The sequence below is a fragment of the Cavia porcellus genome, unplaced genomic scaffold, assembly GCF_034190915.1.
Source record: "Cavia porcellus strain 051 isolate PalLab524CR breed Dunkin Hartley unplaced genomic scaffold, mCavPor4.1 scaffold_25, whole genome shotgun sequence".
NCBI lineage: Eukaryota > Metazoa > Chordata > Mammalia > Rodentia > Caviidae > Cavia > Cavia porcellus.
This window is the reverse complement of record NW_026947508.1, coordinates 31,425,164-31,497,252: the sequence shown is the minus strand read 5'-3', so window position 1 is coordinate 31,497,252 and position 72,089 is coordinate 31,425,164. Positions and strand designations below refer to the sequence as shown.

Below are 72,089 nucleotides of genomic sequence, written 5' to 3'. Positions count from 1 at the left end.
TGCAGAGATCCAGGCGCTCTTCGCCAGCTTCCTCCTGTGGCTGCATCTTAACAGCGAGAGCACGGAGTGCCCGGCGGGAGGCTCACACAGTGCACTGCACATTAACCTCTCTGCCTCGCTGTGTCACACTTAGGGTCTCCTCAGTGCCGCTGCACTCCAACTCCAGCTCCACGAAGACCTCCCTGCTCCCACTTCTGCAGAGCCGCACTCCCTCCCCACCTCCTTCTGGCAACCCCCGATCTACTTTCTGTCTTTATAATTTTCTTTTGGAGAAAGTTATGTAAAAGAACTATACAGTGTGTCCCCTTCCGAGATGGCCCTTGTCACTCACCCCAGAGAGCCATGGAGGCCGCTGCGTCAAGCCTGTCCCCCCTAATTGCTGAGTAGCATCCCATGGCGTATTTGTTTCCTAGTGCTGCTGAAGCAAATTACCACACACTTGGCAGCTTAAAAACAACAAACATTTATTCTCCTATAGCTCTGGAGACCAGAAGTCTGACACGGGCCATCAGCAGGGCCGCCCTCCCTCCCAGGGCTCTAGGGAAGAATGGAGTCCTGGCCTCTTCCAGCTTTTCTGTTGGCTCCAGCTGTTCCTTGGCTTGTAGTTGCATAAATGTCACCACTTTGGTTTGGCTTGTTTGTTTGAGAAGAGTCTTGTTATGTTGCCCCAGCTGGCCTCAAAATTCCTGGGCTCAAGTGATCCTCTTGTCTCAGCTTCCTAAACAGCGAGGATCACAGGACCATAGGTGTGCGCCACCACGCCTGGCTCCAATCACTTTTTTCTTAACATGGCCTTTTTTTGTTGTCGTTGTTATTGGAGGTATTTTGCAACAGGCTCTCTCTATGTCATTCAGGCTGGTCTTGAACTCACTATGGAGCCCAGGCTGGCCTCAAACTCATAGCGATCCTCCTACCTCAGCCTCCTAAATGCTGGGATTACAGGTGTCTGCCACCGCAACATGGCCTTCTGTGTTCGTTTGGATCTCCTTCTCCTCCTGAAGCTTCTGCTTCCTTAATCTCTCTCCCTCTGTCTCTCTTATTGTGATACATGCGTGTGCATGTGCATGTATGTCTGTGTGCGTGCATGTTGAGGATCAAACTGCGGGCCTTGCATGTGCTAAGCACTGAGCTGCACACTCTCATCTCCTATAAAGATGCTTGCTGAGTTCAGGATCCACCCAGACCGCCCGTGATGATCTCATCTCATGATCTCTAATCACACAGGTGGTGGCCTTACACATGCGGGAGCAAAAGGCAGGCGTGGTCTTCCGGGGACTCCCAAGACAGCGATGTTCCGCAGTTTGTGTGGCCATTCATCTAGCCTCCGCACATTTGGTAGTTTCCGGCCTCCTACCACTGCAGATAAAGCCCCCATGAACAATTGTGTCCCTGTCGCTGGGTGGATACTGTTTCCATTTGTCTGGGATAGATGCCAAGAAGTACAATTCTTGGATCCTATGGTAAGGCTATATTTAGTTTTTAAAGAAAACACCAAATTAGCTTAGGCGGCTGCTCCATTTTACATCCCCAAGAGCAGCCTGTTTTCCCCCATCCTCACTCACATTTGGTATTATCCCTATTTTTATTTTAGCTGTTCTTACGAGTGGATAAGATACAGCGTCAGGTCTCAGTTGGCATTTCCAGGGGCTAGTGGTGCTGGACATCCTTCCTTATGTTTATTTGCCTTCTGTGCATTCTCTTGGGTGAAATGTCTCTTCAGGGAACTCTCATAATTCTTGCGTGGCATGTAACTTAGCACAGCCTTTATGGAAAATGGCACGGAGATTCCTCAAAAACTAAAAATAGAACTACCATATGATTCAGCGATTTCACCTGCCAAAGGAGATGAAATCAGTATTCCGGAAAGATACTCGAACTCCCACGTTTATTGCAGCACCCTTTAAAGCAGCCAAACTATGGAATCTATGCAGAAACTCTTCAGTGGACAAATGGGTGAAGAAAAAACAGTGCATTAGACAGAGGAATATTATTCAGACATGAAAAAGCGTGAGTGTCATTGGCAGCAACCTGGATGAAACTGGAGCTCACTAGTTAAGTGAAACAAGCCAGACACAGAGAATGAACGCCTCTGTACTCGCTCATTCTGGGAAATGAACCTCACAGAACAAGAGGATGGAATAGTGCTAAGGAGAGGCCCGAAAGTGGAGGGGGACAGGGGACGGGGAGATCAGTGAGGGGCACCACGCACAGCGCAGGGATCACTCCCCGTTCTTCCTTGACCGGTCAGTAGCTCCTGGGCAAAACAAACCACTGTGTATTTCAGAATGACAAGGACACAGGGAAACGGTCCGTGGCTGCAGAGATGGAAATGCTCATTGTTAATTTATGGGAACAGGACCGGCCTTTGTCTGCTGGTCCTTTTCCTGTGACCTGCTGGGCTTATTAATTTTGTTGTATTGATTCCTCGAGCTTCATCTACACACAGGACAGCCTTATTTCCTCCTTTTGGATCTGTATGCCTCCTCCCCGGGAGAAAGACATTTAAACATTTTAATGTTATTTTTATTAGTACTGTTTGCCACACATAGCGATGGCACTCATCACGGGGCCGCACCTGTACTGACAGGCCTTGATTCTTCCTCTGTCCCCCCCTTCAGCTCTTCACCGCTCCCCACTTACGAAAGCTCTCTTTGCATTTTCTCTTCCTTCTTTCCTTTTCCCCTCACTCCTCCCTCACTTCCCTTCCCACTTGAACATGATCTTCCTCCATTCTGCTCCTTATTTACCCTTTGGGTTTCTCACAAAGGAGAAACAACGCAATACTTAAATGGGTATGTGATTTATTTCACATAAAATTGTGGTCTTTAGGTGCATCCCCTTACCTCATAAAGTCCCAAATTTATCCTTCTTTATAGCAGTGTAGTACTACAGTCTCCACAGAAACCATATTTGCTGCATCTTGTCATCTGCTGATGGACATATGGGCTGTTTCCAAGACTCAGCTATTATAAATGGTACCACTACAAACAGGGGGAACCGGGCGTGACAGCACAGGCCCATTAGCGTCAGCACTTGGGAGGCTGAAGCAGGAGGACTGCCACAACTTGAAGCTACATACTGAGTTCAAGGTCAGCCTGAATTACAGTGTGAGACGCTTTCTCAAAAACAAACACGAGTGTGCCTATATCACAGTGGTATGGTGTGTTTAACTCTTTCAGAAAGATAGCTAACGGGAATAGCTGGGTCAAATGGAACTCTACTTTTTGAGGAATCTCCACACTGATTTCCGCAGTGGTTGTACCAAGTTACACTCCCACCAGCACTGGAGAATGTTCCTTTTTTCCCACAGCCCCACCAGCATCTGTTATTGTTTGATTTCTTGACGGCAGCCGTTCTCTCTGGAGTGAGATGGAATCTCATCTTTGTATTTGCGTTTTATGAATGATCAGTGATGCTGAATATTTTTATGTATTTATTTGCTGTTTATACTTCTTCATCTCAGAACTGTCTGTCCATTTCAGATGTCAGTTTTTGGATTGGGTCTTTAAATTTGGGACACTGATATTTTTGAGTTCTTTATATATTTGAGATAGCAGTCCTTTGAGTAGCAGGTGGCAAACATTTTTTTTCTGTTGTGGGTTGTCTCTTCAGTCTGCTGTGATTTCTTTTTCTGTGCACTTCTTCCTTCCTCTTTTTTTTTTTTTTTTTCTTTTAGACACTGTCTCATTATGTAGCCCAGGCTGGCCTTGAACTCAGGCAATCCTCCGGCTACAACCTCCTGAGTGTTAGGATTACAAGCTTATGCCACCAAGGTCCAACTTCTTTGTTGCAGTTTTTTTTCTTTTAAACATTTATTTATTTATTTGGTAACCAGGAATCAAACTCAGGACCTTGCACTTACCAGGCAGGCACTTATGTCACTAGCTAGATCCCTGGTACTTTTTCTTTTTTAAAAATACATGGTACTAGAGATTGAACTCAGGACCTTTGCATGAGCTATAATCCCAGCTCCTTTTTTTTTTTTTTTTTTTTCCTCTATTTTTTCTTTTGACACAGACTCTTGTTAAATCACCAAGCTGCCTGAGCTGGGCTCAAATTTGCAACCCACCTTTCTTAACCTCACAAAGTTCTGGGATTACAGGCATGTGTCACTACCCTGGCTTCTTTTCCTTTTATTACACAGACTACAATTCCTAGAACTATGCAGAGTAATATTAGTGAAAGTGGACATACTTGTGTTCAATTTTTTTTTTTTTGTCTTTTTCCTTTTTATCGGTACCCGGAATTGAACTCATGACTACCTGCTTGTAAGGCAGGTGCTTATGCCGCTGAGCTAAATCCCCAGCCCCGTGTTCAATTTTTGAGGCAAAGCATTCAGTCTTTCACTAGAAAGTCTGATGTTAGCTATCGGGTCTTCTGCTTGTGAGTTTTGTAGAACTGAGTATTGAACCCAGGATCTTCATACTGAGCTATCTCCAGTCATTCCTACCTCTTTAAGTTTTATATTTTGGGGCTGGGGATTTAGCATAGTGGCATAAGCGCCTGCCTTACAAGTGTGTGGTCGTGAGTTCGATCCCTGGTTCCGATAAGAAAAGAAAAAGACAAAAAAAAGTTTTATATTTTCAATTTTGTTCATCTTGTTACTGAGGATTAGACTCAGGACCTTCATGGTGCCCTACACTCTCAACTCTTTTTTTTAATTTTTATTTTTTTAAGACAGTCAAACTTAGCAGTGGGGGGGGTGGTGGTATACCAACTTTAGTGACACTAATGTTAAGTTCTGATAACACACTGCCATCAGACAAGCCTCTCAACTCTTTTTTATTTTTTTATTTTGAGACTAGGTCTTGCTAAATTGTTAGACTGTGCAGGTTGGGCTCAAAGTTAAGATCCACGTGCCTCATACTGGAATTCCCATGCCCACCTGGGATCACGCTTTTTAATCCACCCTACTAATCTTCTTAGTTGGTAAATTTTTGTCATTGTTAACTAATGCAATTACTAATATTAAGAATTCAGTCTACACAGTCTACTTGTGTGTGTGTGTGTGTGTGTGTGTGTGTGTATTCTGTTTTTTACTTCTCTGACTCCTTTTTCCTGTGTCCTACAGATCACATGAACTTCTTTTTAGAATTTCATTTTGATTTACCTACACTATTTTGAGTGTATCTCCTTAGTTTTTTTCAGTGCGTATTGTGGCATTACATTATACATACACAGCTTTTCACAATCTACTGGTATTGACTTTTCATCTGCTCAGATGACCTGTTCAGATGACACACAGAAAGCTTACTTCTTGGGCTGGGGATTTAGCTCAGCAGCGTCAGCGCCTGCCTTGCAAGTGCACTGTCATGAGTTTGATCCCAGGTACCCATTAAAAGAAAGAAAGAAAGCTTACTTCTCTGTCCCTTTAACTTCCCTGTTTATAATGGAATCGCCTTCAACATTTCCTTTACATTTACCAACAGCCACATTCCGCAGTGTTATAATTTTTGTTTCAACTGCTAAATGTAGTTTAGAATGCTTGAACTACGATTTTCTCTGCTGATCATCTTTCCCACCTGGTACTCCGAGCTTCCTGGTGTCACCATGTCCTTCTGTCCTGGCTAAAGAATTGCCCTTAGGGTCCACCTGCTAATGACAAATTTCCATAGTGAAATGTCCTCCCCCCAACCCATTCTTTTTATTTTTTTGTGTTACTGGGACTTGAACTCAGGTCTATGCATACTCAGCAAGCACTTTACCACTGAGCTACATCCCCAGCCCACTCACGTCCCATTCTTAAAGGACTGTTTCAGAGATACAGGATTCCACAGTCACAGCTTTCTCCTTTCAGCATTTGAAAAATGTATCCCTCCTGCTGGCCTCCACAGATGAGAACTCTGCTACCACTGAATCATCTTCCCTGTCATTTCTCTCTGGTTGCTTTTGAGAGTTTTCTTTTTATTTCGTTTTCAGAAGTTTGCGTATGACATGTTTGGCATGAGTTTAATCTTGTGTGCTCAGTTTCATGAATTTGTAGGTTTACATCTTGCAAGACTTGAGAAAAATTCTTGAGATATTCCTTTTTTTCTCCTGTGATCCCAGTGACACAAATATTAGATCTTATGCTATAGTCGTATATGTCTTTGAGGCTCTGGTTTGTTTTGTTTTGCTTTGTATTTTGAGACCAGAGTTTTGCTATATAGTGCAGGATGGCCTTCAACTCATGATTCTCCTGCACCGGCCTTCCAAATGCTGGGATTATCGGCATGCACCATCAAGCCTCTTTTATTTTTTATTTATTTATGTTTTTAATCTTCAGTCTGTTTTCTTTCTGTTGTCCAGTTTGGATAGTTTCTAGCTTCTTTCTTTCTTTCTTTCTTTCTTTCTTTTTTTTTTGGCCGGGGGAATCGAACTCACGACCTCACACTTACCAGTCAGGGACTTACCACTGTGCTAAGTCCCTGGCCCCACTTTCTAGTTTCTGGTCTTCAAGTTCACTGATTCTTTCCTCTGCCTTCTCCATTGTGTCATTGAGTCTATTCACATTGTAGTGTTTGGCTCTAAAATTTCCATTTAGTTTTTCTTTGGGTGTCACAGAGGGTATCACACAGAATGCACTCTGAGAAACGCTCCCTTGGGCAGCTTCCTTGCTGCAGAGCATCGGAGAGCACTGGCACAGAGCCTGAGGGGACGCTGTCCACACGGCAGCTGACCCGCCCTAGCCTGCTGCTGCTGAGCTACGTGCAGCATGCAAATGCGTGAATACTGTAGGCTACTGGAGCCCAGTGCTAATTATTTGGGCATCTAAATGCACCTTAAACATAGAAAAAAATACAGCTAAAAATATAGCGTAAAAGACAGCAAGTGACTCATCTGTACAAGTGCTTACCAGACACAAGCTGCAGACCGGAAGCCGCTCTGGGCCGGCATAAGTGTTCCTGAGGCCTGGGATGTCCGGTACCACGCTGCGCATTTCCCTGGCAGACCTGGGCCACACTGCATTTATTGTAGATTCCTTTTGTTTGTTTGTTTGTTTGTTTGTTTCATGGTTTTTTTTTTTTTTGGCACCAGGGATCAAACTCATGACCTCACACTTGCCAAGCTGTGCTTATGCCGCTGAGCTAAACCCTGGGCCCAGTAAATGCCTTCTGGTCTTACTGTAACTTTCTTTATTTTGTATGTTTTTTAAATGGATTAACTTTTTTAAAATTTTATTTTGGAGAACATAAAGCCAAGCAAAATAAAACAGAAAAAAGTCAATCAAAACAAGACAGTGTAAGTAACACAGGATTTCAAAACAAGATAATAGAAAATCAATAAGGGTTACTATAATGCCTGTTGTTGTCTTCAAAATAGCTGCTTATACCTTCAGACATAATAAAATCAAACAAGATAGAAATAGAATAAAACCAATAAAAACAAAATAATTAATGAAATACCAGAACTTCAAAACAAGATAATAGTAAATCCAAAATGGTTACCATAATATATCTTGTTATTTTTTAAATAGCTGCCCATGCCATCGGATACAACAAAATCAAACAAGACAAAACAGAATAAAACCTAACCAAACAAAACAATGAGAATGATACAGGATTTCCAAACAAGATAATAGGGAATTAACAATGGCTACCATCTTCAGAAGGAGATCCCCTGTGGATGCTACAATGCATATTGTTATCCTCTAGATACATGAACAGACTACCAGCTTTAGGCCTGCGAAGACAGTGTAACACTGAACACTAGAAGCATTAAGTTGTATTTTACCTTATTAGCTGCGTTTCTCTGGATCAGCCAGTCCATTTCAGGGAAGGATGGGGAGGGGTGGGGTGGCTCATCTCATCTCCCTGCCGGCATGCTGGAAGGGGCTGGCATCTGGTGGCCTCCAAGTCAGCCTGTGCATGGAACCGTCTCACTGGAGGTCTTGGCTTCTTGTTGACTTCTGATTCTCTTCCCCCACAGTCCGTAAATGGCGTTGACTCACAGGAGAGAGAGGGCTGGTGTCTGGTTTTCCCCCAGTCAGGCTGTGCATGGCACCCAAATGGGTTAGCTTTTTCTTTTCTTTTCTTTTTTAAGAGACGTCTCACTCCATAGTCCAGGATGGCTTTGTACTCCCTATGTAGACCAGGCTGGCCTTGAACTCACAGCAATCCTCCTGCCTCAGCCTCCTGAGTGCTGAGATTATAAGCATGTGACACTATGCCCAGCCTTAATATTTTCATTCTTGTAATAACACTTAGTTCATCCATATTACTGAGTTTTGTTGGATCATTGAACAGAACTCTTTGGAGTCTCACTGTTTGAAAGTCCACTTTATATGCTTTAACTTTGTAACTTGAACAACTATTTCTAAGATGACAATATGTAATCTATTAACCTAGTGATTTCCTATTTATTTTTTCTGAAATTCTGTATAACTTGTACCCTTTTTGTTTTTTTTCTTTTTCTCCTTAAATAAAATTTTTTTAAAAAATTCTAAAAAAAAACTTAGTTCAAATATACCCATGATTACAGCTGTATATAAAAATATTTCTTTATATTCTTAGTCTGCAAGATATTTTTCTTAGTCTACAAGATTTTTTTTTCTATTTTAAATATTTTTAATTTTTAAAACTTTTTTGTTAAAGGGGAAAATACAAACACACACATTAGCCTAGGCAAGCAAATTTTTTAGAGCTGTCAGTGATACACACAACCTGGGGCTAGAGGTTTAGCTCAGCGGCATAAGCACCTGCCTTGCAAGCAGGCAGTAGTGAGTTCGATCCCTGGTACCGATAAAAAGGAAAAAGACAAAAAAAAAAAAAAAAAAAAAAAAAAGATACACACAACCCACTGCTGTACACATGCCATGTGTTTGTTACCACGGCCCTCGGCCTATTTAGTATCATCGATGTCACTGCCACCTCCATGTCTTGTCCCACTAAAAGGTTTTCCAGGGCGGTAGCATGCATGGCTCTGTGACAGCACCTGGGCAGATCCTTCTGAAGTCCCTGCCCAGGTCTCTTCTTGCACAGCTTCCACACTCTGCAGAAATATATCCATGGTTCGCTTCATTTCTTCTTTTTTTTTTTTTATCATAGATTTGCTTGTAAGTATGAACACTCCCTTCATTAATAAAAACCATTTATCATTGGGATCCATGCTTTCAAACTTTTTTTGAGATGATGTCTCACCCCATTGCCCAACCTGGTTTTTTGTTTTGTTTTGCTTTTTTTTTTTTTTTTTTTTTTTTTTAAAGACAAGTTCTTGCTATGTAGTTCAGGTTGGCCTCAAACTCAGTATATAGCTCTGGCTGGCCTCCTGCCTCAGCCTCCAGGGTGCTGGAATTATAGGTGTACACCACCTTGCCAGACTCAAGGATGAACCTCTCAAGTGTCTTCCTCAGGACAGCATTTGCATACTCCTTGGTTACATCACAATAAGCCGAGGCACGTGTCTGCATTTTTTGTTCATTTTGATGCTAAGAATTAATGCAGGGCCTTGTGTGTGCTGACTATGTGCTGCACCTCTAGGCTAATCCCCGGCCTTAAGCAAGGGTCTCAATGCTGTTACAGGGGTGACAACAGCCAGAATTGTCCAGCATCTTCTTAGTGGGCTCCTCGGCTGCAGTAGGCACAAGCAGGGTACTGATCATTCAAAACTCTCACAACACTTTGATCCACCGGTTTGAGCAACAGAAGGTGTCTGAGGGAAAAACACCAGCTTAAAATTGGGACGAGGATCACCACTAACAGGAGGATGTGTGGGAGCTAAAGCGTGGAGGGTACTTCTTTGCCTGTGGTGCCAGGACTTCACAGGCACAGGCACTCCCGCCACCACTGAGCTGCCTCCCCAGCCTGGAACCCTTATACTTTTCCATCTGCTGGACAGAGCAAGGCAGGACATCTTGGAAGAGGAGCTGGGGCCCCCATGACTTCATGGCTCTGTGGGACCCTGGCAGTGTGTGCTTATTGAAAATCTAGGGTCTCACTGTGCTAGATCACAATTTGTAGGCTGTAACATCTCCCCACACAAGGCTTATCCTGTCCTTAAAAGCTTTGAATCTGGCCCTGACCTTGTCTCGTTATGGACGACAGTTCTTTTAGGCTTCTGTTTCTTGAATAACAAATTCCTCTCTATATTGAAGATCTGCTCTGGCAAGTGATTTTCTTCCACCACCAGCTTATCCAGAGTTTCCAAAAATTCCTCAGCTGTGTTAACATCAGCATTCACAGACTCATTCCTCACTTTCACACTGTGTGATGAATAGATTCTTGGATTGGTTAAACCGCCCGGAGCCAGTAAATTCAGCATCACAGTTGGGTCCAGCATTTTCTTTCAACGTTACAAGCTTTTTGTTTGGACCACAATCACCATGGTGCCGGGATGAAAATGCTTCTCTGTTTGGCTCTCAGTCCAGTCATTAGCAGCTTCTCCATATCTGAGAGAGGTCTTCCTTGAATTTTTGTTAACCTCTTGTCGTCCAATAAAGCAGATTTTTAAAAAATACATTTTTTTTGAGACAGGGTCCTGCTATGTTGCCCAGGCTGGCCTTGGACTCATGGCAATCTTCCGTTCTCAGCTCTCCAAGTGCTCAAATTACAGGCCTGTGCCACCACTCCTGGCTGAAGCAGATCTTTAACAGCTTCCGGGACTGTTTTTTTGTCTGTCTGTCTGTCTGTCTGTTTTGGATACTGGGCCTTCTCATTGAGCTGCATCCCAGCTCTCCTCCCTTTTAATTTATTTGGAGGTGGTTACTAAATTTCCCATACTGGACTCAAACTTAGATCCTCCTGCCTCAGCCTCTCAGCATTCTGGGATTACCAGCAAGCTCTACCACTCCTGGCCCTGGCACTTTGTTCTTGTTCTTTAATAGAAGTTGTAATGGAATGGGACACGTCTAACTGGGGAGACACAATCATGACTGACTTCACCTTCATCCTCATTTTTATCTCCATTTCCAGGCCAATCATTCAAAACGGCTCCTTACTGGCAGCATCAGCAGTGGGTTTTGTACCTTAGCAGCCACACAGAGCAAAATAACACAAATAAAGCCCAGCACAGAAGAAAATACAATCAACAGATGCAGGGCTGTTACTGATGTGACGGGGATACTGTTTTACAGGAAACTTTATAAGCGAATGGAGAGCAACCTCACAATAAAAAGCAGGGCACAGTACACACGTGCTGTATTTCTGTTGTGGTGGTTCTGAGACCAGGTCTTGCTATGTTATCCCAGGAGGCCTTGCACTCACTATGTAGCACAGGATGGCCTTGAACTCAGGATTCTCCTGCCACGGCTTCTACCGCACTTTTTTTTTTTTTTTTTTTTTGACTTTTTCCTTTTTAGCGGTACCGGGGATTGAACTCACGACTGCCTGCTTACAAGGCAGGCACTTATGCCACTGAACTAAATCCCCAGCCCTCTTCTACTGCACTTTTAAATGACTGGCAGCTCAGTAGATTTCCTGCATCAACTTCACTGTGGACACCTGAATACTGTGTTGTGCTACAATGTTACACCAGCGAAGATGTTACCAGGCAGTAGATACTTCCGCTTCATTATAGTCTTATAGGGTCACCTCATTTGTAGTTGCCCAGAACATTGTGTGGCCCATGACTGCATTGATGTGTTGATACCTTATGTTTCTTTCCTGATACTTTGTATTTTTTTTTCATTTGTTCCAAGTATGTTCATGTTTGGACATATTGTATACCCTGAGGCATTTTTAGGATGGCTACTGTCAAAGTCTTCCAGGAATTCTAATACTAGTGTTATTCTGATGTGGGTGTCTACAAATCTGTTTCGACACTCAAGTCAGATTTCTCAGGCTCTTGGTGTGACAAGTGAATACAGATTGAGACTTTGGACCTTATTTTGCTCTTGGGATTTTGCAGGCCTCCCCAACACCGCTCTCTCCCAGGGCTCCCGGAATCCCAGGGTCTCCACAGACACCTGATTGCTGCACAGGGTAGGAGCCAGGGTTCTTGTTAGGGCATCCCTGATGTGGCACCCACTGGGTGGGCCTCCGTGGACCCTGTGGGGTACATGGCCTTGGACTATTGGTGAAAGACCTGAGTGAATGAGGAGGCCTCACCTGACCCCGGGCTGCAGGGGAGGAGACGGCACTGTATCACTGGCCTCGCTCCCTGGCCTCTGCTGGGGTGGAGTCCAGAGCTCGCCCATTTCTCTTGACCTCTCCTTTGCCTGTCCTTTGGCTCTTTGACTAGAGATGGCAGGCTTTCCTTGGGGCTGTTATTGTGGGCTTTGGGATGCTGGTGTTTCCAGGTGGAAAGAACACTCAGGAGCTCACTGCTGAGTCACTTGCTGGGCCCTCGGGTACCTAGCTGGTTTTTTCTGCTTGTTCAGTCTTCCTGTGTTTGTCCCATACAGTGTACAGGGCTTTTTTGTTTGTTTGCTTGATTTTGGTGGGTGCATGGTTTTTAGCTGCATGCAGCAGGAGGACTAGAGAGAAATTTATCTGCCCCATCTTTCCAGACGTGGAGCTGTTTCACTTATTTTAAAAACCTTAAAGTTAGCATTTAAAAATCACAGCTTTCAGGGCTGGGGATTTAGCTCAGCGGCATAAGCGCCTGCCTTGCAAGCAGGCAGTTATGAGTTCGATCCCTGGTACCGATAAAAAGGAAAAAGACAAAATAAATAAATAATAAAAATCACAGCTTTCATAGGCTCCTGGTTTTTCCTGAAGTCCTGGGAGATACAGTCATCCTGGACTCGCAGTTCTGCTTGCAGATAACCGACTGGAGCTGGGTATCCCCAGATCTGCAGATGGTGACACCTTTTCTATAAACTCATCCTCACCTGACTTGGGGTCTGGATTCGAGATCTCTGGATCAGAACCTGTGCTTCACCTCCAGGAAGTGCGGGCCACAGAAAACCCTGGATGTGACACGGAAAGGGAGTCCTTGGCAGGATCCTAAAAGGATTCTGCTACATCACTTCAGAAATTCTCTTCATTCCCAGAACCAAAGCTCTGCTTTAGCATACAGTGTTCTTCTTCTGCTGCTTTTTTTAATGTGTAAACTTTTATTAAAATTTAGGATCTAAAACAACCAAATGCAATCATGTTCCTGAGAATGAGAGTTCTGATGACCAACCAGTGTGACAGTGGCAGTGGATCACATTTAAGATTCCCTGCTCTCTGCGTGCACACACATGTGCCAGGGCTGGGATGATAGGTCTGGATCTGCTTTAGAAAATATTTACCCAGGGGCTGGGGATTTAGCTCAGCGGCCTAAGCGCCTGCCTTGCAAGCAGGTGGTCGTGAGTTCGATCCCTGGTACCGATAAAAATGAAAAAGACAAAAAAAAAAAAAAAAAAAAGAAAATATTTACCCACAAAACAGCGGGAAAGGGCATTTTGGACACAAAGGCAGAAGATCCTAGTAACCGCTGAGGGTCGGTGGTAAACAGATGTGAAAGCATGCTACTGGTCACTTTGTGTGCTTTAAAAATCATTTCACAATAAAAATACAATAAATCAAGTCTAGGCATGGTGGTATATGCCAGTAATTCCAGAACTAGGGAAGTTGAGGCATGGGGATCATTGCAAGTTCAAGGTCAGCCTGAGCTCCATAAGCAATTAGTAGCTGAAGGCCAGCGTGCACTACACAGCAAGACACTGCCAAAAAATTAAATGTTACATTTCGAAGTTCTCAATAACAGCTCACAAAATAAAACACCTTTTATCAGACTGGCACGTTGAAGTAGAACATTGCTTAACTCACCTTACGAAGAATAAACCAGGCCAGTGTTGTTAATAACAGCTTGACACAGAAACCAGAAGTTAAAATGTAATGCTGCTCCATAAAACCACAAAGGATTTAGGGTCAAAGGTTTCACATCTTTTTCACACACTGACTTAAAGCCTTCTGCATGGTTTAAGATGGAGCTGGGGGAGACTCTGCACAAACACCACACCACCATGCCCTGAGAGCAGGGGTGGTAGGACGGGGGTGCAGTGGAATTTTAAGGGGTACTGGAAACCACGGGGGAGACTGAGTCTTCTCAGTCACCACCCTGTTTAAACAACTCTCAGTGGGGTCTCAGGTGTCACAGAAGTTACTGTGTAGCAAATCCACCAGAAGCATACCAGGGCAGTCTGAGCGAAGGCACAGAAACAGTCTCCTTGAGGCGGTAGTTCCCTAGAGACTTTAAAATCTTGAAGTGGGGGTGGGGGGAAGAAAGAAAGAAAAAAAAGAGAAAAAAAATCCACAATTAACTGGTGTGGTATTTGTGTAGTTCGTCTATGGAGTTTCAGGGTCAGTACAGAATCCACCTATCCTAAACCATTAACCCCTTTCAGTTCCCCAGAAAAAGGAAGAAACTGTAGCATTCCTGATTTTACATTCCAGATACTAATTCCACATATGTAACAATATTTGTTTGTAGTAAACATAATACAAACCTACTGAACTCTATTTTTTTTTTTTTTTTTTGGCTTTTTCCTTTTTATCAGTACCGGGGATTGAACTCACGACTGCCTGCTTACAAAGCAGGCACTTATGCCGCTGAGCTAAATCCCCAGCCAATCCATCATCTTCTTGGTCACCATGCTTTGTGCCTGGCCCTCCATGGCACAAGGACACAAGACCACTGGCGTCACACTAGGGGACTCAGTGCCAAGTGACGTTGGTTGCAGATAATCTATTAATAATAATCAGGAGGAGGAGAGATTGGAAGTGGAAAGACAAGGGCAGGGGGGAGAAACAACAGCTAAATCAGTTACCAGTACCTTTTGTGTAATGTTCGGTGTGTGTGCACATCAGTGTGTGTGTGTGTGCTTGCATAATGGAGAAACTCTGTGATGTAGAATAGTTTCTTCTTTGCAGTTGAGAAAGTGCAGTTCAGAGAGGCCATGTGACTTGCTGAAGGTCACACAGCTAGTGAGAGAGAGCAGGATCTTGAATCCAGAGCTTTCTGCTCTGCGCTGGCTATGTTCTTTTGGCCCCTCCAGTTCTGCTTGTTACTATGACTGACTCTGTACCCCAGAAGACGGAGCAGACAACGACAGTGGAGTCCCTGGTCCTCTATTTCTGGCTAGTGAGGAGCCGGGAGGTGGGAAAGGAGGGAGCAGAGCAGGCAGCCGGGCGCCGTTCCCCCAGCTCCCTCTGCAGATGGCGCTCCTGGTCTTGCCTGCGCAGCTCGGTGAGGCTTCCACACCGCCCCTCTCCTTGCTTCTGTGGGCCCCAGGCCAGCGTCCTCCTTTGCAGCCGCCCACGTTCCCTGTACACCTTTGCAAAAAGTCCTTTCCATAAACTCACTTTACATCACCTGGTCCAGTATGCCTTCCATTCCCTCCTGCTCTCCGTACCATGCCCGGGCTCGAGTTTCAGGCCAGTCCCGCCATTGCGGAACCCTGACCAGGTCAGGTCTTCCCCCAAAACGCTGGGCTGGCGGTGTGGTGATCTGTGCCCCGGGCAGGGGGACAGGGCTCAGGGCTGGGGCAGCTCTCTCACCGGCCTGTCCGGGTCGGCTGGAGGGCTCTTCGCTCAGGCCTTGCCTGAGGAACCGACCCTGGCCACAGGAGGCCAGGCTGGGGGACCCGCGCTCCATGAACCCTGCTTCGCCGCCCTGACCCAGGCTTGGATTTGAGATGCTGGATGTCGCCATGTCTTCTGACTTGGGGCTCTAAGCAGGGTTTTGTGACTCTGGGTTCTCCTTATCCTTTCCCAAAACCTCCCTGGGCAGTAGGACCCGTGACATCCAGAGGACAAGGGCCTCCAAATGACAGGCAGATCGAAGGCAAGTGGCCCCGGCCTTGGTCACTTCTGCTCTCATCTGTTTTTTTTATTTCGAATTTTCATTTTTCATTAGTACATGTTTGCAGTACATAATAACACTTCTTGTGGGGAGCTGGTACTTGTGTGTCGCACATCTTGATTTGTCTTCATCCTTTTCCCTACTCATCTTTTGGTCCCCTTCCCCCCTTTTTTCATTTTTTGAGACAGTCTTATTATGTGGCCCACTGTCAACTCCATCTGTCTTTTGGTTTTTTTGAGACAAAGTCTTGCTATTTAGCCAGGCTGGCCTTGGACTACCAGCGATTCTCCTGGCTCAGCCTCCTAGTGGTGGGATTACAGGCCTCTGCCAGTATGCCCAGTTTCATTGGTCTTAAGTAGAGATTTCAATGGTGGCATCATACAGTGTAGACTCTTTCTGTCTGATTTCCTTCACTTAGCATAAAGTTTTTCACTTTATTGTTTGTCTTTCCCAGTGCTGAGATTTAACCCCAGCTTCATGCATAGTTGGAAAAACATTCTGTCAATAAACAACATTCCCAGTCTAAAAGCAGAGTTTAAGAATCAGCCAGAAAAGAAGGAAGACACATCACGTACCATGTATAGGTATAAATTTCCTATGATGAATATCATCACTATGTATATCTAAAATGTAACTCCCCCAAAAAAGAATCAGGTATGGTGACACATTCCTGCAACCCCAGTACTCAGGAGGCTGAGACAGGAGGATCAACACAGTCCAGGCCAGCCTGAACTATATAGTGAGACCTTGTCTCAAAAGAAAAAAAAAATCATGCATGTGTTAGCATGTTCCATAGCTTACTCTTTTTTATTTTTAAGGTAGTACTTCATTATGTAGATATACCTGAATTTCTTTATCTGATTGATGACCATATGGACCTTTCACAATTTTATTTATATATATATATATATATATATATATATATATATATATATATATTTGGTGTTAGAGTGCCTGTAGTCCCAGTACTGAGGGAGGCTGAGGAAAGAGGATCATGAGACCAACTTTGACTACATAGGGAGACCTTGTATTTTAAAAAAGAGAGAGAGAGAGAGAGAGAGAGAGAGAGAGAGAAAGGGGGTCTGCCACAGTAGCAAACGCCTGCCTAGTGTATGCAGGGCCATGAAACCAAGAAGCCAAACAAAATGATCATGCTGTTAGCCTTTTTTTTTTTTTAAATGGGGCTTGAACCCAGGGTCTAGGCAACACCCCAGCCCTTTCTAAAGCTTTGAGACAGGGTTTCTCCAAGTCACTCAGTTGTTCAGGCTGGGTCTGACCTTGTGGCCCTCATGCCTGCCTTCCAAAGTGCTGAGATTACAGTCCTGTGACAAACACAGCCAGCCTGTTAGTCTTTAAATAATGAATCCACAGAAATAACAGTATACATGTGTACACAAGCATGCACATACATATAAATGTGCACACATCCACATACCCGACATAAGACAGTTCCAGACAGTATTTTGAGGGGTTTTTTCAGTCTTTTCTTCACCTGCTGATATTCTCTCTTTTGGTACTATGAATTAAATTTAGGGCTTTGCCAAGCATTTTACCACTGAGATACATCTGCAGGCCTTTTTTTTGTTTGCTTGGTTTTGGTTTTTTGAGACAGGATCTTGCTAAGTAGTTCAGACGAGCCTTGAACTATCTAGTCCATGTTGGCCTCCAACTCGTGGCAATCTTCCTGCCTCAGCCTCCCATGTGCTGGGACTCCAAAGTGTACCACCATGCCCAGCTTGTAGCCTTTTTAAATTATTTTATTTTGATATAGGGTCTACATTTCCCATGGCCTTGAACTAGTGATCCTCCTGCCTCAGCCTCCAGAGTAGTACAGATTATAGGTGTGCACCACCATACCTGGTCTGTATTTATTTTCTTGATCATGTTTTTTGATAAACAGAAATTTTGTTTTTCCAGTACTGGGGATTAAATCCAGAGCCTTATGCTTGCTAGGCATTCCCTCTTCCCCTGAGCTACATCCTCAGCTAAGAAGGTAAAAACTTTTTCCTTCAGTTCTCCCCAGCCTGCCCTAGTAGTAGGGATTGAACTCAGGGCCTTTGCACTGAGTTACATCCCCAACTCTTTTTATTTATTTTTTAATTTTAATTTCTAAATTTTATTTTAAAGAACAATCAAGAAGCAAACAAACCTAAAAAACAATTCAACAACAAACCCTTTTTATTTATCTATTATTATCATTATTTTTTGGTACTGGGGATTGAACTCATGACCTCACACTTGCCAGGCTGGTGCTTACACCAATGAGCTAAATCATCAGCCCCAACCCTTTTTATTTTTGAGACAGGGTCTAATTAAGTTGCTAAATCACCCAGGCGGGGCTTGAACTTGTAATCCTTCTACCTCAGCCTCCCAAAACTCTGGGATTACAGATCTGTACAATCACATCAGCTTTAATTTTCATGAATTCAACTCACCAGTTTTCCTTAATGGTAGGGGCCTTACGTTCCTTGGGAGATATCTTGGAGCTTTGCTTTCTACAACTGTGCCAATGAGCCCGTGGGGACGGTGAATGAGCTCTGGCTTCCAGGTGTTTGTCTTCCGCGGTGGCGGTGGGTACTAAGCAGCACCTCCCCATGGCTGGCTTCTCAGGTTTGGATCAGGACGTGCAAGGTCCCTAAACTGTCTCTCAGGAAACCGGAGACTGTTTTTGTCTAACTCAAACAGCTCGAAACTACCTGGCTTCTTCACTTGGGCTTGCACTTCTGAGGACACCGGAGAGCCACACCGCCCCTGCTGCACTGAGGGCTTGGGGAGCCCTGGCTGCGTGGCTTTCTCCTTGCTGTGGTCACCTGCCCCGTGTTGCGGACTGCCCTGTTTCTTTCGCTGTATTTTTTGTTAGAAGTAAGTCACTAAGTCAGAGGGCTTACATAAGGACATGAATATCAAGGGTTGGGGATATTGAGAGTTACTTATTTTCCCTCACTTACGCGATTAAAGGGGGTCTTGCTAAACAGCCTTGAATTTATAATCCTGCCCCGGCCTCCTAAGTAGCTCAGGTCACAGGCATGTGTGCCACCACACCCAATTTGTGAGTTGTTTTAGTTTTTTTTAACAAATTAATTTTTTGGACACAGGACTTGCAATGTAGTTTAGGCTGGCTTTGAAGTCACTACTCCAGACTGGTTTTGAACTCAGTGGTGCTCCTGCCTCAGTCTCCCAAGTGCTGGGAGCACAAGCTATGTGCCACCATGGCTGGCTAAGGATCATTTTCATTTTTTGTATCATTATTTTGTGGTTTTCAGAGACATTAAGAGAAGAAAAATGTTGCCTTCCATATTTATTCACATACCATTTGTGATTTATTAATATGGTTGGGTAGGAGATTATTTTAGTATCTGTGCCCTCATCTAGTTTTTTAGCCTGTTCCTTTTTTTTTTTTCTGACTTCTTTTAGGTTAACCAAGTACGTACAGTGAAATACACAGGTCTTAAAGGCAAGACTGCGTAAGATTTGATTGTGTGCAGCCACGTGCTCCCCTCTACAGCCAAGATGCGGAACACGCAGTGTTGCTTCCTGTCCTCTCCCATCCAGGCCCGGTCCTTGTTTGGTAACTACTTTTCATGTACCACCTCCAGAAACTGGTTTGCCTGTTCTTGAATTTCAAATGAATGGATTCCTACTGCATATATATACCATGCTGCTTCTGGGGAGAGAGAGAGAGAGAGAGAGAGAGAGAGAGAGGGAGAGAGAGAGAGTGTTTTTTTTTCTTTTTTCAGACACGGTCTTGCCATGTAGTTTAGACTGGCCTTGACTCCACAGGCTGTCTTGACCTTACAGTGATTCTCCTGCCTCCGCCTCCTGGGAGCTGGGATTGCAGGCATGTGCCACCATGCTCAGCTTAATAACATTTGTAAACTGAGATATTTTTCATTGCCATATTCTGCGTCCAATTCCCCTTTCCATAGAATTAGGCTTTCAACTCTTCCCATGTGGCTTTTTATACCCATGGGAATGGCTTTGGGATTTTTTTATTTTCAGGATTTATGCACTCAGGACTTCAGTCTTTGAGAGTATGATTAGTTATTTATTTGAGATGGAGTCTCACTTTGTATTCAGGCTAGCATTGAAACCACTATGTAGTCCAGCCTGTAGCTGAACTCGCTGTGCAACCCAGGCTGGTTTCAAACTCACAGGGATCTTCCTGCTTCATCCTGCCGAGTGCTGGGATAACATGCATGCATCACCATGTCCAGCTTTTTTTTTTTTTTTTGAGACCAGGTCTGGCTATGAGGTTCAGGCTAGCCTTGAACTCACTATGTATCCCAGGCTGGCCTTGACTCATGATGCTTCTCCTTCCTCAGTCTTTTTTTTTTTTTTTTTTTTTTTTTTTGTCTTTTTCCTTTTTATCAGTACCGGGGATCGAACTCATGACTGCCTGCTTGCAAGGCAGGCGCTTATGCCGCTGAGCTAAATCCCCAGCCCCCTTCCTCGGTCTTCTAAATGTTGAGATTACAGGCATGCATCACCATATCCAGCAGAGACTTTGATTTTGGAGATTTTATATCTATTTATTTGAGACATGGTCTCACTATGTTCTCAGGCTGGTCTTGAACTTGTAATCTCTGGCCTCTCTAGCAGCTGGGATTACAGGCATGTATAACTGCCTGCTTTAGGATTTTAAATGCTAAGAATATTATATTCTGGAGATTCTGATCTTTCAAAATTTTAATGTGTCCTCCTTATTATCAGCACTTCTTCAAGATTCCTCATCTGACCTTTCATTATGATCATCATTTCCTTTAAGTATTTTAATATAGCGGGCTGGGGATTTAGCTCAGTGGCCTAAGTGCCTGCATTGGAAGTGTGCGGTCATGAGTTTGATCCCTGGTACCAATAAAACAAAAACAACAACAATAACAAAAAACAAATATAGAGCCGGGCATGGTGGCTCACGCCTGTAATCCCAGCACTCGGAAGGCTGAGGCAGGAGGATCGTTTCGAGTTTGAGACCAGCCTGGGCTACAAAGTGAGCCCAAGGCCTGCCTGAACTGCATAGCGATACCCTGTCTTAAAAAGACAAAAAACAAAACAAAACAAAAAAATCCCAAATACAAAAGTATTTTAATGTAGCTTTTTTTTTTTTTTTTTTTTTAACTTTTTATCAGTACTAGGGATTGAACTCACAACTGCCTGCTTGCAAGGCAGGTGCTTATGCCACTGAGCTAAATCCCCAGCCCCCACGTATGAGTTTTAAGATCTACAAAGTTTCTACAAAGAAAGTAGCTGGGACTCTGAGAGGGATTATTTTGAGTCCGTAGGTTATTTTGAGGAGTAGAATCATTTTAATAATTTCTCTTGTGATCCATGAACATTAGATGTCTTTCAGTTTGTTTCGTTTCTTTCATCAATGTTTTATAGTATTCCAAGTTGTTTCATTTTTTTCTTTGTTTTTGGTACTGGGGATTGTACTGGGGGCCTTTACACCATGCTACATGCCTGTCCCTTTTTATATTTTTAAAATTTTGACACAGTCTCACTGAATCTGTAAATTGCTCAGGCTGATGTCGATTCTGTAATCTTCCTATTTTAACCTTCTGGGATTGCAGGCATGTGCCATCACACCCTGCTCACAGTGTAACTTTTATATTCCTTTTGTTAGGTTTGTTTATTTATGTACCAGAGATCAAACTCACAACTTCATGCTTACCAGGCAAATGCTTGAGAGCCATTGAGCTAAATCCTCGGCCCAAGTTTATTCTTGAGTATTTTTTTCTTTTTGATAGAGTTGTACATCGCTTTTTAAAAAATGTGCTACATTCCTTCTCTATTGTCCCTGCCCCCCAGCACTGAGGATTAAATCCAGAATCTCATCCATACTAAGTAAGTGCTCCATACTAGGTATATGCCCCCCCTCCTCCGGGTCTCACTAAATTGTCCAAGCTGACCTCAAACTTAACAATATTCCTACCTCAGCCTGCTTAGTTCATCAGACTATCAGCATCTGCCCCCACCTCTCCTTTCCTTTTGAGATTCTAATTGTATTTATAGTGCTTGGTGTTACTGCATGGATAATTATACTGTTTTTTTATATCCAATCTTTTTCTTTCTCTCTGCTTTAGTTTAATTATTTTCTTTCTCATTTCTTTTTTTTTTTTCCGAAAGGCTTTATGTTGTTTGGGCTGGAATTAAACTCATCATGTAATGCAGGTGGAGCTTGAACTCATCAATCCGCCAGCCTCAGCTTCCCAAGTGCTGGGATCACAGACATGCACCACCACACCAGGCTGTGCTTTATCATATTTATTTTTTAAAACTTTTTTTTTTTTTTTTTGGTACCGAGGGTCGAACTCATGACCTAGCACTTGCAAGGTAGGCCCTTATGCCGCTGAGCTAAATCCCCAGCCCCTATTTTATTTTTAAAATCTTTTTGTTTTTTTGAGATAGGCTCTTGCTATGTAGCCCAGGCTGGCCTCGAACTCATGGCCATCCTCATCTCACAGGCTCTGCTTTGGTTTTGATTTTTATTGACGTCTTCGCATCCACTGATCCTTCCTCCTGCAGTGTCCAATTAGCTGCTTAAACCATTTAGTGAACTTACTCTATCGGCTGCACTTTTTGGTTTCAGAATTTTCGGTTGTTTATAATTTATAATTATTTATTTACTTATAATTATTCTATTTTCCCCTTGACTATAGTCAACATTTTCCTATTCCTTTTCATGACTCATGATTTCATAATGGATTTCAGGCTGGGTTTGAATTTGTTATTCTCTGGTCCCAACTTCTCAGAGTGCTAGGATTAAAGGCCACCACACCCAGCCTCATTATATTTCTTTCTTTCTTTCTTTTTTTTTAATCTTTTTCGTTTTTTATTGGTACCGGGGATCGAATTCACGACTGCCTGCTTGCAAGGCAGGCACTTATGCCGCTGAGCTAAATCTCCAGTCCCTGCCTCATTATATTTCAAAAGTATCAGAGATTTTAGAAATTACTTTTTTGGTATCAGGAATGAACTCAGGACCTTATGCTTGTGAGGCAGACACTTACGCTGCTGAGGTATATCTCCAGCCCTTAAAAATTATTATTGATGATGGAACCCATGGCTTGTGCCTGCTAAGCAAGCATTCTACCACTGGGCTACATCACCTTTTTTGAGGCAAGGTCTTGTTAAATTTCTGGATTTGAACTGTAACCCCATTGCCTCAGCCTCCCAAGTAGCTGAGATTACACACATGTGCCACCACAGTCAGTTTAAGAATAATTTTTTAATTCTCCCAAAGTAGAATTTACTTCCTCCAAGAATGAGACACTGCTAATGTAGGCTTGTCTTAGAGGTGAAATGGTGTGCTTTGAATTTAGATGGACTGTAAGTCTAAACCTCCCTAGATGCTATCATTTTGTCTTCTTAGGTGAGGTAAGCTGGGAAGGGTTCTGCACTTGCAGATCTTTTTGTGAATGTAGTAACTGACAGCCTTCTGGAATACAAACACTCCACACCACACAGGACTCTGTTTATCAGCTCCACCTCCACAGTTCTCTTGTGGACAAAATCTCGGGGGAGGCAGCAGGCCTGAGGCAGACTGATGAGCTGCTTTTGCGCCGCTCCATGTAGCCGCCCTTCTCTCCTTCCATGCTGGGTGCTTTCTCCTCGCCCGAAGCCTTCCCTGGGCCACAGTCCCACCCACCCCACACCACCAGCCACTGCCTCCTGGGGGGACTCTGCCCAGCTCCCTTGTCCACAGGGTAATTCTCCCTGCAATTCAGTTCCCAAAGACTTTGCATATACTACTTTTGTTTCTGTAAATCCTAAAGTGTCACTGTTTGGTTTACATTTTTCTGTTCTTATCACAGGCATCTCAAACACTTGAAAAGTGAGCTTACTGGCAGCCCATTTGGGATCCCTCCTGTCTCTCAGGAGCTATTCCTATTTCCCATTTCTCTTTCCCAATAAATAAAAAAAAAAAATCCAATGAAAAATTTTAATGTTCTTGCCAAGCACAAAGCACTTGGTGCTTTCCTCTGTGGCATTCAGGGTTGAAAAACAAAACAAGAACACTGGCAATGCCTATAATCCTATCACTCTGGGAGGCCGAGGCAGGAGGACTGCAAGTTCAAGCCTAGCCTGGTAATTAGTGAGATTCTGACTCAAATGAAAAAGAGCTCAGTGTGAAAGCCCCAGGTTCAGTTCTCAGTGGCACTGGAGAAGAGAGCATGGGAGCAAGCGAGAGCTCCGGCCAGTGCTGGGGATGTATCTCAGTGGTACACTGCTGTGCCAGCCAGGCTCCATGCCCAACTACAAAATCAACAGAAAAGCACAGGCAATAGGGGTGCTATTCACCTGGGTGCAGGGAAGGACAGGGTAACAGGCAATGTTGTTTTAAGGGAGCAAGCAACTTGCCCTCTTGTTGTTGTTGCTTTGTTTTGGGATGGGGTCTCTATGTTGCCCTGGATGGTCTTGAACGCCTGGACTCAAGTGATCTTTCCATCTCAACCTCCTGAGCAGCTGGGACTGTGCTCTGCTTCTGCTGAAGCTTTATGTAGGGAGCCACTGAAGCTGGAGATTGATGACATGTGTGGTGCTAAAGGCCAGCCGTGAGAACACAGCCCAAAGCAAGCCACCTGAACAGCTGTTCCAGCTCCAAGGAGGCAAGGGGCCCAGGCCAGCCAGGCAAACCAGTTGCTATGCAGTGGGGCCAGAACTGACATTCTTCTTCCTGAGTGTACGAAGTGTTACAAATAAATGTGCTACAGTGGTTGAGCAGTTCCTTCTCTCCCATCAGGAGAGTAAGGGCTCCACCTGACTCCTTTTGTCTCGTTTTCTCATCCTCTTGCAGTCCTTCCCCCAAGAACAAGAGCTGCATGGGTCACCACAGGTTTTTTTTTTTTTTTTTTTTTTTTTGTACTGGGAATCAAATTTATGACCGTGTTTGCCAGGCAGGTACTGTGCCGCTGAGCTGTACCCCGGGCCCTTTTTTGTCTGTTGAGACAGTCTTGCTATGCAGTTCAGGCAGGCCTTGAACTTACTTTGTAACCCAGGCTGCCCTCGAACTCACAGTGATTCTCCTGCCTCAGACTCCCAAGTGCTGGGGCTTCCTCTAATGCTTTTAATCAACTGTAAAGGGCTCCCCAACTGCTGCCTCTCCTGTCCCCCAATCTGTTCTGTTCTACATCAATCTACTGGTCAGAGAGGTACACGTAGGGGCAGGGAGAGCAGTACTGCGGCTTGAACCCAGGGCCTTTGCACTGAATTACATCCCCTGCCTCTTTATTTTTAGTTTCTTGAGACAGTGTCTTGCTAAGTTGATAAATTTCCAGGTTGGCCTGAACTTGTGATCATCCCACCTCATCCCCCCAGAGTGCCAGTTAAACTGCCCCAGCTATTTAAAATTTGTAATCCACCTGCTTTAGCTTTCCAAGTAGCTTGGGACTACAGATGTGGGCCACACACCCAGCTAAAATATCCTCTTAACCCTGTTTTCTTTTTGTGCCACAGGGTCTTGTTCTGTAATTCAGGCTAGTCTTGGACTATGTAGCCCAGATTGCTTTTAAATTTGAAGCAATACACCTGCCTCAGCCTTCTGAGTGCTGGAACTACAGGTGTATACATCCCCACACCCAGCTAGCTTTTTAACTATTAAAAAAAATTTATGCTAGGCACAGTGGCATATGCCTATAATCCCAACACTCAGGAGGCTGAGGCAGGACTGCCACAAGTTTGAAGCCAGCCTGGACTACTAATAGTGAGCTTAAGGCCAGCCTGAACTACACAGTGAGATCCTGTACCCACAAAAAAAAAAAAAAAAAAAAAAAAAAAAAAAAATATATATATATATATATATATATATATATATATATATGCACCAAGCATGGTGGTATGCACCTGTTATGTGTCTTGCACATGAGACTGAGATGAGCAGATTGGTTGAACCAAGACCAGCCTAGAACGTAAGACCCATGTCACAAACTTTATTTTTCACTGTGCTGGGGATTGGGCCCAGGGTATATGCTCTGCTACTGAGTTACACCCCTACCTCATGTCTTGGCTGGTTCTTGTTTAAACTGCTTAAAGAACAGTGGCAGTACAGCTGGCTCTTTCCAGGAGCCAGGTCTATTCTCTTTCACCAGCTCAAACATTTCTGACCTACTTTCTCAAAAAAAAAAAAAAAAAAAAAGCACAAAGATACACAGACCAGAGGCAGAGCTTCTTGTCCAAGAGCTGTTTACAGCTATCTGCCATACATGTAGTTCTGTAAAGGCATCAGGTCAATGCTTTCTAACAAACAGTTAAATACAGTACTATCTTTTACTCATGTTCTACCTTTGGGTAAATACAATTTAATGGGATTTGGTTTCCCTTCACTCTACAACCCAGGGTTCAGGAATAACAGGTATCTTTGTTTGAAAGGGCATGTACCTATTCCAGGCCTTGATTTACATTCTCTTTTTCTCTCTGGCACTTCCAGTTGAGTTCTCTAAGCTCACAAAATTACACATGCACTGTCATTTTGGACTTTAAAACATCAAATGCTTTTGTGTACTCAGGCCACAGCATACGCCCTTTCTTGCTGGAGGGGCACCAGCTTGTGTCTGTATTAGTTTAAGCAAATGCTGCATGGGTACAGATTTGCCCTGTAATACAAGGAATAAGCAGGGTCCTGATCAAATGCCAAATCCTAGCCTTCCAAGAGACAATGTACTTTTTCTCTTAAGAATAACCCTATATTTAAATTTAAACTGTCATGTATGACTCAAAATGCTGCAGGACGAATAACCACCTGGATAAGAAAGCAACCTCAGGGCCAGGCATATAGCTCAGTGGTACAGTGCCTACCTGGCAAGTGCAATGTCCTGAGTTTCTCAGTACCCCTTACCCCCCCAAAAAGAAAAGCAAGCAATATTTATAACATTGTGCAAAAGAACAATTAGGTTGTATAATGAAAGGTATAAAAACATTTCTAGAAGCAATTGAAGGAGGTATTACAAATAAATGAAAAGTCATTCTATGTTCATGGATTGGAATATTTAATACTGCTGCCAGTAGTATCAATATCAAGAGATTTAATATAATTCCTACCCAGATCTTAATGATTATTTCATAGAAGTAGAAACACTCATCCCAAAGTTCATGGCATCTCAAGGGACCATGAATAACCAAAATAGCCCCAAAGAGAACAAAGCCACAACTCATACTCCTTGGTCTTAACTTACTGCAAAGCCAGGGGTGGTGGCACATGCCTATAATCCCCGCACTCAGGAGGCTGAAGTAGGAGAACCAGACAGGGCAAAGTAGGATTTAGCAGGGATTTCTTTCTGTTTTTATTTTTAAAAGGGTAAAACTAAACATAACAAAACAGAACAAAGCAGATCAGAAGCAAAACAATGTGACACAGATTTCAAACCAAGACAACAGGAGATCTACAGTGGCTATCATGTCTCTTGTTTTCTTCTAAATAGTTGTGGCAGTGATTTCTTTAATATGACAGCAAGTAAGAAAAAAGACAAATTAGATTACACACAAATTAAGATATCATGTGTATCTTAAGTCAGTATGGAGCTGGACTTGGTGGCACATGCCTGTAATCCCAGCTACTAGATAGGCTGAGGCAGAAAGGTCAGAATTCTGAGCTCAGCCTGGGTAAATTAATGAGACCCCCATCTCAAAACAAAAAACAAAACAAAACAAAAAACTAAAGCGGGATATCGCTCACTGTGAGGCCTGGATTTAACTCCCTGTACTAAGAAAAGGTACCAATGTATCACTGATATGTTAACAAACTGAAACAACAGTACTCCTTTTTCAAAATTAAATTATCTGAACTTGGTACTTTATTAGTCTTAGACTTCACAGGCTGGATGAGGTGGCACACATCTGTCATTCCAGTATTTGGGAAGCTGAGACAGGAGAATCACAAGTTTCAATGCCAGCCTGTGCTACATAGTGAGATTTCACAAACTTTTGAGATTTCACAAACTTTTAGAAGTAAACAGTCAACCACTGTCTTCACTGCTTCCTCCTCCTAGCCCTAGTTTGTGTTCATTTGGAAAATAAATCATAATTGCAAGTGCTCAGAACACTGCAATTTCTTAAGTAAGTTATTATTAGTGTTATTTTGGTGTACTGGGGATTGAGTCCAAGGCCTTGTCACTGAGCTATAGCCTTATCCTTCCCTTCTGAAAAATTTAAAATTTTGAGGCAGGATCTCACTAAATTGTTCAGATTGGGCTTGATTTGTGAATTCTCCTGCCTCAGCCTTCCCAAGTGCTGAAATTACAGCCATACAACATCACGCCTGGCTCAAATAATGTATTTAAAGTAGCTCACATGGCCAGCTATGGTGGTGCATGCCTGCAATCCTAATACTTAGGAGGCTGAGACATGTGGATTGCCATGAATTTGAGGCTAGCCTGGGCTACATAAGCAAGTTCAAGGCCAGCCTAAACAACACAGAACAAACACAGACAGAGGCAGTTTTCCAAAGTTAAAAAACAGGATGGAATCTCATTATGGAAAAATATGACATATGAAATAATAGAACAAACAGGGTGGAATATTCCTTTATTTTTATACATCTGACAGGTTTTCAGTAAACAATTCTTCCAGCCATTGGCAGCTGCCCCACTCAGGGCCTAGGCTCCCCCTTGCCCAGGTGGTGAGGTGGCGGGGTGTACGTCCCTTCCTTCATTAGCTTATCCCGCTGCTTCTTGATGGTGCTCATGCGTTTTATCTGTCCAAAGGGGGGGAAAAAAAGCACTTAAAGTAGAGGGAAAGCAAGGATTGGAGAAAGTGAAGTACTTCTGCTTTCATCCCCGCACCCCCACTGGTACTGGAATGCACTGAGCTACACCCCCAACTCTTTGCTTAGTTTGAGACAAGGTTTGTTAAGTTACTAAATTGCCCAGGTGGGTTGAATTTGTGAACCTCCTGCCTCAGCCTCCTGGAGTGCTAGAATCATAGGCAGGTGCCACCATGCCTGGCAGGGTGTCATTTGTAACTCTGGAACGCTTCCCATTCTGGAGGTCCTCAGAGATGAGGTCTTTCTTCTCTTTTTTGGTGCTGGAGATTGAACAGGACCCATGCATACTACACTAGTGCTCTATCATTAAGCTATGCCCTCAGCACTAAATTCTAACTTTAAAGAACTTGAAATTGCTTTCCAGGGCTTTTAACAATTTCTAGTATACATAATAATGCCTCCTTAAAATCTAATAAATAAAATGCCTTCTCTACTTTTCCTTTCTAAATATATATATGCACACACATACATACATATTACATGGATTCAATTTTTTTTTTTTTGTCTTGAGATGGGGTCTCGATATGCAATTCAGGCTGGCCTTGAGCTCACTTTGTAGCCCAGGCTGGTCTCGAACTCACAATGATCCTCTCACCTCAGCCTCCTGAGTGCTGGGATTACAGGCGTGAGCCACCACGCCCAGCATATGGATTCACTATTTACAAAAACTTTATGAAAGTATTTTTGTAAAATCTTTTCAAATACATATTAAAAGTTAAGATTATCTCACAGTTTATATATTCCATAGGTATGAAGGATGCAGAAATAGCCAATATGAGGTCACTTTTTTGTGAAAATACCAAGGCCTATAAGTGCACAGCTACCAGTCACTGCTAGGCCCCAAGTTGCACTTAGCAATTTTAATGGTTAATTTTTTGTCCTTCACCCCACAGCATATAACCTTCATGAAATCTGGGACTTCAGGGCTGGGGATTTAGCTCAGCGACATAAGCGCCTGCCTTGGAAGCAGGCAGTCGTGAGTTGCCATCCCTGGTACCGGTAAAAATGAAAAAGACCAAAAAAAAAAAAAAGAAAGAAAATGAAATCTGGGACTTCTTGCTGTTTTGCTTACTGCTATATTCTTAGTTGTCTAGAACAATTCTTGTGTTTCAATATTTTTTAAATGCATGACTTTCTTTTCCCAAAGGCATGAAGAATCAGTATATTCTGCTAAACACTTCATTAACATCAAAGCAGCAGTCTTGATATAACTATAGCAAAAAAAAAAAAATCCCCAGATATCCTGAACACTGATATAAACATAAACCATTAGGACTACTTCTGGCCATTTCTCTATTAAGGAGTCTCTCAGCAGAGGATGAGTTGTAGTTGAGCTCTGATACCACATGTCACCCTTTCTGAGCCAGCAGCAATAACCACTTGGTGGCCTGGTGGTATACTTCAGTAGTGGAGGATGTTAGAGGCTCTGTTCAATCCAAACCTCCAAAAAACAAACACCCACAAGAAGAAAACATTTTTTTTTAATTAAGAAAATAATCTTTTGGTGTTGTGGATAAAAACCAGAAGCTCTGGTGCAGCCTTATCAGGCTGAAATCCCAATTCCACCATAATCAACTGTAATTCTTATAATTAGCAGTTAATGTAGGTAATGTCCTCAAATTTTCTTACATGTGTTAGACAAGTGCTCGCCACTGAGGTATATTCCCAGTCTTTTTCAAATTTTTAATCATGTAATGGTGAGAATAGTAAAAGTCACTCATACCATAGGATAGGAAGTAGAGTAGTACTAGGAATTGAACTCAGGGCCTTCACAGTGAGCTACAATCCCCTAACCGCCCTTTAAAAGGGTTTTGTTTTTTGTTTTAAATTTTGAAGTCTCTCTAAGTTGCTAGGTGCAAACTTATGATCGTCTTGCCTCAGCCCTCAGCCCTGGCTTTACATGACTGTTGATGATAAGAATTTAGAGCAGCACTTGATTCTAATTCCCTGACTCTGCTGGACATGGAGATGTACACATGTAATCCTAGGACTTGGGAGGCTGAATTCAAGGCCAGCCAGGGCTACATAGTAAGTTCAAGGCCAGCCGAACTACATAGTGAGACCGTATCTTAAAAAAAAAACAAAAGAATTCCCTGACTCATTAGCTTCTTCAGGAAGGTATCCAATCTCTGAGAGTTGCCTCTAAAATGGTAACTTACCTGTTCATAAACTCACTGGATTAGGAGGTGACTTTGGAGCAAACTAATTTTTCCAGGTCAGGAAACCAAGATTAAGAAGGGCAAGTGATTTAATCCAAGTTATAAAACTAGTGGTGGCACAAGTAGAACCAGGACCTGGCTCTTCTAACTCGCTATTCAATATTCTTTCCACTTTATACAGTTTACATTTGGTATAAAAATTTTCAAGTTTTAAAAAATTTTTTTTCACCTGCACTAGCAGTTTATTGGTACATTTTAGATATACGTAATGATTACATTCATTTAGGGAATTTGTACCTGTACATGATATAACTCTTTTTTTCCCATTTCCCTACTTTCCCTTCAACTCTTCTTTCTCTATGTACTAAAGCTGTTTCATTTTTTTCTTCTTTTCTAATCATTTTTAAAAATTTTCACGTTTAGGTAAAATTTTGCTATGAACAAATAACTGGGAATCAGAAGAGAAATTAAGATATGTTGTGAAATAAATAGTTGCAAGGTACTCAACTATGAATTTTGCATAGCACCTCAGTAATATAGTACTAAAATATTACCTAATGATCACTATTCCTATGAGATCAATACAAAAATGTTGCCTGACATTTCCTCATTCCCTCCTAAATGGATTTTACTTTATCTAATTGCCAACAGATAAATGCTAAGACACAAGAACTTTAAAATTTGTGATCCAAGTCAGGCCTAGTGGTACATGCCAGTGACCTAGCAACTTGAGAGGCAGGAGAATCCCAAATTTGAGCTGAGTCTGGGCAACTTAGTGAGATTTTATCTCAAAATGAAAAATAAAAAAATGGGCCAGTGATATTGCTCAGTGCAAAGGCCCTTACTTTAATAGCCAGTATGAGGAAAAAGAAAGGAAAGAAGACAAAAATGAGGACCAGGTAACTTTGCCATAAATCTGACTAAAAATCTAAATTGTGTTCCTGAACTCCAAGATGCTGAAAATAATAAAAACATTTCTATTTGGAGGTAGTTGTCGTGGCACTACCCAGCTACCTGAGAGGCAGAAGCAGGAGCACTTGAACCTAAGAATTTGAGACCACCTGGGATAACAGAGCAAGACATTGTCTCAAATAAAGTAAAATAAACTTCTGTTTGTTATGTCTAAAACAGAGTAATAGGCAAAATGAAAATCCAAACACAAAGTTTTTTTTTACTAAAGGAGAACAGAGCCTTTTACATTATACAATGCATACAACTGGAGAGGTGGGTACCATACTTCTAAGACATTTTTCCTGTATCTTTGGTTTGGTTTATTTAAAGCAATCTCATTAAGATCTCTGTCTTGTTCAGCATACTAAACAAATCCAGAGACAGTTTTATGTTTGTTGTAATAGATCTGCTGGGGTTTAACCTCTTTTTCCAATGAGGGCTCGATAAACTCCAAGAAATATTTTAACCCAAATATTTTCAAGGACAAACATTCAAAGCTGGTTGATATTCTTTGCTTTACCTTTTATTGAAAAAATGGACACACATCCGGGGCTGGGGATTTAGCTCAGCGGCATAAGCACCTGCCTTGCAAGCAGGTGGTCGTGAGTTCGATCCCTGGTACCGGTAAAAAGGAAAAAGACAAAAAAAAAAAAAAAATGGACACACATCCATATGCAATTTATAAGCTGGTGGCTACCCGGTGGCATGGTGCAATGCCAGGAAAGAGGACTTGTGGAAGATGGCAGAGCAGTAAGCAGCAGGGAAAGCAGCTTCTTTTGAGAGTCACCTTCCAGATGCTGAATACAGCATGGGGAGGAAGACATGAAGGAAGGAAGTTGGTCCCCTAGACCCAGGAAGAATCTCAAGTGTGAACTGAAGCCCAGAGACACAGGATAAAATTTCAAGGAAGAAAAAGGCAGTAGCCAGCATCACCTTCTTCCTGAGATGGAACTCACTGGGCAAGAGGAGTGTTTTGAACCTAGGAAGCATGGTCACAGTGATGGTGATGGCTGGCGACCCCAGCGGCCTCTGCATGGCAGTGGTGGGAAACAGTGGACACAGAGGACTGCACTGGCTGGCGCTGTTGGTCCTGGTATTCCATGACTGAGAATGACCAAGGGTCACAGAAAATAGCATGGCACAGTGCCAAAGAACCAGGGCCTAAGCCAAGCAAGCAGCAACTTCTCATTTCTAACAAACTGAAGAGGTAAGACCTTCCAACAGATTCAAAACTCAAAAATCAGCTATACCTGGAAGATAGCCCAGAGAAGTAATCATCACCTAAGGGTCCTAAATACTAGTATTAAAGCAACCCAATATAGACATCACCCCAAGAATTAAACTTACTAGCATCATCCCAAGTATTAAACTAAAAAAAGAGAGAGAAAATAATATGAGAAGACAACTTAAGCAAAATGCAACCCCAGACATCCAGTTCACCAAAGGAAAATCCAGGGGGCAATGAGGTGGGACAATCTGGAAGTCCCCACCAGGACTCTCTGAAGTGGTAAAAACAAAGCAGTTGAATGAAGCTCTGGAAAAACTGAAATCAGAAATAATCTCTCAGATAACTACAGAGATGGTGTCCAAAATAAGGACCATGCTAAGTGATGCTAGAACAGATACAGACAAAAAAACAGGTGAGCTTAAGAAAATTATGGAAGCTCAGCATAATAAAGAAATGGAATCCATAAAGCAGAGTCAAGCAGATATCCAGGAGAATAAAAATTCCATTCAAAGTATTCAAAGTAGATTACACCAATGTGAGAACAGGATCTCAGGTATTGAAGACAGACTTGCAGTTATTGACCAGGAAAAGAAAAATTTCTCAAAAATAGCAAGGGACTATGAGAAATCTATACAGCAGATACTAGATGAGACAAAAAAGAATAATTTAAGATTAACTGGAGTCAATGAACAAGGAGTCAATGAAGAAATGACATTAAAGTTTGCAGACATCATGACAAACTTTCCTGGAAGAAAAAAAGAATCTGACATACAAAACTCCAATTAGCAACACTAAAAAAAAAAAATCTATAGCTGCCCATATGATAGTCAAGATTCTAGAAATCCAACACAAGAATAGAACCCTAAATGCTGTTAGGGAAAAAAAAATATCACCTTTCAAGGAAAGCCCATCAGAATTACAGCTGACTTCTCAGCACAAACTCTCAAGTCAAGGAGAGCTTGGAGTGAAGTACTCCAAGTTTTAAAGGAAAACAACTTTCAACCAGGAGTGGTGTACCCTGCAAAACTATCTTTCAGAACTGATGGAGAAATAAGATACTTCCATGACAAAGAACAACTGAGGAAATCTATGACCACCAAACCAGCACTTCAAAATGCTCTGAATGACATTCTAGAAAGAAATAATAAGAATTATATCTCCATAAACTCCAAAAGAAGAAACCTTCCAGGGAAGGCAAACAATTAGACATAGGGAAAAAAAGGAGATGCCAACAACAGGAAAACGACATGACAAGGACAAGTCAATACATATCAGTTATAACCACCAATGGTAATGGTCTCAATTCTCCAATCAAAAGACACAGACTGGCAGAATGGATCAAGAAGCAAGATCCAAAAATAAAACTTTTTTAAAAGATCAAAAAGCAGCAGCAGCAGCAGCAGTAGCATGATCCAACAATATGTTGCATACAAGAAACATTTCATTCAAAAAGAAATAGACTGACAGTCAAAGGACAGAAAACAATACTCCATGGGATGGCAAACCAGAAAAAAGCAGAGGCAGTTATTCTACTTGTAGGCAAAGTGAATTTCAAGTCAAGACTGATTAAGAGAGATAAAGAGGTCACTACATCCTCGAGGGAACAATCCAAGAGGAAGAGATATTAATCATATATACATATGCAACAAATACCAGTGTTCCCAACTATATATTTAAACAATTACTAACGGACATGAAAAATCAAATAAGCCCTAATGCAACTGTATTGGGATACCTCAATACCCCACTGTCACAAAAAGATCAGCTAGCCAGAAAAATCAATAATGAAATATTAGAACTAAATCAAACGTTTGAACAAATGAATTTAGTAGCTGTCTATAAAATGCTCCACCCTACAACATCAGAATACACATTCTTCTCAGCTGCACACAGGACATGCTCCAAAACAGACCATATACTGGCTCACAGAACATGGTAAAGGAAATGCAAAGGAATTCAAATTGTCCGATGCATACTGTCAGATCACAGTGCAATGAAATTGGAAATCCATGGCAAAAGAAATTAAAAGAACTTTATAAACACATGGAAATTAAATAGCACCCTACCAAACAACCAAAGAGTAACAGATGAAATTAAAGAAGAAATTAGACAGTTTTTACAGTTGAATGATACCAACAATATAACATTGGAACTTGGTTTTGTTTGTTTGTTTTTGGTACCTGGGATTGAACTCATGACCTCATGCTTTCTGGGCAGGCACTTTTGCTGCTGAGCTAAATCCCCAGCCTCATAAAGCAGTTATAAGAGGGAAATTTACAGGAATTTAGCTCTGCAGCATAAGCACCTGTCTGGCAAGCGCAAGTTCAATCCCCGGTACAAAAAAAAAGAAAAGAGGGAAATTTATAGCAGTAAATACCCATATCAGGAAAACAGAGAAAATATATATAAACAACTTAATGTTGAACCTCAAACTTCTAGAAAAAACAGCAGGTTAAGCCAAAAGCCTGTAGGATGGAGGAAATTATAAAGATCAGAGCCAAATTAACACTGGAGACTAAAAAACAATACAAAGAATCAATGAATTGAAGAGCTGGTTCTTTGAAAGATTAAATAAAATTGAAAAACCTTTAGCCAATTTTATCAAAAAAAAGGGAAGGAAAGACTCAAATTCATGCAATTACGAATCAAAAGGGTGAAATCACAACAGATCCTGAAGAAATCCATAAGATCATCTACATTTACTTTGAAAAATTGTATTTTAATAAGATGGAAAATATAGAAGAAATGAATAGATTCCTAGATACATATGAATTACCAAAGCTGAATCATACAAATTACCAAAGATGAATCAAGGAGATACAATCCTAAATAAACCAATTTCAATCAATGAAATTGAAGATGTAATTAAAAACCTACCAACAAAGAAAAGCTCAGGCCCTGACAGATTCACTGCTGAATTCTACCATACAAAAATTTAGAGAAGACCTAACACCACTACTTCTCAAACCCTTTAATGAAATTGAAAGGGAAGTAATACTTCCAAATTCATTCCTGGAAGCAAGCATTATCCTGATACCAAACCAGAGAAGGACCCAACTAAGAAAAATAATTACATTATTACTACATAGCTAATGTAAATACAGAGAGTGTACATTATTACATAATGAACACTGATGCTAAAATCCTGGTAAGCAGTAAATCATGAAGTAAATCATGCAGTAAATCATGAAGAAGATTATACACATGACCAAGTAGGGATTCATCCCAGGGATGCAGGGATAGCTCAATAAATGTAAATCCATAAATGTAACATATCGTATTAACAGAGCCAAGGAGAAAAATCTTATGCTCATCCCAATAGATGCAGAAAAAGCTTCTAACAAAGTCCAGCACCCATTCATGATAAAAATCCTACAGAGAATTGGTATAGACGTTCGGTCTTTATTCTCCCCCCCCCCCAAACCAGGGATCGAACTCACATGCTTGTGCTTGCCAGGCAGGCAGACGGTCTTTATCTCAATCCGATAAAAGCTATCTATGAAAACCAACAGCCAACATCATACTAAATAGACAAAATCAGGAACAAGACAAGGATGTCCACTATCTCTACTCTTATTCCACATAGTCCTAGAAACTTTAGCTGAAGCAAATAGAGGACAGAAAAATAAAAGGAATAAAGGTTGGAAAGGAACAAATTAAACTTGGGCTGGGGATTTAGCTCAGCAGAGTAAGCACCTGCCTGGCAAGTGTAAAGTTGCAAGTTTGATCCAAAAAAAAAAAAAAACCCCAGAAGTAAACTATCATTATTTGCAGATGACATAATTAATACTCTACAAAGAAGACCCCAAAAACTCCACCAAAAGACTACTAGATTTAATGAGCAAATTCAGTAAGGTAGCTGGTTACAAAGTCAATACTCAAAAGTCAATAGACTTCTTGTACAGGAAAAACTCACTGAAAGAAAAATCAGGGAAACAATACCTTTGTGACCATCCAAAAAAAATAAATACCTAGGAATCAATCTAATGAAGAATGTAAAAGACCTCTACATTTAAAACTACAGTACTCTGAAAAAGGAAATTGGGGGTTGGGGATTTAGCTCAGCGGCATAAGCACCTGCCTTGCAAGCAGGCAGTTGTGAGTTCGAGCCCTGGTACCGATAAAAAGACAAAAAAAAAAAAAAAAGAAAAAGGAAATTGAAAAGGATATTAGTTTTTTTGGTTTTTTTTTTTTTTTTTTTTTTTTTTTTTTGACTGGGGACGAACTCACAGTTTCACATTTGCCAGGCAGTTGTTTATGCCACTAAGCTAAATCAACCCCTGGCCCTGAAGAGGATATTAGAAAATGGAGAGATAGCTTGTGCTCTTGGGTAGGAAGAAACCAACATACTGAAAATGGTCATACTCCCAAACTGTTATATAGATTCAATGCAATCTCAATCAAAATTCCAATTGCATATCTCACAGAATTAGGGAAAACAATTCTAAAATGCATCTGGAACCAGAAGAGACCTAGAATAGCAAAGGCAACCCTAGGCAACAAAGACAAGACAGGGGCATCACGATCTCTGACTTAAAATTATAGTAATAAAAACACCGTGTTATTGGCAAAAAAAAAACAGACCCAAAGATCAATGGAACAGATTACAGAAGTTGCAGAAACAACTCCAGATACACAAAGTCGCTTTTACAAAGGTGCCAAACATATTCACTGGGAGAAAGATAGCCTCTTTAATAAATATTGCTGGAAAAACTGGCTCAACACATGCCAAATATTAAAACTGGACCCATATCTTTCACCATGCACTAAGCTAAAAGCAGAATGGATCAAAGATCTTAAGAATAAAACAGAAACATTAAATCTGCAGGAAGGTAAGAGTAGGTAAAATCCTTGAAGACACTGGTGTAGGCAAAGATTTTATGAACAAAATCCCAACTGCACAGGAACTATCACAAAAAATCAATAACTGGGATCTCACCCTTTTGAAAAGCTTTTGCACAGCAACAGAAACTACCAACAGAGTGTAAAGACAACCCACAGTGTGGGAGAAAATGTTTACAAGCTGTATCTCAGACAAAGGATTACCATTGAGAACATAGAAAGAACTCTAAAATATTAGTCCTCCCAGATTTAAAGATCCAATCCAAAAATGGGCATCTAAGATGAATACATACTTCTCAGATGAAGAAACAGGAACAGTAAGTACGTAAAAAAATGCTCAAATGGTCGTTTGATAGATGCAGATTAAAACAACAGTAAGATTTCACCTCACCCCAGAAAGAATGACTATTATCAAGAAATCAAGCAGTAACAAATGCTGGTGCAGCTGTTGGGGAAAAAGGAACCCTTCTCCACTGTTAGGAATGCAGACTGGTGCAACCACTGTGGAAAACAGTGTGGAGACTCTTCAAAAAACTAGGACTAGAGGTCCCATTTGACATAGTTCTTCCCCTTTTGGATATCTCCCCAAAAGAATTAAAAACATCATACCATAGTCACGTATGTGCACTCATGTTTATAGCAGCAGAATTTGTAACAGCCAGATCTTAGAAACAACCTAAATGCCCACTGACTGAGGAACGGATAAAAAAAGATGTGGTATTTTTATACAATGGATTACTACTCAGCCATAAAGAAGGATAAACGAGACTTTTATAGGTAAATGGATGCAACTTGAGACTATACTCATCTGTGAAATAAATAAGACATACATGTGTTAACATTATATGGTCTCACTAGTGTGAAAAGCTGAAAGAAACAACATATGTATATGTACATTAAAAAATAGTTAAGAGAATTATACTACTGATTTCTCTGAATTCACTGAAGAGAATAATTTGTGCTGGTATTGTTCAGACAATTGAATGCAGATATCTTGTGCTCTAGGCGAATGATTTGGGAATGACAGTGTGTAATCTATGTACCACTGTTGCCCTGACTGACTTGTTTTGAAATTTTTATTTTTTCTTCGTTTTTTTCTTGAAATAAAATGAATTTGAAAAAATTAAATTTTAAAATATGCAAAAAAATTTTAAATATGTGAGGGACCACCTGAGAGAAGATGCGGAAGACACTGAGGAAGACCTCCTTAGACCTAGAGGCACTTATCTTCCTTGTCATGGATCCTAAATAGAGATGTTTCACCATAAATCTTTTGCCAATTTACACTGGGTACATCACTGCCTAATGACCAATTAAAGACACTCAAAAGAACCCCCAAAGAAACAAAGAAATTCAGCTCCCATCTCCACCATTTCCTCACCTTTTTCTGCAGAAGCAAACATTCCATCAAATCTTCATATTCTATCTTGCACTCTTTCTGTGCCCGGGTATTCCCAATTCCATGTGCACATTCTAGCCATTCTTTTTCAAAAGCATGGCATCGAGAAGCAATTTTGTATGGCTGTTCAGCACTTTGGATCGTCATGTGACGATCTAAACTAATGCCCAGTCTTTTCTGCACATCAAAGAAAGGCATGACTATAAGGGAAGATAAAAAGAATTAAAGAGTAACAATGCTATAAGAATACAATAAAAAGCTGGGCATGGAGGCTCATGCCTGTAATCCTAGCACTGGGGAGGCCGAGGCAGGAGGATCATTATGAATTTGAGACCAACCTAGGCTACAAAGTGAGCTCAAAGTCAGCCTGAACTGCATAGAGACGCCCTGCCTCAAAAAGACTAAAAAAAAAAAAAAAAAAAAAAATATATATATATATATATATATATATATATATATATTCATTTGGTTTTTTGAAACCAGGACTCAAAATCAGTATCTCGAACTTGTCAGGCAGGTGCTGTGTCAAGCTATACCCCCTGGCCTGAAACATTCTTTAGAACTAGAACTAAAGAATAAGGCAAAAATAATTCTGATAGTGATATGGTTTGTTTTTTGTCAAAAGTCAAAAGTGTTTATGTTTTCACTGAATCCCAGTTCTCTGAAACAGATCAGAAGAAAACTGAAAAAACGTATAAGCACAAAACATTTTACTTTTTTTTTTTTTTCTTTAAGTAGTGGGCCTCTGCACTGAGCTGCATCCCAGCCCTGAATTTTTGACATAGGGTTTTAATAAATTATTAAATTGCTCAAGCTGGGCTCAAAATTGCAATCCTCCTGCTCCGGCCTCCGAGAGTGCCTGAATTACAGGTGTGAGCCACCATGAAAACCTTTTCACCTTTTTCTATCCATTGTTTCTATAGCAACCTATGTGGCACCTAAGAAACCCTCTGGAACCCAGGCTCTCTCTTGTGTTTCTATAGTACTCTCAACTTCCACAGAGTACTGTGCAGATACTGTAATGGACTATTTAATTTGTATGTCTCCTCCAATGGGCAATGAGTATTCTTGTTTTGTTTTTTGGTACTGGGAATCGAACTCAGAACACTGCACTTTGAGGCCAGGGACCAAGCAGAGCTTCAATAACTGCTGAAAAAACATTTCAAACTTAAACATGCAAACAATAAAAGTATAGGTAATTAAACTCTGGTACTGAGTATAATAAGGCAGATACTGGGAAAAAGGAATGATATACGTGGCAAATATATAATTATGTTAAATAGGAGGGGGGTGAGAGAGGTGGAGACAGAAAGGGAGGGGAGAGGGAATGACTACCATACTAAAGAAAGAAAAACTAAGAAAGAGCATGTGCACACAGATGCACACAAATGTGTTTTGTTTTTTCTTTTGTCTTTTTGAGACAGGGTCTCGCTATATTGTTCAGCTGGCCTTGAATTCACTTTGCAGCCCAGGCTGGTCTCGAACTCGCAACGATCCTTCTGCTTCACCCTCCCGAGTGCTGGGATTACGGACGTGCACCACCATGCCCAGCCACACAAATATGAACGCAAGTGAACACGCACAGATTTATTGAGGAATTCAACTTCTGAGGTTTCTTTTACTAAGAAATTACATTGCAGGCACTGAGATGGGGGAAAGCAGCAGCTCAACGTACATACGCATTACAACCACACACTAGGAACTGAGAACACACTGGAAAGAATACAAACGGTAAGAGCTCAAAGGAAAAAGCATCCAGAAGATTTAAAAATTCATGAGACGGATTAAGAGCTCGCCAAGTGAAGGTCAGTGCAGAGCGTACCACGGGAGCAACGGACGAGTTACAGGAGGAGGGTAAGCGGGGACACCGAGACCCCAGAGTAGCTCTCGAGTGGAAGAACAAAAAAGCGTTAACAAGGCCGGAGGGGCCGAAATTACGCAGGCGCGAGGCGGCTTGGGAAATGAGGGTAGACTTCTGGTTAACTAACAAAAGGTCAGAGGGTTAGTAGACCAGAAAACGAAGTTAACTTGGAGAGAGGTGCGGCCTCCAGGCGTCGGGACAATGGCTATATCGGTGCAGGGGCCGAGGAAATAAGAAACATCCCTGGAGTTTGGGCCTCGCAGAGGGGGCGTCCCAGCCAAGCGGAAGTTCTCAGAGGGAACTTCCAGGGTCGTGCAGAAATAATGAGTTCTTACCGACCCACAGAAGTGCCCTTGTCTCCTTCCCAGGCCGCCGCTCCAGAAGCACTGGTTACCGACGTTGACGCCGGCCGTAAAGCATGCCCGCCGCTCGACGTTTGCCGCGCGATGCCGGGAGGCGACCTTCCCTCCGCGGTCGGAAACCATAGAAACCAAACCCACTGATTTGCGCCTGCGTGTTTATCTGTCTCGGCCCAGGGACACTGCAGCAACCTTTTCTGAACTGCCACTTTAAAGGCTTCACCAGTAGTTACTCCTCGCCCTCTTACCACAGCTGTGACTGGGGAGCAAATTGACGAAGGCCACACCTGAAAAAGAACGTTGCTTTCGCCAGGGATTTGCGAACCCAAGCTACATGAGAAAGATTCTGGCTGTGCCGCTGCTGTGTGACTGGGGAAGGTTTCCTAACCTGTTTCCTCTTTTGTCGAGAAGCTAATAATGTGGTTGCTGTAGGAACTAAACGAGTTATGTGGAAAGCACTGAGGCAGTGGCTGGTACATGTACTTTAAGACAGTCACAGTTCTTTTATGTCTAAGTTTCTGAAAGTTTATAGGTAAGACTATTAACCTAGTCCTCTATCCAGAGCTTCCCGTGACTCCCTTGGACTACAACATCAGAGCCCCTGAAGTGATGTGCGAGACAATGGGATTCTAAGACTGTGTGTTATACCTAGAGGTGTGGGAAGAAAATATCAAGACTATTTCTATATTTTTATCTCTTAGATTTTGTCCTTATTGTTTAAATGTTTATGTAGTGCCTAGCATCACTGCGATTGTATATATAAATAATTTGTAAATATTCATTTGGGCTTTGGGCTGAATATCTTCTCCTGTTTCAGTGGTGTGCTATCAAAATGCTTAGGGAAGTCCAGGCCTTCAAACTTTCCAACCTCACTGCATAAAGTCCCCTGTTTCATAACCCAACCAGGAGCTTGCTGGGATTACAGGCGTGTGACACCATGCCTGGCCTGAGTTTCTAAGGTCCACAACTTTCTGGGTTTTAAGCATTCCAACTCTCTCCTGCCCTTAACCCATCAGATACTTGCTCTACATGAAACCCCAGTTTCAATTCAGCTAGAGTTTCTTAAACACTTGATGCATAGAGGATTGCAGATCCAACTGGTACCCCATGGTTCCTGCTGGTGTAACAAAAAATGCCCCCCTCCAGCCAGTATACATCTGTTTCTTAGTTGCCTAGGTAATAGTTTCTGTGATAGTTCTTGTTACTACTGTCTCCTAAAAACGGCCGGTTGCTGTAATCATATTGGTCACTGTAATGCATATTGTAAAAACCAAAGACAGCCAAGTACTCTGCTTCTTGCTTGCAACCCCATAAAAACCTCCCTCCTAAACCTTTGGGCCTGACATTTAAAAGAATAATTAATGCCCTTCAGGTGTTGGGTTTTGTTTCTACTTGCCATTGCATGCTGGCAAAGTACTAGTGGCATGGTACTGATTTCCATCTCTTTCCAATTTTTCATTCAATCTCTTTTTCCTCCCTCCTCCCCACTCCCGCCCCTCTCTTTTTTGTGATGCTGGGAATCTAACCCAGGGCCTTACATCTTATATGAGAAGCAAGTGCTCTGTCACCAAGCTTTATCCTCCCAGCCCTTCTCCTTTTCTTGTTCTGGGTGGTATCCCTTGACAACCACTTAGGGAGGAAAAACTCTAGATGTGTATCAGATGTTCCTTCAACAGATTTCCATTTATTACTTTCACAGAGGTAGGAGGGAGAAAAGGAGGCAAAAATAGAAGAAGGACAAAACAAAGGAAGGCTGTTCATTCTGTCTAGTCCTGTGTGGTGTCCATATTTCAAGAAAAGATCAAAATTCTTGGTTTTGGTATTCAAGTCCCTTCATTACCTGTTTTCTATTTCTAAACACTCAGATCTGCTGCCTACCACTCCCATACTCTCAACCAGCTATTCGGATTTCCTTTCAAATTTAGGAGGAGTTTCTTCTACTCGGAATGATCCCATTCGCTTACTGACCCCTTCCCACTATCTCTCAGGCAAATGCATAATCCATTCATAACCATTCATCTCACCATTTTCTTGCATTTTTCTACGTTCTAGGAATTTATTAAACTTTTGTGTGTGCATGTGTCAAACCCAGGTGTGCTCTTATCACTGAGCTACATCCCCCAGCCCTTTCTTTTTGAGGTAGTAACTCGTTAAATTGCCTAAATGGGACTTGAGAACCTCTTGTCTCAACCTCCCTAAATGATGGGCTTACAAACATGCACCACTGTAACCGACCCTGAACGCGTCTTATGGTCCTTCGAGGCCTCTAAACTTCTAGTGTAGTTATGGAAAAGCTTGACCACTGGAGCCCCCAGCACTGAACTGTGCCAACAGCCAGAGTGGGCCGCAACCTTCGCTTAACCGTAAAGTGTGGGAAACTACAGTTCCCAGAACCCTTCACCGCTGCGCCTGCGCCGTTGCTATGGTGCTACAGGCAGCCTTGTTCCGGCGGCTGTCTCACAAACCTCGCAACGTCCTAGCCCAGAAGCGTGGATTGTGGCCATCACCTCCCCAGCTCAGGTTATCTTTTCTCTACCTTGCTCTGCGAAAGGACATTATCCTGGGCCCTCACTTCTTACAGTAAATTTTCGGACGAGCTCTTAACATATGCTTGATCTGTCTTCAAAGCATAATGGAGCGAGGCTTCCCGTCCTAACCCCACCCCTCCCCGCCACCCTCCCCCAAAAAACCCTACCAAAAAACAAAAAAACATCTTTTGCGGGCGCCGGACACCCGGAGGTCGGAGGCAGGGCCTTCAGACTTCCATTGGGTGTCCCACCTGCAGGGTTTCCTCTTTGTTATCAGGTGAGAAGGCTTTAACACTGCCTTTCTTTTGGCCAGCTATAATTTAGCACACTGAACACTTCACTCAGGTCTGTATCTGCCACACATGTGAAGTAACAGGGTGACTAGTCTGTGGAGTCTAGCACATTTGGGGAAGACAGCAATTTTGTACATTCTCTACCTGCAACCTGGTAGAGAAAGAGGGCAATCCAAAAGACCACCATACAAACAAAAACAGTGCGCAGTTGGGGATGGAGGAAATATCAGATTAAGTGAAGCAATCAGGACTCACTTGAAGTAAACTAAATTGGGAAAGCGGGTTGTGCCAGTTTCGTGTTTGTGACGGACTCTTGATAATTTGAGGTTGAAAAACGCTATGCCTCTAGAACAAACTCCTCTCATTTTGACACAGGGAGCAGCTTCTTGATTCACCCCACCAGACAGGTAATGCTCCTGCCTCAGCCTCCCCAGGGCTGGGATTACAGGCTTGTGTCACCATGCCCAGTTTACCCCTTGATTATTTTAATTAGGCTTCCCAGATGCTATGATTACACGTGGAAAACCCACTGCTAAAGACCAAAGGGCAGCCCACTCCATCTGACATATTACAATCAGTTACACTGTACTCTGGTTTCATAGAGCAATATAACTTTATTAGTGAATGTGCCTTACATCAGAGCAATAGTTACCCTACCTGAAGGGAACCTGCCAGGGAAGCTTCGTATGCTTGCCTAATAAACACCCTGCTCTGTCTAGACGCACAGATACTTAAGAAGGAATTTTATTCTGTTCACTAGACTACAGAAGTACCCTGGAGAAGGCTCAAAATTACTTGATCTGGGTGTTAAGGTAGGATTTCAGGTAACTCATTAACCACATGTACTTCATTTAGACACTCATTTTGTTTTGCAGTGCTAGGTATTGTACCCAGGGACACTCCTTCCACTGAGCTACATCCCAGCCCTTTTTCATTTTTGAAACAGGGTCTTGCTAAAGCCCAGGCTGGCTTCAAAGTGGTGATCCTTCTACTTGAGCCTTACCAATGCTGCGATTACAGGCAGATGCCACCTTTTCACTTTTTTTTTTTTTTTTTGGACACAGGGTTTTGGTATGTAGTCTGGACTAGGCCAGAACTATGTAGCCCTGGCTGGCCTGAAACTTGCAGCAGTACACCTGCCTCAGCCTCCTAAGTGCTGGGATTACCAGTGTGCACCACCATGTCTGGCAATTCATTTTCAAATCTTGAATTAACTTGCTTACATGCCTTGACTCTTAGTAATGTAAGCACAAGAGCAGGGGCCTTGTCTGTCCAGGTCAGTGACAGATACACATTCCAAAGATCTACAACGTAAATAGCATAAATAGCAGATGCTCAATAAACATTCATCAAATAAGTAACTATGCCTTGAAGAGGGAAGAAGGAAATTGAGACTTGTGTAGGCATTTGTCAAATGAAAAGGAAATTAACTCCAGGCAGAGGAACAACAGAAGCATCATGAAAAATATGTTGCTTAGGAATTTCGGGGTCAGTCTAGGGAAAAAATTTCAGCATTAGGTACAAGAACTAGTGTCTTTAACAGGTGAATTTAAGAGAATCTATCCCCCCGCCCCACAGGGAACCAGCAGCAGGTATGGAACTGTAATGCATGAAGTAAATGAAGGGCAAAGAGAAGTCACATCAAATAAAAAGATCTTTGGATGTGTGCTATGACAGGAAGACTCTTCAAAAGCAATATTCTCAGGTGAAACTACCACTATGCTTAATCATCTTCCCCAGTCAATGTACAGGTCTCATTACTTCATTTTTGTGTGTGCGCACACACTAGGGATGAAACTGAGGGCCTAGAGCAGGCCAGGTAAGTGCTCTGTCAGAGCTGCACCTCCCAACTCCAGGGTCATGCTATGTAGCCCAGGCTGGCCTCAAACTCTTGATGATCTGCCTGCCTCAGCTTCCCAAGTGCTGGGATTACAGGCATGTGTCAGCATGTCCAACCTGGGTTTTAAAAACTCAAGTATCTGTTCTCCACAAATAAAAAATACAGAAGGTAGCAATAATGCTTACTGAAAGACTGAGATACTCAAAGCTGATATAAATGTAGCTTCCACTATTATGTTCCACTCACATAGTCACACGGGGTACCAAGTCAGGTTAACAGCCTGACAGAAAAAGAAATACACTGGAACTATCCTTGTAGGAATGAAATCATGGAATTAGGATCAAACTGCTAAGGCCAACTGAAAAGCAGATGGGATGCTTAGGATGCTGCTTCAATGGTACAGCACATATGCTTAGCATGCTCTCTGCCCCTACCCCCATCAATTGAAATGATAAAATCATGTTTTTGAAGTATCAAAAAGCTGACAAACCTGCTCAGAAAGTGCAAAGTCCTGAGTTCGATTCCCACTGCAACCCCCTCCCACAAAAACCCATACTTTCTCCCTTAGTCAAATTTATCTAAAGCCCAGCAGTTTAACTTAAGTTGTGTCACTAGGTAAGCATGCTCTGAAACTGCTTCCACAAGGAGGAAACCATTTCACAAGTCATCTTTAAATGCTTATAATCTTCAGAAGATCATCAAACACAGTCATTTGGCACATGCCTATAATCCCAGGAGGCTGAGGCAAGACTATCACCTGGGAAACTTTGTGGTCTCAAAATGAAAAAGGCTAGGAATGTAGCTCAACGAGAAGGCTCTGGGTTTAATCTCCAGTACCAGTTACCTGGGAAAAAGGAAAGAAAACATTTTCACATTCATTTTTGTAACTAAAATTTCGAAGTAACTGGTTATTGTGAATCTTTTTTCAATCCCTAAAATAGTATGCCATCATTGCTCTACAAAGTTGTTCATTGGCTTTTTCTGTAAAAGTCACTTCAGCAATATATTTTCATTTGTAAGACGATCTTCTCATACTTCAACATAATACATAAAATTTCCTAGAATGACAGAGGGCAAGCGTCTACAATGCACCAAGGAGTATAAATGAAATGTCTTTTTGCTGTGGGTATTCATGCTACAGTGCAGGAGTGACAAACTTCTGTAAAGGGCCAGACAACCGGTATTTTCAGCTCTGAGGCCAGCCACTGTGGACTTTGTTGCACAAATGGAGTTGCAACATGGAACATTTATGGATGCAAAGAGGTATGGCAGTTTTCTTCTAAAACTTTTATAAAAACAGGTCCTAGTTTACTGACCCCTGCTACCATGAACATAAAACATACCAAATGGTCGGTGAAAAGTATTACTGAATTCATTTGTCATTTATTTTGTGTTAAGACAAACCCTTCAAAGTGCTATGCATTCCAGTAAGACAATGTGTGATAGTAGTATTAACAATCACTATTGCAGACAGGAAGGTATTGGCCCTCAGACTTGATGAAGACCACTATAAAGAAACTCCATGGGGCTGGTGGGGTGGTGGCTCAGTGGTAGGCTGCCTAGCTTGTGTGATGTTCCAGGTTCAATTACTAGCATGGCAAAGAAAGTATAAAAGAAAGCTACTTAACATGTAAGTTCTTATTCTATACCCCACACTGTGCTAAATACTTTATGGGCTGGAGATATAGCTCAGTGGCCTAAGTGCCAGCCTGGCAAGTGTAAGGTCCTGAGTTTGATTTCAAGTACAAAAAACAAAACAAAACAGAAAATTCTTTACATAAATTTTCATTAGGAAATAAAACCCAATGCTACACATTCTATTAAGCCCCATTTTACAGATAAAACTATGGCTCTGAGAATAGTCTGGGAAGGTTTAAAGAGCAAATTAGCTGAGTCAGGTGTGGTGGCACATGCCTGTCATTTCAATACTGGAGAGGCTGAGGCAGGAGAATCACTGAGTTTGAGGCCAGTTTGGGCTACATGGTGAGTTCAACACCAGCCTGACTACATCGTAAGACCTTGTTTTAAAAAACAAACCAACACTAACACCATCCCCTCCTCCAAACAAGTACCAACCTGCAACACAGCAGGGCCTGCAAGCCTGCAAGCATCCAAAGGCATCCACTTCTTTTACTGTAACGCTAGCTAACCAATCCTCCGTGATGGGCAGAAAAGACTCAACAAGTACACAATGTTTGCTAGAATTCTTTTTGGTATTTTGTAGTGCTGGACGTTTAAGCCAGGGAACACAGGCAAGAGCTATTATTACTGAGCCATACCACTAACCCCCCAAATCCTGTATCCCTTCATGTTGCCACTGGGAAGCTCTGGAAGCTTATTACTGCCTCAGGAACTGACTTACCTTTTACTCTCTCTGACCCAGGTACTGATACATAATTTTTTTTTAATGCCCTTAAGCTTAAAATGTTACTAAAATAATTTAAGGCTGGGGCTAGAGATTTAGCTCAGTGGCATAAGCGCCTGCCTTGCAAGCAGCCAGTCCTGAGTTCAATCCCTGATACTGATAAAAAGGAAAAAGACAAAGACAAAAAAAAAAAAAAAAAAAAGTAAGCATAGGCATTAAGATGTTACTGGAATTGAAACAGAGCTGCTTTTTAATTAGCTTACCACGCAGGTCAGTTGGGGGTGGGGGGAAATTGGACTTGAACCCAGAGGTTCATTGATGCTGGGTAACTGCTCCATTGCTGGAGCTACAGCCCAGCTGCTGCTACTGTCTCTGCCTCTTCTTACTGTTGTGGTGGTTTATTGTAGGACAGGGTCTGTTGCCAGGCTGCCCTGGAACTTGTGATCCTGTTTCTGCTTCTTGAGTAGCTGGGATTATACATACCACTGTGCTCAGTTTGGATATGGTTATTCTCAAACCACAGGACCCAGTGAATCCTCACAGGTTCTCTAAGATTTTTTTAAAAAATTCTTGGACCAGAATTTCCAGACAACTAAATTCAAACTCTAGAAATCAAGATCTAGTGAAAAATTCATTCTTTTATGTCTAAGACTACTTTACACTAGGTTTCAGGTCCTCATTTTCTGTCCTAGAAATTTTCTGGATTGTAGTTTGTTTTACAGGAAACCCTAAAACTCCACAACCCCAGCAAGCAGCTTATACAACAGCAACAGTGGGTGCACTGTAAGTGTGGCATGAAAATGTCATTTTTCCTATTTGAAGAAATCTACTTCCCAGAAGGCATTTAGTGGGAGTCAGAGTTGGCAACTGCAATAAGAGGGAGCACATCACACTGGTCTAGAGATCAGAAATCTCCATTGAGAGTCAGGTGCAACAGCACATGCCCACAATCTCAGCACCTAGCCAAGATCCTGTCTGAAAAAAGAGGGCTGAGTGCGAAGGCCTGGGAGTTCAATTCTCAGGACTCTAAAACACTATGCTCCTCTTCCAAGAATAATACCCTAGAAAAGAAGAGATGAAACTATTTGCCCTTTGAATATAAAGTGAAATCATTCTTTAATTATTAAAAGATAAATTCTGGGCTTAAAAAAAACCCTGTAAATTTGCAACGTAATGTTGAACTGAGAAAATAATTACAGCAGCCTCATGCATTATCCAAATAAACATTACCACAGTATTAAGGAAAGCAAAGTAAACAAATAGCTTAAGTATTTTATTTGTTTGCAACTAAGCTTGTTAACACTATATAATGAAAATGTACAAAGAATAATGTTGCAGTTTTTGGTTAGATTTAAGTCAAAGAACATTCATTAATAAGGAATCTTTTGAATGTGAATATTCCAGAAATTTCTCTAAACCATCTGATCAGAACATCTGTCTCTGAATATTACCTTACTTTGAAAGGCATACATTTGAATTTAACTCAGAATCTTTTCAAATAAGCCGTAATTAAAAAAACCTATTCTATATTCAAACTAAAACAATTTTAATAGAACTTTCCTTTCCAGAAACAATAATAAAGGAAACAAGGCATTTTGTAAAATGTGGTCCTGAACAAGTCACAGTAAAAAATAAATGTATACTTAACTTCCACCTCCTCAAAACAGAGGCTACTTTCTGTTCCACAGCCTTGGAAACAAGGTGAGAAACAGCCTATAAGTAACTTCAGGCAAGGAGTTGCCAAAACGAAGCTCAAGCGGTTGAACATGGACACCTCAGAAGAGATTGGGGGAACCTGACCAAATGATCTGAATTTTATTTTAATAAATGATACAAAGGTGAAATGGCTCCTCCCAAGTAGCAGTGCTGTCAGGGCCTGGCCGAGTCCTGTGCTCACCTATGTTACAATCCCACTTTAGGGTAGATCTTTTTCCTGTAGAGGCTTAGTGTCCAGGGAGCTCTCTGATTGTATGAATGAAGTGACTGCTGACTCCATGGGGTATTTTAAGGCTTGGAGTCAAAGTTTTCTAACAGGCTAGGCAGAGTCCATGTGTCAAAGTCTATCTCCAGTTTGTTCTAATTTCTCACCACACATTTGTAGATCTAGGACCAAAGATCTTTTCTATATCATCATAATCACACCTAATGTCCCTCCTAACTTACAATTCATATTCTGTGCCTGGAAACAGTCCCTGTATTTAACAATAATACCTACACATAAAACAATCCACTCTTACAACTTATATGGTCACAAAACATTAATGATCTTCCGTAGACCAAGCAAATGTTTTTAACCATAATTGTCGTGCATCAATTCACAGCCAGAATCCCCAAGATCAAAAAAATTTGCACAATACAAATAATAACTTAAAAATATACATACACACATATACACACACTCACACTTCTTACAGAACTGTGCTTGGGGAAACTCCATTTGTTGAGTGCCACTGAAGGCATATTTTGCTAAACTGCTGCTCCAGGTACTTTTGTTTGGAAAATCTATCACAGTAGGGCAGAGCTGTTTATTGGATGAGCAGAAAAGAAAGATATGCTTGTGGCAACCAGAAAGTTTTAAGGTCTTTCAAGTTGTATAAAATGGACCTGCAGAAACATTTAAGTGTTCTCAGGATGCAAAGTTTGGAGCTGAAATGTGATATCAAACCAGTTGCAAAAAGTGTACAGCAGCCATCTCTTGAGGTCAAACCTGGTACCCAAATATGCAAGAAAGCTTCAGGATACATCTGCAAATTAGATATAAAACACAAGAGGATAAGAATACTAAAAAATATAGCATTATGCTTTTTTAAGTCACTAACAACAAATGTAATAAACAGCATGAGTCACCACTTATACGGTACTAAGCTTCAAAAATTTAATAAATCTGGCCCAAGTTCAGTTAGTTATGTGGTTATTTATAATTTATGCTTTGAATAACTAGTAGCTGCAAAACATTTAAAGAAATCCTGAGCATACACTTGATAAGTCAACTTAAGCAATCAACCTTTTTCTTTCTTCCTTTCTTTCTGAGACAAGGTCTCACCATGTACTTTGGGCTAGCCTGGACTCATTATGTAGTCTAGGAGGGCCTCCAACTCATGGCAATCCTCCTGCCTCAGCCTCCTGAGTGCTGGGATTACTGGTGTGAGCCACCATGCAAAGCTTTCAACTTCCATTACGTAACAACTAGAACCAATTTATGGAGTAAACACATGTAACAAAACAGCTGGTGCTAGTGCTGGACTACCTTAGGTTTCAATCCTGGCTAAACCTCTAGGTATGTGGCCTGGGCAAATTAGTCAACCTAAGAGTAATCCTTACCTACAGAATGAAGCTTATAGTTCCTCCCTCATAGACTGTAAGGTCAGAATAGATCTGGTAAGGATTTAAAGGGTTTACAACACTTCTGGGCACCTAAGTTCTTTAGCTATTACTGTTCTTCACAGGAGTTTTTTCTTTTCAGGAGACAAAATATCCCTTATCAAAATTTTGCTCTTAGAATTCAGGTAATCAAACAAACAAAACTTGGTATACTTACAGCTTGTTGGCCTTGTCCCATATCGCCCCATAATTTGATCATGTGTGAATTTCACAAAAGATTCATACTGCTCTGAGAGGGTGGAAAAAAGAGTATATAATACTTATCCCAGAAACTTTCCCTCCAGCCCCAATTTTTCAAGAACTAAGTATCAGATTCACATGTACCTTCCCATTTTGAATTTACCTTCTCAGGCCTTCCTTGCCTTTTGTTTCTCTTCCTTTCTTTGAGATGGTCTCACTCTGTAGATTAGGTTGGCCTCAAACTTGTGTCAGTCCTCCCACCTCAGCTTCCCAAAGGATGTGATTACAAAAGTAATCATGCCCAGCTCAACCTGTTCTTCTAAAAGTTACTCTGAGAACTGTTTATTTTACATCTCAGGTCCAAATCCCTGGCTCTTAGATTTGGTCACTGATCTATAACAGTATTTTCCTAATAACCACCTCTCCTCTGATGTAACTCTACTTCCACTGAAATATGTATTTACAACTACAGGTCAGAAAATTGTTGCAAATTTCCTACAGCACATGAAGTTTTAAATTGCTTTCTTTGCTGTAGATTTCAATGCACACATACTGTAAACAAAAAAGCCAAGAGAGAAAATTCTATACTATGTAATTGCAGAAGAGTTACAGAAAGATTACTCTAACTAGAAATTCGCAGAAAGGGAAAAAGGTAGCCTATCATCTGTGAAAAAGGAAGTAACTCAGAGCCACCTATTAAAAGAAATAGAATGTTTTTATAGAGTATCCTCTTAGACTACATACTCTTAGTGTATTACAAGATCCAGTTCTCGGGGCTGGGGATTTAGCTCAGAGGCATAAGCATCTGCCTTGTAAGCAGGTAGTCAAGAGTTTGATCCCAGGTACCAATAATAAATAAATAAATAAATAAATAAATAAAAATTCCAATTAGCTCCATACCAGAACCTATTTAACTTGAAGTGCTTGCTTAAAACATCTCTATGTCATCTTACCCTGAATACACTACTTATTCCTGACTCATATCCCTTCCTTTCACATAAGGTTTTACTTGTTAGCAACGCTAACCAGTATCTTTGTTCTTGCCTGAGCAGGATTGTTTTACTCTGTTGCATCCTACAAATCACAGGATACCCAACCTCCCACATCCACAAAGTGAGTTTGAATATATTGACAGTACTGTCAATATATTCTCTTAGCTTTCTAATACTTGGTGGGAGGTTAGTACCATACCCCAACCACCTGTTTGGCAGATGGCTAGCTCAAGCAGCCTACACAATGTCTCCTTTTTAAACACTTTTTCTGGAGACAGGGTTTCACTATGTGGCTCAGGATGGCCTTGAACTCACAGTGATCTCTTGCTTTAGCCTGCCCAGTGCTAAGATTTTTTTTTTTTGTCTTTTTCTTTTTTATTGGTACCAGGGCCAAACTCACGACTGTCTGCTTGCAAGGCAGGCGCTTATGCTGCTGAGCTAAATCCCCAGCCCCCTCAGTGCTAAGATTACAGGCATGTCACTAAGATCAACTGGCTAGTTAAAAAATTCTACTTTTAAAGGGAAATTGGTTATTATGGCAATAGGCCTCTTCTAATCTAATAGAATTTATTAACAACGATTTTTGCATAACAACTTTTTGTTTTTAGATAGGGTCTGGCTATAGTTAGTACAGACCTAGAACTTCTGGGGTTCTCCTGTCTCAGACTACTGAATGCTGAGATTATAGGCCTATACCACCACACCCATCCTTTAAAAAAAAAAAAAAAAATCAATGCTTTTATTCATATGGAAAATTCTTATATGAAAAGCTTGATTTACTCCAGAAATGCAAAACAATTCTCCCATATAATGTATAAATGGCACATTTACCATTACCAAAGAGTAACCTCAATATTCACAACTCAAGTGACTTCTCTTGCATCAAGTCCTCCACTCTTCTCAATTAGTTTGCTGGTACTGAATCTTACTAACAACAATGGCATAGTCATTATCTCAGCCTACCTGCTAATTTGGTATTAAGGATTTGCTCATACTCCTCTCGAATTTTATCTTCATAGTCTTTTAAGAGCCTCTCACATATTATTCCAACTTGTCGAAGAGTAAAGCTGGGCTGGTCCTTCTTCATCCAGGAGGAACCTGGCCAAAAGACAGATCTAGCTTACATGATACATTCCAATCAATTCTAAAGTCCAGGATTATAACAACAGTCCTCAAGATATATAAAAAACTACTTACAAAAACAGTATCTTTCACTAAGCTATATGGAATATTTTTATTAACTTCTTAGTCAAGAAAGGCAAACTGAGAGGTAGGAGGAATAACATGTGTCCAGGTGTGCTAGGTCATCTGCATACAGAAAAACAGTTCTGATGCCATAATGATCTAAAGCCCTTACTCAATGCTCACTTCATAAAGGATAAGCAAAGGATTAAAGTGCATCTAAAGGATCCAGCTCAATCAGGGAAAAGTAGATTCAGAGCATGAGAGTTACTTACATCTTTGTAGATACCTACCTAGACAAGTGGTGGTGAACTTACATGCCACAGCTGGCTGTGTGTTATCACTGAAAGCTCTAAAAGGTTCACTGAACTTGACCCACATTTATTCACAGAAATGCAACATAATTATCAGAAAACTTAGTAATAAGAAAGATGCACATTCTAATTTAATTCTGCAGCAAGGATTTTTGTTTGATTGCAGTACTGGTGAAAGAGGCCTGCAAATGTTGGGCACACACTCTACCAGTGAGTCACCCCAACCCTTGGAAACTTTATTTTAAGCTCCACAGGCAGCGTGGCTGCACATGCCTTATAGTGCTGGCATTCTGGAAAGTTGAGGTAGAAGGACCACAAGTTCATGCCTAGCCTGAGCAACTTAGTCTCTAAATTTAAAAAGGGTTGGGGGGAACAGGCAAGTATACTACAGATGTAGTTCAGTGTACAGGCCTGGGGTTTTACAAAAATGAAGAGACTAAAGAACTTGCCCAATATAAAAATAACTTTAGCAAAGTGATTAACATTTAAGGTCATTAAAATGTTCTTAACAAGTTCAAACATCTATAGATTCTTTTTTTTCCCCTCCCTTTGTAGTGATACAGAGGGTTGAACCCAGGGAGCGCTAAATTACTTCCTACTCCTCCACTCCCAAATTTTTATTTTCAGGTAAGGTCTTGCTGAATCTTACAGGCTGGCCTGGAACTTGTGATCACTGTGCCTCAGTCTTTCAAGCAGCTGGGATGACAGGCGTATGCCAATGCAATGGGTGGTATTTAATTATTCATTTAAGTCTCCAGTTTACTCTTCTTTACAGCCGAATAATATTTCATTGTATGAAAACACCACATCTTTTTTATCCATTCCTCAGTCGATGCTGAGGGCATTTAGGTTGTTTCCAAGATCTGGCTATTACAAATTCTGCTGTTATAAACATGTATTGCTGTGGTATGATGTTTTTAATTCTTTTGGGAAGATGCCCAGAAGGGGAATGGCTGGGTCAAATAAGACCTCTAGTCTTAGTTGAGGTAGAATTTCCACACTGATTCCCACAGTGATTGCACAAATCTACACACCCATCAACAGTGGAGAAGGATTCCTTTTTCCCCACAGCCCCTTCAGCATGTTATTGCTTGATTTCTTGATAACAGCCATTCAGAAACTGAAATTTTAAATGTTAGTTTTAATTTTGTTTTGTTGTTATTGTTAGCTAAAGTCTTTTATTCGTATACATTTCATATACAATTACTTGTCTTCTGGCTGCTGACACTGTAAGTTAAACAACCCTGGTCATGCCAGTGGCCATGAAACTCCAGCCCCACATTCATCTGAAGGGTAATCTTAATGAAGGTGACTAACCTGGTCATTTTTATCTACCTTGTACTATTTCAGAACCAGCTTAAACTTCTCTTATGCTTATTTTTCTTGGAGGGAATATAAGATTTCTTTCTTTTCTCAGCACCATTACAGAGTCTCCATGTAAGATGAAGGGCTGACTCTTTGTAATCAGACAAAGTACATCCATCTTCCACTTGCATAACAGCAAAGATCAGCCTTTGATGATTAGGAGGAATTCCTTCCTTATCCTGAATCTCAGCCTTTATATTTTCTATAGTATATGAGGGTTCAACCTAACATCATCCTCTAAAGAATTTTTACAAAAATCTGTATCTTGGTGGTAGTTCCACCCAGACAGCAGATTTGAAAGGTAGTTTTGATTAATTTGTTCAGGAGGGTGGTATTTAATTTCCATGTGTTTATGATGAAGTCTTTGTGATGTCTTTTGCCATGCATTTCCAGTGTCAATGCATTGTGGTCTCATAGTATACATAAGATAATTTCAATTCCCTTGCATTTACTTAAAGTATGTTCTGTAAGCCAGTATGTGGTCTATTTGGAAAATGTTCCCTGTGCACCTGAGAAGAATGTATATTCTGATGTGGGGTACAACACTCTATAGACATCTACTAAGTCCATTTGTTCAAAAGTTTGGTTTAGTTCTAATATTTCATTGATTTTTTTTTTTTTGTCTAGTTGATCTGTCTTTTTGTAACAGAGAGGTATTGAGAACTCCCAATATAATTGTATTAGGGCTTGACTTTTCCTGTCTGTATTTGTTTTATATAGTTGAATATACTGGTATTCGTTGCATACATATTTATGATTGCTATCGCTTCCTCTTGGATTGTTCCCTTTACAGGGATGTAGTAATCTTCTTCTCAATCAGTCTTGGCTTGCAATTCACTTTGCAAATAGAAGAGTATGAAGTATTGTTTTTCCAACCTTTGACTTTCAGTATACAAATTTCTTTCCGAATTAAATGTGTTTCTTATATGCAGTAAATTGTTGGATCTTGATTCTTGATTCATTCTGTCAGTGTGTCTTTTGATTGGTGAATCGAGATCATTAATTTTGACTTGAGAGTCTGGGCTAAGAAGTCAGCTATAATTCTGATGTGCTTTCCTTTACAGGTGATTTTTTTTCTTTTCCCTAACAGCTTTTAGGAATCTATTCTTGTGTTGAACTTCTGAAATCTTGAGTATTATATATGCCTGGCTGTAAATCTGTTTTGATCATTGCTAATTGGAGTTTTATATGCCTTGTTTATCTGTATGTCCAATTCTTTTTTCCTACCAAGAAAGTTTTCTGATGTTTGTTAACATTTTCATAATATCATTTGTGCTTTTTCATTGACTCTAATCAGTCTTTCGTTGTCCTTTGCCTCATCTAGCATCTGCTGGATTGATTTCTCATGGTCCCTTGCTATTTTTGAGAACTTTTTCTTTTCCTAGTCACTAACTACAATCCTGTCTTTATTACCTGAGATCCTGTTCTCACATTGGCATAATCTACTTTGAATACTTTCAATGCGAGTTTTTGTTTGTTTGTTTGTTTTTTTTTGTCTTTTTGAGACAGGGTCTCGCTATGCAGTTCAGGCTGGCCTTGAGCTCACTTTGTAGCCTAGGCTGGTCTCAAACTCACAATGATCCTCCTGCTTCAGCCTCCCAAGTGCTGGGATTACAGGAGTGAGCCACCACACCCAGCTTCAATGGAGTTTTTTTTCTCGTGGATATCTGCTTGACTCTGCTTTATGGAGTCCATTTCTTTATTATGCTGAGCTTCCATAATTAAGCTCACCTGTTTTTTTTGTCTGTATCTGTTCTAGCATCACTTAGCATGGTCCTTATTTTGGACACCATCTCTGTAGTTATCTGAGAGATTATTTCTGATTTCAGTTTTTCCAGAGCCTTATTCAACTGCTGTATTGTGACCTCTTCAGAGAGGCCTGGTGGGAAGCTTTCATATTGTCTCCCCCTACTGTCTCCTGAATTTTTTGTCTTTGGTGAACTGAATGTCTGGGGCTGCACTTTGTTTAAGTGTCTTCTCATCATCTTTTCTTTCTTCTTTTTTAGTTTTATTCCTGGGGTGATAATTTTGATTAATCTAAAATTAAAGTCACATGTGACTAATGGACACACTGGAGCTACAGAGCAGGAACATGTTCTTATGCTATATGGATGAAATGAAAACGAATATTCTAAGATCTCTTCCAATATCATGACTATCATTTATATAAAGTATTCATAAAGGGGAGGTAGAAGGAGGAAAAAGGAAGTAAAAACAAGATGTGTTATGTACCTGTGTCAACTCAATGGTGAATATAATCATTATGTATTGTACATGTACTAATAAAAACAGACAATAATAATTACAATTAAATCAAGTCTTTCTGATTCATAAACACATAAAAAATAAAAGTATAAGCAGTAATGTAATATATCCACTTTACTAATCTTACTAAAGGAAATCAATTCTAGACTTGGAAATAATCATTATAAATATCATTTACAAACTTTTTTCTTTTACAAACTCTTTTTTTTTTTTTTTGTCTTTTTCCTTTTTATCGGTACCAGGGATCGAACTCACGACTGCCTGCTTGCAAGGCAGGCGCTTATGCCGCTGAGCTAAATCCCCAGCCCACAAACTCTTAATTAAATTGAATTCTGCATACCAAAGTGTGCTTACCTGGAGAACTAGGTGCCGTGAGTGCTGAGGAGTGAGGCTGGCTTTCTGAAGTGCAAGCTTCACTCTGATTGAGAACAACTTCTAAATGTCTCCACCTCTGGTAACGACTGTATTCTTGCTTTATGTTCTGAAAAATTTGCTCTAATAAAAAAGAAACAAAATTGTACATTCATTTTATTGGCAATTTTTTTCAAACTTTCTTCAGAAGTTAGAGACAAGAAAGATCTTTTAAGCAGAGCTCAAATATTTCTTTTAGTATGCAGGTGTCAATCTCTTCTTCCTATATTATTAATAAAAGCAAATAAACTTCTTTGGTGGTAGTAGGGATTGTTCTTAAGGCATTCTGATATAAAACATTCCTTCTGTAGTCCCAGAGACAATATGCTCCTACTGCCACTGTTCCAGCAACACAGTATAAGCCAGGTATGGAGGCCTATGCATATAAGCCCAGCACCACAGGATATGAGGCAGAAGGATCACAGGTTCAATCCCAGCCTGGGAAATTTATCAGTATCCTGTCAGGGTATGTGTGTGTGTTGGCATGCACCTGTAATCCCAGCACTCAAAGGCTGAGGCAGGAAGACTGCTTCAAGTTTGAGGCAGCCTGGGCCACAAAGTGAGTTCAAGATTTGCCTAAACTATATAGCAAAACCCTGTCTCAAAAAGACAAAAAAACAGAACCAGAAACAATTTATTGGTACCTGTCTCAAAATAAAACGAAAAAGGGCTGAGGATGTAACTCAGTACAAAGATCCTGGGTTTTCAATTGGAAAAAAAAAAAGGGACCAGGGATTTAGCTCAGTGGCTAAGGACCTGCTGGCACAGGACCTGCTGGCAAGTGCAAGGTTGTAAGTTTGATATCTGGTACAAAAAAAAAGCTAGAATAGCAGTTCTTTTGGCATAAGCTACACAGAAGTTCCCTTCATTTATTTTCCTGTAGCACAGAAGATCAGCTCTTGAATGATTAGTACAATTCACAGTAAAAAAAAAAAAACTTCTTTTACTCAAAAGGGAGTTATTTGTGAATTTTAAGTTTTATGTTTTCACAAACTCCTGTAACACAAGGCCTTCCAACAATGAAGCCTTTGTCCCACATGAGACTTGTAAGGTGCTGGGGAAAAAGACATTAAAAAACCTCCAAAAAACAACAAAAGGAACCTACCATGTTCACAGCCTGGACACTAACAAGGGAAGCAGCTGAAATTTACTGCTTAGAATTGATGGGCAGGCCTTAGACAAGATTTTTCTGATCTTACAAAAGGCAAACTTTACTTGGACTCAGATTATTACTGAGACAGGGTAATCACATGCCAAATCTGCTAATGCTGCTAAAAGGAGTCCAGGAAATGCCAATTACTAACTACCTTGAAGTACACTTCTAGAGACAAAGAATTTGGAAGGATGTGGTTTTCAAGGTTTTCATTTTTGTGGCATAATAGTGCATTCACTTTCCAGATAATATAAAGCCTCCTAATAAAAAACCAAAACAAACAAACAAAAAAAAAAACCCCAAAACCCAGAAAATTGCATCACATTCTCTCCCAGGTTAAATTATTCTAATGTATACTTTGGTAAGACTGTATTTTTAGTGGTAGGAGTTATTAACAATGCCACTTTGCTTCTTATTAGCTAAATGAGTGTAACCTGGGGAAGTCATTCAGGCTCTTTAGTCTAATAGTTCTTCAATATAAACATCAAACACTTATTTCATTCAAAGATTAATAATGCCAAAATGAGTTGATGATATGGTCCAAGAACCAATATGAACTCAAAGTAGCTTCACATCCAACCTCCACCTGAACACTGGCACAGTGTAGTGTTAGCAATGTAGTGTTTCCTTTCATAGGAGTTATGAATTTGTTATTTTAGGTCTTTGAATTTATGAAGTCTTCATTTCATTTTTAAAATGTATTATTCCTCAAGCACATATTTGCCAGATTCAAACAAGGCTGTAAGAACTTCAAGGACTTGAAACAAGAAAGGACAAGTAAGAGGACAATGTTCATGAGAACAGAAGGTCTTTGATAAACCTCTGCCTCCTCCTGTGTGGCAAGGTGAACAAATGGAAAGATTAGGACTATCAAATGCAGGAATCTAAATATGGTATCCACAGGAGAAAAACAAGGCCATGCACGTGAAACAGGAAATAGCATTTTCAAAAAAGAAAAATGGACCAGATGTAGTGGTATACTCCTATAATCCCAGTACTTGCAAAGTTGAGGTCGCAGGATCATCGTGAGTTCAAGGTCAGCCTGCACTATGTAACAAGACCCTCTCTCAAAAAACAAAAGTAAATTTCTTTTTAACAGTAGATAAAAATTTAAACTTTGTGGCTTATTTGACATTATGCTTCCAGGTTCTATCAGGTTAAGTTCAATCATAACAACTTCTTTTTGCTCTTTTTCATACAGGGTTTTGCTATGCAGTTCAGGCTGGCCTTGAACTCACAATGATTCTCCTACCTGAACTTTGCAAATACTAGGATTACAGGTGTGGCCCATGCCTGGGTTGCTACTAACTCTTAAACATTCCATTCAAAGCCTTGCAAAAAATGGTCCCTATTTATTTTTCTAATTCCATTTTCCATTAGAATCTAGTTGCATCAAACTATTTTCTCCTTTATTTGTGGGTTTTCTGTCCTTTGCTGGACACAGGGCTATACCTTTGTTCCAAATCCTACTGAAGACCCAGCTAAAATGCTACCTCAATCCAGAAGGTATTCTCCAGCTCTCAAACCATGATCAATTAACAGCCTTGTATCTAAGCTCCATGTTTATAAATATCCATTCTTTAAGGCAATCCTCTTCCATGCTGAGTATCTGCTCATTAAAAATTTAAGTAATCAAAGGCTTAGTTTTATTAGGCTGGTTCACAAAAAGTGCTCTATATATCCTTTTTAAAAGTTGAAATGTTTTTAATCTTTTCTGCAAAACTTACAACCTATGACATAACTATGATGCTATAAAGTGAAGTTACTGATTATTAAACTTACTATTCCCTTAGCTGACTTTATTCTTAATACATCAACAACTAAACATTCTCCCTCCCCCACCTTCCTTTTTAATCCAGAAGATAGTTTTGGGCCAAAGTGTAAGTACCAAATAACAAATCGTTAATATTTGATACTGCTTTCATGATAGAATCAAATTTCAGTAAGTATTAAGAAACACGGGGGCTGGGGATTTAGCTTAGCGGCATAAGCACCTGCCTTGCAAGTAGGCGGTCATGAGTTCGATTCCCAGTACCAATAAAAACATTAAAAAAAATGTAAAAAAAAAAAAAAAAGGAAACATGGGGTGGGGGTTGCGGCTCAATCATAAAGCACTTTCCCATTATATGTGGATTTTATTCCCAGCACAATAACACAATTAACATAAAGAAAATAAAAATAATATAATTGAGGAGGTGAGGAGATGCAGATCATTAAAGTGAATGCTAAGCATGCCTTGGGTTCAATTGCAAGTATCCCTCTCAAAAAATGAAACAAAATATCTTAACATAAACAATCATGAAACTAGTTGTATAATCTTTGCAAACATTAAGTTCTAACAATAGTGCTTCTGAAGATGGGGGATATAGCTCAGGGGCATGGTGCCCGCCTGGCAAGCATGAACTGGTGAGTTTGACCCCTGGTACCAAAACAAGAACAACAAAAAAAAAGGGGGGGCTTCTTGCTAGGGAGTTAGCTCTGCAGCAGTGTGCATAGCTAATGTATAAGTACCAAAAAAAAACACCAAAAAAACCCAAAAAGCAGAAAAGGAAAATAGGGGTCTTATTATAGCACACTGCTATATTTAGCTCGCCAAATACATCAAACATAACTTATTAACCATTACTGCAATGTGAACTACAAAACAAATCATCTTAGACTATAGTACTAAGCAATAAAATGTTTACATGAAACTCATTGTTTACACTTTTAGCAGCTATCTGGATGGGTCCTCAGCTGAGATGGTGAGCACAGCTGTAATGTCAGCACCTGGGAGGCTGAGGCAGGAGGATCACTGTGGGTTGAGGCTGGCCTATGCTACACAGTGAGTTCGAGGCCATCCTGGACTAGTGAGACCTTATCTCAAAAAAAAAAAAAAAAAAAAAAAAAGTCCTCAACAAAAAATAGACGGGATAAGTATTAGTTCATTTTGTGGAAGGCAGACCCCAAAAAGATTATGTAACTATTCTCTGATATTGTAGGAGCAATGGTAGAAACAAAAAATAACTAGACCCCCATCTTTCCTGTTTTTTTTTTTTTTTTTTTTTTTGAGTTGGTGTCACATTATGTTGCCCAAGCTAAAATGAACACCTGGGCACAACCAATCCCATCTCAGCCTACCTAGCAGCTGGGACTACAGGTGCACACAATTGTACACAACAACCTGCCTGCCTCCTGCTTCTGAGGTCCTTTACAAGAAACTTTTCCAAACATTATCTCATTTTGTGCATGAGATTATACAACTTTAAGCTGCTGGGCAATTTAAAGTAGAACAAAGTTCCTTATGGGGCAGTTTGGTAATGGATTGAAGATTTAAGAAACGAACCAATTGGGATTAGCAAAGAAGGAGAAAACACCATGACACTGGCACAGAAAAGTAGGTCTGAGGAAAAGAGGAGAAGAACAGTTTGGAGAAAATATATAAAAGACTAACCAGTGACTTATAGCTGATAAACCCTTTGATATCCAGGATACACCTGGGCCTGGTGGCACATTCTTGTAATCCCAGCACTCAGGGGTTGAACAGGAGGATCACCACAAATGCTAGGCAAGCCTGGGTTACACAGTGAGTTGTCCAGGCCAGCCTGAACTACACAGTGAGACTGTTGTCTCAAAAAACCAAAAGAGGGCTGGGGATTTAGCTCAGTGGCATTAAGTGCCTGCTTGGTAAATTCGAGGTCGTGGGTTCAATCCCTTGGTACAAAAAAAAAAAAAAAAAAAAAAAAAGTTAAAAAAAAAACCAAAAGAATTACAGAATAAAGAGGTGAACATGAACAAGGATATAAAGTGTGCTGTAAGAACTGGAGCCTGAAATTTGCATTTGGATATTCAGAGGAAGAAGATGAAGCCTAAAGGCAGTAGGAATTGAAAATAAGTGAGGAAAAAATTATTTTAAGGGGATTCCAAGGTTTTGCTGAATCTTGAGAAACAAAAACAAAGAAACGATTCGCCAAAACTCATTTCTGAGTGCCTTTCATTTATGGGAGCCCTTCGAAACTGGTAAATATTAATGCTAATGCACTTCCCCCTCTACTACTGCAATATGATATCTATCTACTGTCATACCAGCCCTTCTCTTTCCGTGGCCAAAATGGAATGTCTTATCGAAGAAGAGTGCCTGTATTACAGATAGTTGAATTCCTGCTACCAGAACCTCTGTATGTTACAGGAATCTCAAATTCCAGCTGAAGATCTACCGATTTCAAGCCTTATATGGTACAAGACAATAGCCATACAATAAAACACGGCCAGTGCCTTTCAGAAATGGTCAGGCTGAAATCGGATTCTACGACTCTTGCATCAGTCTTTGGTCCCTAAAGACATCTAAAAATCAGGTCTCCCTACAAGCTACCGCACCTTGTAGAGCGACATACACTCACGCCTCTTTCCAGTCACCCGCCCCCACCCGCCCCCTTCAAGGCCGGGTTCGTGAGCAGAATCCAATTTTCCAGGGCCCAATGGATCTGCAAGGCGGCTCAGTGCAGCCGAAGCAGGAGGGGCTTTAGGGATAGCGCGAGCCCCGAGAGACCTGGGATATTCCCATTTTCCTCTTGGTGCCCACCCCATCCTGGCTCTCCAGCTCCAGGAAAACCGAAAACTGACACTGTTGAGGCCACTACCCTTTCCCGGATGTCTCCCATCTCCGGAAGCAACCAGGCCAGCGGCACCCCAGTTCCCTTTTCTCAAGGCAAAGAAGTGGTCCCTGGGTGAATTCGCCCGGTGTTCACGACCCTCTCCCACCCCCACCCTCCAATGGTACAGCCTGGCTTCCTGCCAAGCCCGCCGCAGCGCAGGTTACCCGGAGTTGGAAGGCGCCGCTCGCTGCCGGGAGGGGCGGGCTGCTGAAGAGTCGGCGGCAGGGTCTGAGTCTGAAGCGGCGGCGGCTCAGCGTCCGGGGGCCTGAGGCCCGGAGTGGGGCCGGGCAGAGGGGCGCAGCGCCGCCGCTTCGGAGAACCGGGGCTCAGCAGTGCCGCTTCGAACTCCATAGGTCGCTTCAGTGTCGCCCCGCACGCCATGTCGCTGAGGGGCCAGAGACCAGGAGCCGACGCGGAGACAACTGCAGCCCAAAGTCCGGCTCCTCAGCGGGGCTCACAAGCCGAGCCGGCTCCAATGGCGCCTCCAGCACCCGGCAGCGACGCTGACCCCGCCTCCTGTGACGTCACGGGCGAACGCCACCGCCCGGCCGGGGGGGGGGACCGGAAGAGGGCCGCTCCGGGAGGACTATCTGCGACCGCCCGGCCCGCAACGCCCCTGCTGAGGAAGTGGAACGATCTGGGCGGAGAGCGTGGTCGCCGGGCAACCTCGGGAAGGCCCCCACCCCCGCCTCCACCCCTCCTGGGGTCCCATCCCCCTACACCCTGGCTGTCGCGCAGGGGTGGCCCCTTAGGTTTTCGCACCTGCGCGGCGTGGGCGTGGGGGAGGGGAGAACTTGGAGGGGACTCGGGGAGGCAGCCAGGGTCAGGGGATTCCCCAGTTGGTAACTTGGTTCTAGGAGACTCTTGTCCACAGGCTAAAAGAGGGTGATTCCAGAAGGTCATCACGGGCATTCTGCTGGATCCTGGGAAATCTGCACTTAAACGGTTACCCTGAGGATGCGTGTTAGGGAGACCGCCAATCCCATAAAATTCTTGGCAAAATTTGCGTAGAGGTGTGTTTGAGGATGTGTGGATGACCCACACTTTAAAGGAGCTTTGTTACATAAAAGTTAAAGACAAACAGAAAACAATCCAGTGATTTAAATCAAACAAGAGTGGTACCAGGGTTTGGAAATTCCCCCATAGCTGATTTGTCAAGTCTCCCCGTTTGATTTGGCAACTCAAGCAGGTTCTTCCCCAGGACTATCTGAATTCCCTAAGGCAGTGCCATCCGAACAGTCCTTTGATATTCTGGGAGAATGGATAGAACTCAGAAAGGTTCTGCTTTTAGCAATTGTATGCACTTGTATTTTCCTGCAGAGCAGTTTCAGTGCTTCAACAGATCATCAGACAGATCTGTGATCCAAAAAAAGATTAGTCTTTCTGTAACTTCATATAAAATAATGACCAGGCTTCCTGGGATCCATCTTCAACATCTTTTTGTGTTGGATAGTCCAGAACAGTCTGAATTTCAGAGAGAGTAGCCTCTTCTGCTAACCCGTATGTCCAATCAGTGTCCCCAATTTGAGTTAGAGAAGATGGGGACACTATCTTCCACTGTCTCCAGTCCCCCCACTTTTCTCTTTCTTTTTTTCTTTTTCTGTTAGTTTTCTCTAGTTCTCCAAATTCTTTAAAGATCATGACATAGATCCTGTATTTTTGCATTTATCTTTTTTTTTCTTCAAGTCTTGAGATCCAAATCAGGACCTTGTGCACACACACCCTACCACTGATCTACATTGCCAGCCCATGTTGTTTATTTTAGCCCAGTCTTTTTCCCAAAGACTGTGAAGAACATTTACAATAGGATACAAAACTAGAAATTGAATGTTAAGTCCAAGCTGGGCAAAGTGGTGTGTGCCTGTAATCCCACACAAAGAAGGATGGTAGTCAGTTTAAGGCTACCTGAACAGCACAGTGAGATGTGTCTCAAAAAAAAAAAAAAAGAAAGAAAGAAAGAAAGAAAAAGAAATAATGGTCTGGGAGCTGTCAGAGATATAGCTCAATGGCACAGCACTTGCCTTCCAAGCTTGAGGTCCTGGGTTCAATTCCTGGTATAAAAAAAATTATTATCTTGGAGTTAAACATGATTATAACTGAATGTGAAATTTAGTTCTAAATTTCCTGGATGTCAGGGCAAAAAGCACAGGGCCTGCCAAACAGATTTTGCTTTCTGAAAGGAATCAGTTCATCATAGGAGAAAACCATAGTTTTGCTTTTTCTTTATCATTAAATTATCATTACTTTCTTGTGTGATTTTAGGAAAGAGTAAATGATATAATAAAGCAATCAAGACTATTTGAACAACAAGTACAAATGCAAAATTCATATGACTATTTCTTATGACCAATAAAAACCACAGACATAAAAAACAATTTAGTAATAGTTATTTTCTTTCTTTCTTTTTTTTAGTTCTGAGAATTAAACTCATGACCATGCACTTGCCAGGTGGATGCTTGTGCCGTGTGCCTGGCCCTAATGTGATCGTTCTTTTCTTTTTTGTACCCGGGATCAAACTTATGACTTGTGATAGTTATTTTCTAAGGCACTTATTTAATGTGGTCTTGGTAACTTTTTTTTTTTTTTTTTGGTAGTATAATCAGGCCCCAAAGTTAGAACTCAGAGGGTTTCAAAAGTGTGTCCTTTGGATAGTCATTCTAAATATCAATCTTTTAGCTTCAGGTTTTGTTTTTGTTCGAGACAGGGTCCCATTAAAGCAGGTCAGGCTAGTCTTGAATTCACTGGGTAACTCAACTTGAGGAGATCCTCCTGCCTTGGCCTCCTGTCTATCTGCTATACTTCAGTTATGTTAAGGGCTTTGATACTCTTTTCTCTGTGATCACTTAAAACTTTGAGCATGCCTTATTAATGTTTTAAGAGGAAGTTATAACTGTTTATATATTTGACTGTGCTTCAAAACCGTACATTCTTTAAGAATGTAGTAACCAGGCCTCATTCATCTGTTTCCATATCCCCAGCCCATGTTTGAATATAGCAAGGGTAGGCCCAGAATAAATATTGGTCAAATGAATAAATGGAAGTTATTGTTTTCTCTATCTCTGAAAGCTGATGGACCACATTGCTGAATGAAGGTGGATTCAGATGATTCAGAAACCAAACAAGTAGGTGGTATATCCTATTATATGTTGCAGATGACAGGAGCTCAACCAGAGAGATGCCCCTAGGGGGGCAGATGGGCTGCTCTTAAGAGGCCATTCTGTGTTTTTTCCTTATGAGGCTCTCATAGTCCAGGGCTGCTTTGTTTTGCATATGCTGACTCTTGACCAGTCATACACATGTACACACCAACATACATAATCAACTCTACATGTTAGGCTTATGCTATTACACTATTGTGGTTGAGGAGACTTTGGTATGAAAAGAAGCTTTGTCTTCTGCCCTCCAAGGGCTCCCAATCTATCAAAAATGGCAAATATTAATCAAATAATCACAACAACAAATATGTAATTACATTTTTCCCCAAGTGCGTACTAGGAAGAAAAGGACAGGGCATGATGGAAGCATATAAGCAAGAGTCTTAACTTGTCTTGGAGATCAATGAAGACCTCCCTGAAGAAGTGGCACTTGCACGATGAGCTGACAATTGATAGGACTTAACTAAGAAAGGGGAGAGATGTTCTAAGCAGAGGGGACCATAAACACAAAGGGCTGGATTGGATGTGGTAGCGCACACCTGCCATACCAGCACTCTGAAGGCTGAGGCAGGAGGACTGCTGCACGTTTGAGGCCAGCCTGCACTACAAAGTGAGACCCTGTCTCAAAAAAAAAAGCAAGTAAAGGAACAAAAAGGGCTGGCTAGAAGAGACAACAGTGTATTGAGGAATTGAAAGAAGTTTCAAGTGGCTTGGAATAGCATGAATAAAGTCAAGGAAGAAAAACTGACAATTTATTACTATCAGATTTACATTTGAAAAGATTCCTGGCTGCAGAATGAACAGGTTGGAAAATTCAGCAATGGATGGATAGAGGTGATCCGGAAAGGTGTTAATGGCATGCATCTAGCTTATGCCTTGTGGTATTAATTTTATAATGTTGTAAAGAATCCCTGATTCCCCAAGCACACTCATTCTTTGCTATCTCCATCTGGGGTTATTTTTATGCTGCTTCATCTTGTGAAGGCTCAGCGGGCCATCTGGGGCACTGCCTGTTTCTTGGTCCGATGCAGGTTAAGAATGGAGATGGCAGTACAAGGAAGGAGGACACCATCTTCTAAAAGAATCCTTTGCCCCAAGTTTCCAAAGAGGTTTTCTATCTTTACTCTCTCCTTTTATGTATTTCACAACCGCTAACCATCAGCCCACACCTATCTGATCCACGCCTTTCTCATTCCACTAAGAAAGTAGGTCACCAATGACCCCAAGTTATGGGGGAAAGTAGGCAGATATGAGCAAAGGGTAGGAGATGATGTCAACAGATCTTAGAGTGATTTTCTGAGAAAAACTTCCATGGAAAAAGATCAGAGAGTGGGCCAGAAGATGAGTTCAGTTTTGGACATGTTGAGTTAGAGGTCCCTTTAAAGTTTAAGCAAGGTCATTTGTGTGTAAACATATGGGTCTGGAATGCAAGAGAGGCCTGGATTGAGAAAAAAATTAAGCAAATTGTTAGTATAGAAATGGTTGTGGGGCAGTTGGAGTAGCTGAGAATAGAAATTAGCTGCTTCTTATGTGCCGCAAACTCCTTCTTAGAATGTTTTTAAAGTGCATAAGATAAAATATATGTATATATATTATAGCATATATATATATATATATCCTGGCTACAATCATATTATATGTATATATATATATATATATATATATATATATAATGAGTAATGAGTTCAAGGCCAGCCTAAACTACATAATGAGAGGCTGTCTCCAAAAACCAAAAATAAATACATAAAATTTTAAAAATATATATGATTGCTAAGGACTCAGTTATAAACAAATATGTTAATACATTCACATGTCAATATATTTACATGTCAATGTTACTTTGTATTATATATTTTATATGTTTATGTATTGCTATTACATACAGAGTCTGCCAAAATGTATACATACTTCAGGAAAATAAAAACTTGTATAAATATTTTAGTACTAAATTTATTGAGAGGCATGAGTTCACATGCTACTTTTAACCTCTACAATGACAAGAGGTACTCAAAGTAGTGGCCGTTGGTTTCTAGGCACTTATTAGTGTGACAAACTGCTGCTAGGGTAACCTTGGTCACTAAGACTGCTGCCCATACATTTTCAGTTTTTTCCTCTAAGGGCTGGCAGTGTAGTGGGTTTTCTTCGATACACAACATCCTCTAGGGTCCCCTATATGAGGGTAACAGCATTTGTTGAAAAAAATTTTGTAGGGATTGTGCCAGACAATCTATCAATGTCTACTGGATGTTTTTTGGATACTGATACACTGTGGAAATATATAATACAATTTGTTGGATGTTGAATATCTGGAAATATATAACATGAAGGTAAAAATGATTATTGAAGTGGATTATCGAAGCTGGGGGTGGGGGTGCAGACCTGTAATCCAAGCATTTGGGAGGTTGAGGGAGGAGGATCACTGCAAGTTTGAGGCCAGCCTGAATGACATAGTAAGATTCTGTCTAAAAAAAAAAAAAAAAAAAAAAGCAGAGAGAAAAAAGGGAAATATATACCGCAAAGGAAATTCCAATAATAACTCGAAACAAATAGTACCAGATATTCTGTGAAAAACCTAGAGATAAGAATGACAGTTAACCTTTGGGAATGGTAAAACCCACCTTTGGTTATTCTGGAAGCTTTTATTGGGGAAAGAGAAGTCAGAAATGGGGAAACAAAATATCAAATAGTTACTTTGTAGATCAAATAGTTACTTTCCATGTCAGTGGAAATCTATGCCTATAATAAGTGCAGCGAAAGGGAGGAAGCAATAGGATGGGAAACTCTAGCAGAACTCAAAAACTAACAAGAAAAATGGGGAATAGATGGCAATTTGATCAAATTAACAAAAGCAAAGGAAAAGGGTAGAGTGACACCAAAAAGTGAAATAATAATAAGCTGGCAGAACTAAGTTGTTATCAATTGCCATAAAATGTAAATAAAGGAATTTATTCCATTGAATGAAACTGTCAGACTGTCAGACTGCCAGACTGTCAACACAATTTTGTATTCATAAGGAAGATTTTAAGGCTGGGTGAGGTGGCACTTGGGAGTCTGAGGCAGGAGGATCCCTTCGAGTTCAAGACCAGCCTGGGCCACACACTGAGTTCAAGGCCACCCAGGACTATATGGTGAGACTGTCTCAAAACAAAAAAAAAAAAATTTTTTTTTTTTGTCTTTTTTCTTTTTATCAGTACCAGGGATCGAATTCACGACTGCCTGCTTACAAGGCAGGTGCTTATGCCGCTGAGCTAAATCCCCAGCCCCCCTCCCCAATTTTTTTTTTTATAAATGCAATGGTTTAGCAACTTTGATATGGTGATATATGTGATAAATTCAAATAAGGTCAAGGTAGGGATAGCAATGTTAACATCAGGAGAAATCTAAAAGAAAGACACTAACGGGGAAAATGTGATGTCATGATAAAAAGAATAACTTAGGAAATTTTAATAATCATAAGGTAAACAATATGGCAGCTAAAACCGTAAAACAGAACTACCAAAGAAAACTTGATAAGAATACAATTGAATTGTGATTAAAAAGATTTGGTGCTGAGTAACAGAGAAGAACATAAAAAACTGAACCACTGAATAAACAAATTTAACAGTCATTTATGGAATCTAACATCTATTGAATAGAGAATAAGCTTTTGTTATATGCACATAAATGATGTACAAAATTAGACCATATGCTTTGGTCACATAGAAAACAACACTTTAAAAAAATGAGTTTTCAGGGCATATGCTCTGATTATAATTCAATAGTTAGAAATAGATAATAAAACATAAAAAACTTTGAATATCTGAAAATTAATAAATATACTTCTAGATAACGTTGATAGTAAAAAGGAATAGTTATAAACTATCTAGAAGGAGCTGGGCATGGTAGCGCATGCCTGTGATCCAGAGCACTTGGGAGACTGAGGCAGGAGGATCATTGCAAGTTCAAGACCAGCCTGGGCTGCAAAGTGAGCTCAAGGCCAGCCTGAACTACATAGTGAGACCTTGTCTCAAAAAGATTAAAAAAAAACTAGAAGGTAATGAAAAAGAGTACTACAGCTGGATATGGTGATGGCATGTCTGCAGTCATGCAGACTCAGGAGGCTGAGACAGGAGATCGCTGTGAATTTGAGGTCAGCTGGTCTGCATACACCTTGTCTCAAAAAACAAAAATGAAAAGGGAGGCAGAGAGGGAAAGCAAAAGGATTAAGATGTATGTTATACATGTAGCAACTCTCCACAATGTACCTAATCATTATGTACTGCAAACATGTACTACTACAAAAACAAACCCAGCCGGGTGTGATGGTCTGTGCCTGTCATTCCAATATTCTGGGAGGCTGAGGCCAGAGCATTACAGATTCCAGCCCAGACTGGGCAATTTAGTTACCTAGCAGGATCCTATATCAAAATAAAAAAATTGAAGAAAGAGCTGGGGATGCAGCTCACTGAGAAAATCCTGAGTTCAATTCCCATCACTTCCCCCACCAAAGCTGAACCTAGAGTTGTGACTCATAGGACCTGCAAGAGGCCTGGATTTGAACCCAGTGTGGCAAAAATAAAATAGGGAGGGAGGGAGATAGAGGGGGAGAGAGAGAAAGAGAGAGAGAGAGAGACAGAGACAGAGAGACAGAGAGAGAGAGATTAGTAAACTCGAGAATAGTAATAAGGGTAAAGAAATCTGAAAACTGTTCGGTTTTTTGGAAGACAGTAATATAATAGATAAACTCTTTAGAATATGAGAGAGAGACGGAGACAGAAAGACAGGAGAGAA

The 72,089-nt window shown here is 41.1% G+C and overlaps 2 protein-coding genes across 2 annotated transcripts; both read right to left on the bottom strand.

Annotated features, from left to right (window-relative positions):
- Positions 1-28,195: 28,195 nt before the first annotated feature.
- Ndufs5 (NADH:ubiquinone oxidoreductase subunit S5) lies at positions 28,196-41,394 on the bottom strand. Its single transcript, XM_003462263.5, has 3 exons — positions 41,238-41,394; positions 39,024-39,241; positions 28,196-28,393 (listed from the first exon to the last, which is right to left on the bottom strand). Exons 2-3 carry the CDS (start codon positions 39,237-39,239, stop codon positions 28,289-28,291), a joined length of 321 nt encoding a protein of 106 aa, XP_003462311.1. The 5' UTR covers positions 39,240-39,241; positions 41,238-41,394; the 3' UTR covers positions 28,196-28,288.
- An 8,130-nt stretch (positions 41,395-49,524) lies between these two features.
- On the bottom strand, positions 49,525-64,683 carry Akirin1 (akirin 1). Its single transcript, XM_003462283.5, has 5 exons — positions 64,329-64,683; positions 58,321-58,461; positions 53,804-53,938; positions 51,826-51,897; positions 49,525-51,031 (listed from the first exon to the last, which is right to left on the bottom strand). The coding sequence occupies exons 1-5, from the start codon at positions 64,543-64,545 to the stop codon at positions 51,021-51,023; spliced, it is 576 nt and encodes a 191-aa protein (XP_003462331.2). The 5' UTR covers positions 64,546-64,683; the 3' UTR covers positions 49,525-51,020.
- Positions 64,684-72,089: the final 7,406 nt, after the last annotated feature.

Excerpts from the sequence above, each read along its gene's own strand:
- Ndufs5 (XM_003462263.5), bottom strand. The coding sequence starts at position 39,239 with ATGCCTTTCTTTGATGTGCAGAAAAGACTGGGCATTAGTTTAGATCGT. Across the intron at positions 28,394-39,023 it reads GTTTGCTTCTGCAGAAAAAG|ATAAAACGCATGAGCACCAT; the intron begins GTGAGGAAATGG and ends CCCTTTGGACAG.
- Akirin1 (XM_003462283.5), bottom strand. The coding sequence starts at position 64,545 with ATGGCGTGCGGGGCGACACTGAAGCGACCTATGGAGTTCGAAGCGGCA. Across the intron at positions 58,462-64,328 it reads GCGGCGCCTTCCAACTCCGG|AGCAAATTTTTCAGAACATA; the intron begins GTAACCTGCGCT and ends CTTTTTTATTAG. Across the intron at positions 53,939-58,320 it reads CACGGCACCTAGTTCTCCAG|GTTCCTCCTGGATGAAGAAG; the intron begins GTAAGCACACTT and ends TCTTTTGGCCAG.